Genomic DNA, 72,089 nt, shown 5'->3' on the forward strand with positions numbered 1-72,089 from the left:
ATTCATGCAAAAATAAACGGGCTTTGGTGGGGGCCCTACATATGTGATTTCATGATTGATTTACTGATTAGCTTATTGGCTTTCTAGGCATGATTGATTTGCTCTATTCTTGATATGCGCTTAATTATATCTATTTATTGTTCACTAACCATGTTTCATGATAGCGCATTCGTGATTACCGCCCAGGTATGCATCTATTCTTATATTGCTCATTCTTTATATATGCTTTGCCTCTCATATTATGCATGATCGATTTGAGTATTCATCGATTTTCTTGTTGATGGCCATGTCAGCTTCACTTTATTAGTAGAGACCCGACTTTAGGGACTTAGAGGGGTGCTACGGTCTTTACCGTACCTTCCCGATAAGTAACATGACCCCCGAACCTGATCCGGTTTTTCATAGACCGCCTTTTCCAAAATAAGGAGTCGTACTTAGGGTTTTCTTTCTTATTTTGTTTACCCTTTTAAAACAAAACAAAAATAAGTGGCGACTCCAAGTCATTTAATAATCAATAAAATTAATTTTTCAAATAAAAATTCGAGCTCGCCATCGAGTGGGAAACGCATTCCAGCAATCGAAATGCGGGGTCCACAGTGATATATACCTAAGTTGACCAAACTAGAAGAGAGGAGGTTGTGCTGGATGTATATGGCCAATGGCAGAATGCACATCATCTACGATTTCAACTATGCAAGCCATGAAGACAATGTGCAACCAGTTCCAACCTGATTACTACCAAAAAGTGCTATTTTGTAGATCTAATTATAATGGTTTTAAGCACCTTTGTGTAGTAATCATATTCATTTAACCCAATTAATTCATTAAGGTCCTTAGTAATTGGTTTTAACCATTTTGTGGCAAGTTTACATGTTTTTATCAGCTTATGAATCAATTCAAGCATGCCAAATGATGGAGGAGCTACTTGGACAAGTTATGGCAAAGCTTTTGGAAGCTCAAATTCATGAAGAACCAAGCTTTGGAGCTCCATAGCCCTTTGCCTTAGTCGTTCAAAGTAGGCAAGGAAAGAACGATGGAGAAGAGGAAAACAGGGCAAGGAAAATAGGGGACACAGCTGCAGTCTTCCTTCGCACTTTTGGAGCACTTACCGAAGTCCATTTTCTACATGCTATATACCATTTCAAAGCTCAGGAAGTCAAAAATCCAACGCTTCAAACCGTGTACGATTTGGAGCTGAAATGAGGAAGATATGGCCTTTGGAAGACAACTGCTCTAGGCTTGTGCGAAAATTTCGCACAACACCTTCCAAATTCGCACACCCCCTTGCGTGGTGCGAATTTTCCCCTGTTTCTGCCGACTCCACACGAGATCTTTTCTTTTGGATATTTTTGTATAAATTTCCATTCTTCTCCTTGTAATCCACCAATCATAAGATTTCTTAGCTAGGAAGGTTGGAAAAACTTCTCTATTTATATCCCCTTGCATCCGTTGTAACATATATTGATATATAGATATAGAATACATATTACGTTTGACACTTAGAATATTTACAGAGCTCTCCCGTTTCTATTTTCTTAGTAGCCAAACAACCTCTAAGGGCTTTTCCTCAGAGGATGATTGGCTAAAACTTTTAGTTTCTCAAAGTATGGATGTTATGTGATGACTTGGATGCAATCCCATGGAAATTTCTCGCACTTGGAAGGTAAGGTAGTCGTTTTTCATTAATGGTTCATTAATGCAAAGTTTGATTTTTATTTCCTTTGGACAACTTCCAACGGCCAATACTTGATAAGCTTTTGGATTTCTATTCATTAGTTATCTCTTACGAGCTATTGGAAGGTGAGGTTTTCAATTCCAAGTTTTGCATTAATCCGTTAGAACCAATTTCAATGGCCATTGAAAGGTGAGTTTATCACCTGGAATGACTTTGAGTTGCCAATATTTGGTAAGCTTTTGGCTTTAGACCATTAGTTATCTCTTACGAGCCATTCAAAGGAAGTCTAAGGTGAATAACCATTGATGAAATTCACTACCATCTGTTTTGCCATTTTAAAGGATTAAAACTTGATTTGCTAAATCCATACCGGTTCGGGAAGCAAGCATCACCATAGTTGCAACCCCAACGCGAGGAGCCTATCCTAAGATTTCCAATTTGCATAAGAGCCAGAGCATAACTATCCTATCTTTGAGAAACTTGTTTTTACACCCTTTCATTTTAGTCTTTAATGTTAGCTTAGATTAGTTTAAATCTTTCTAAAACATTTACATCTTCTTTTAAAGCTAACATCCATAAGAAAATCACCTATTTTCCTAATTTGAATATCACTTGTGTTTGCGAAAACCCTTCCCAGTGAACGATCCTAGAACCACTATGCTATAGTAGCTTGGCTACTTTAGTAATAGTATTTAAGGTATAAATTTTGTTGATACGCCTTTAAAGCTAAGCTACCATGAGTCGAATCACAACCCTAAGGGAGCAACCTGCTGACTCAATCAAGGGCACAGTTGCATGTTTACTGGTCTGCTTATGGAACTTGAGCATGTTTCTAGAAAACTTCTTCTGGAGCTTGTGTTGATGATTGGATCATAAAAAAAAAAATTTAAAAAAAAATCATAGTTGCTAATGATCCTGCCAGAAGAATTTGTCTCAAGTTCCTCACAAAAGCCTCTCAATGAGGCAGTATTGTTCTGACCCTTATTGTAGTGTGGTCCAAAGGTAAAATGCTTGAATCTTCTTTTCCATACTGCTCAACCTATGATAAAAAAATTTCCATTCCCCTTGTCATAGCAATGAGTTCCAAGATACCCTTCTCCACATTCTCTAACTCGACATGCAGTTTTTTTACTCTCATGAAGGATGACACTCCACTTAGTTGAAAGCAAAAGGAATACAAGCAATCTCCAACAGGTCCCTCGGTTTCTTTGTGGAGAAATTGCTTACGCCAACGGCTTAAGACTTGCCAAAATCATAAGTACTTCCATTACATTCCATGCACTTGGTATATCTGATTGGGTGAGGTTTTCAGATTTGAAGACAACAAAACCCTTTTTCATCTGGACTGACCAATGGATAAGATACAAATCAACACAGTCGAGCTACGAGCCCTGCAAAATTTTGTTTAGTGTCTCAGGCACATTGTCTGGTGCACCCCACTTCGGACCAGCAAGAGTTGGTCGCAATCCTTTAGACGTCACAACTGCTGTAAGTTGCTGCTTAGTGTAGTTCATTTCGAGCATAGTGTGAGTTGTGTAGTAGCCTGATCAGAGGAGGGTGGAATCTTAGAGCTTCCTTGTTGCAAAACTAAGTTCACTGATTCTCCCATGCATAATTCGTTATCCACCAAAACACCTGAAGGCTCAATTTTAAGTTCTAAATCCTCTCTTTTTATAAGAATATGAGCCTCTTTGATGTCATCAGATTCCACTGGACAATTTTTATTGGATGTTCCAAGAAGTCCCAGAGGTTCATGTTCAATGTTCTCAATTTCGTCAGTGACCCACATAATTGGTAAGGGCAATCCCAATAAAAAACAGCAAGGAGTGCCAACCACTGTTGCAGTGTTAGTTAGGTATTGTAAGCCAAAGATAATTAGATTTTTTTACTAAGAGTTAGAAAGTCAACTTGGTATTGATCTCTAATTTGAGGAAGTTCCTTTGTATTTCCAAAGGCGTCACATATACCAGTGGGTTCTGAAGACAGTAACTGAGCATTAGATTCATCTTCAGTGCCATCTCCATTGTGATTTATTTGAACTAAATACATCTCCTCCACTCAACAGCCCAAACCCTTTGAAACCCATGTGTAGAAGCCAACCTTAGAAAACAGGTCTGGTCGAAGAGGACTGAGCTTTCATGGTGAAGAAGGTTGAATTGGTGGAGGCTTCTTTACTATGATAAACTACTTTTTCCAACATCCAAGAATTTATGAAACTTTTCCACCAGAAGCATAGCAGTAGCTCCCATCTAAGTGCATCAACTGAGTTCATCTATTGCAAAACCACCATCTGCATTCTATAATGGAAGGATAACATTTACATCATCAAATAACTGCTCCATATTTAATGATTCCTCAACTATTTCCAATGGAAGTTTAGATAATAATAAAACAACCTTCAATCCTTCTAAAGTACAATCAAAGATTGGCCATCCTTGAAGTACAGCAATCGAGACATTCAAAGCAAGAAGATGCATAGCAGACAAAGGGTAGTTCACAGGAAATGCATTCTTTTGACAACAAATTAGCAGTCTTCAAACACATTGCTGCAAGTTATGTCACTGTCCAAGTTAGCATACATCTCTATCATGAAAGTTTTCTGCCTGCAAAAGTCAACTAGAGCCTTCATAGCAACTACTTGCTGTTGGGATAAGCATCATATCTGCTTTGAGCAAGTCATAGGATCACAAAGGAAAAGAAAGCCTCAAGTTGTAGTTTAAGCTCAATCCATAAATGCTAATACATATTGAGAACAATACTACAAACCATAGAAAGAATTAGTGGACTCATCGATAAGCCAAACTGCATCAGATTACAAAATAGTTCATCTTGTATCAGACTTAGTAACCTGGGGTGTTTAAGAATAGAAAGCCCACCAAGTTCAATAACAGAATTGATTAAGTGTAGGGCAAAAAAAAAAAAAAGGCATAGCTTTAGCAAATGTTATAGTATTTGATCTGGAACCCATTCTTATATGCTTAACAACATTCTATAAGGATCACAAGAAGTGAAATGTCTCCACCATGCAGAGGATCTCATGTGGCTCTGTCATGAGATACAAATCATATGGAGCAGCCTCCTTCCCATTACCAACACCGAATTGTTGTATTTTCATCCAACACACTAGCTACCAAACCAACAACAAATGTCTGCTCCATTTGAAACTGCAAAATATTAACAAGCAAAACGGCTTCATGTTCCCATCAAGAAAACAATCTGTATGCCAACCTTCGACCTACATTTGGGATAAAAAGGTAGAGAAAACACTATTCATCTTATCGTAAGCCTATTGCAAGATAGTCATACTTGGCTCATGACCAATTTTCTCCAGGTTTGCAGCATATGCAGCAACTAGCCAACCCCTCAATGCATCTTCACCTGCAGCATCATGCTACAGTACTAACACTCTCTTTCACTGTAGAATCAAAGAACAGGGCATCATTCCAACTTCTTAGACTCTTGATTGTCTTTGTCAGTGATCATTGCTTGAGGTTCATTCTAGCTCACTAAATTAGAAATCTCCATCATTGGCAAAGATGGATCAATTGCCTTAGAAGGCTCCTATCCAATAGTGTCACAACATGCATCTTTTTCATCAAAAGCTGAAACCATCTTACTTCCCACCTGAGAATACTCAATCCCCAGCCAACAAACTTACATCCACAGAACTTCCATTTGCCACTTCTTCCTTTCAAGCCTTATACAATCCAACAAGTGACTCACTAGTTTAAAATAATGTGTATGGAAGAACAAATAGCAGAGGTAAAAACAAAGTAAATCCCAAGGAAGAAACAAACAGAAAAGACCAAATAGCAAATATATTGAGCCTCATTTCAGGTGCATGGGCTATGAACAGGGGAAATGACAGAGAACATGAACATGATTCAGATGAACTCATATACAAGATATCCTCAAACGAATTCAAAGAAAATGAGAAAATAGGAGAGTACTCACATCCAAACAACGAATGAAAGCCAAAAACAACAGGAAAAATGCATGAAGAACAATGTAATGAGAAATATGAACAGAAAATCTGCAATGCTCGTACCTGAGAGTGTTCCTTTAGCAAATATCAACAAGAAAACTCATGAATTCCCCCTCTTCTCTGCTCTGCTTTTCCCCTCCTATTTCTTTCCCTTTTTTCTTCCTTTTATGTTGGTTTCCTCTTCTCTCTGTAAAAATCAAAACAACCTTCAAAAGTTAAATAGAGAAAATCTCAACTCTCCACCTTTCTTGCTACTCAAGCTTCCTCTTCTCTCCTAAAACCCACAACTCTCTCGGAATCTCTTCAAATTTATTTATTTTAGCTCAAGACACTCACTTGCTCTCTCTCTCTCTCTAAAACCCAAAAACAATGCAAGAGAATCCTTCCTAGAATCTCCCTCCTCTCACCTTGCTACTTGAGACAACTACCCTTCTTTCTCCAAAAATGTGTCTTCCTTCACACAATCCTTAGTTTTCAATTCTAGAATAGAGAGCAAATTTTGAAGGCTAGAAATGGAGCTGATTGGGATGTGAACCAAAAATAGAGGAAAATAACAAAAACAAAGCACAAAATGTGGAAACAAAATGAACAAACAAAAGCCACATTTCATGTTTCAATCCATGGGCTTAAACGAGCAAGGAGAACTCGGGGTGGAATAAAAGAAAATGAAAATGATATCAATGTTCACATATGCCACATAGTGAAAAAGAAACAGAAATAAGTTGAATCCCAACAATACCAAACAAAACAGAGAATGTATCAACAGCAGCATGCAATCAAACAAGAAATCAGCAAAGCTTAAGATGGTCAACCATAACTAAATCAACAAAAGTAGCTCAACTGCAGGAAGAAAAGATGAAAAACAATGATAATGAAGAAAACTCCGGAAAATAAAGCATCCTTACCTGAAGATGCTCTTCCTTAGTAGGATTTTCTAGGCTCTTAGCTCATTTTTTTCTTCCCAAAGTTCATTCCCACCAAATCACTCCCTCAAAATCAGCAAAATCAATGAGCTCCTCAATCTTTCCTTTGTTCTCTCTCTAACACTCTCCCATTAAAACCAACTCTACTGCCTCATCCCTTCCTAAAAAAAACCCTTTCGGCAGCTTGATTCGTCCCCAATTGGTGTACTATTTGATTCAGTCCTCAGACGGGAGATATCAACAAAATTTATAAACCTAATTCACCATACACTAGGGTAGCATAGCTAGCATAGTATAATGGTTCTAAGATCGTCCATAGGGATGGGTTTTCATATTACAAGTGATATTAATTAAAGTACTGAAATGGTGTTTTTTCTTTTATGAGTTAGCTTTAAAAGAAAACATAATTTTGGTTGAAAATGGTTGGTTTTAAGTTAGCTAAAAATGGTAAATGAGATTAATTACAAAGAAAAGGTTTCTTGGAGTTTTAGGTCACTAGGTTCAGGTTCCTTAGACAAAAGGAGGAGATTCCAGATATTTTCCTCGCGTTGAGGATAATAACATAAAGAATGGTTATCTCCCAGACTGGTGTGTATTTAGCAACTAAGATTTGATCCCACTAGTCCATGAAAAACTGCAGTTGCTTCCCATTAATGGTTTCAAACACTAAAGACCTCTCACTGTGAATCATTTTTCAATGGCTTGTGCATGATAACTAATAGACATCTATGGATTCCATGGAGCCCAAAAAGCTTACCAAGTATTGGCCATTCAAGGTGATCCTAACCTTGGATTATCCTTCAAAGGCTCGTAAGAGATAACTAATGGATCTCTAGGGAGTCCGAAAAGCTTACCAAGTATTGGCCATTCTAGGTAATCCTACCTTTAAACCACCTCCCAGAGGCTCATAAGAGATAACTAATGAATCTCCAAGGAGTCCAAAAAGCTTACCAAGTATTGGCCCAGACGATTTTAAGTTAAACCTTAAAATAAAAACCATTAATGGGTAACAACTCTCCTCATTTAAAGCAAGGAAAACTCCCACCTTTGTAGCCGGATCCCTTACCTAGCTTCCTTCAGTCCAAAAAACGAAAAACCTAGCCACTCATCCTCTGAGAAAACATCCTCAGAGGTTGTTCGGCTAGAAAGAAAATAAAAACAAAATGAGAAGGTAAGGCAGAGCAAAGCTCTGTGTATTTCTTACTAAAAGAATTTACAAGTGTTCTCTGGAATTTTTTTCGAGATATTACAAAGAGATATTTTAAGACATATAGAGAGAGATATTTTTAACTCCTCATTTAGATATCCTAAATATCTAAAAATATATTTAGCTGATTACAAGGAGAAAATAGGTAATTACAAAAATATCTCGAGATAAAAATCTAACGAAGTTGATGCAAAAATATCTGAAAATTACACAGGAGGATTTTCACAAGGCTTGCGAAATTTCGCACATGGTGCAAAATTCATTTTCCTCAGTCTTTGGTTTCGCAAAGCTTGCGAAATTTCGCATAGGGTGGGAAATTCATTTTTCACGGTCTTGCTCTCTATCTTGCAGCTTGTACTCCTTTTGGCATTTCGCATGCTATGCGAAATTGCTGGATGTTAGATTTCTTCTCTGATTCTCTTCCTTGCATACTTGATTGATTTGGCAAAGGCTACGAAGCTCTCCCAAAACTTGGATTCTTCATGTGTTTGAGCTTCAACTTGCTTTTCCATGGACTACAAAATTCTCCCTCATTCTTGGCTCGTTTTAATGATAAAAAAGCTATCAAAAACACCAAAACTTGCCAAAAACTGATTAAAAACATTTGCAGGGGTCTTTAATGTGTCAATTGAGTTAAAAGGTAATAAATACTACTCAAAAGTATTTTAAAGATTTTATGATAAGCTATAAAAGAACACTTTTTGAGTAGTAATCACTCCCCCCAACCGACACATTGCTAGTCCCTTAGCAATGAAGGAGAGAAAAAAAAAATTAGACAGTAAAATAATTTACAAAATCATGCTGATCACTCCAAAAAATTTTCAAGTGGTATGATGTAGAGCATACTCTCTCATGGGACATTAAAAAAGCAAAACTCAACCTTCAATAAGAGTTTATCAAATATCTTGCCTGATCACAATTCATAAAGAGTAGGCATTATGCATATTTAAGTATTAAAAGGATTTCCACTCTCATAGGCTCAATCATTAGTCTTCCACAAAAATCTATGTGTTAAGCTTATTTGTTTCCAAATATAGTATGTTGAACTAATCTTCCCCCCCCCCCCCCCCCCCTAAACCTATTTTTTTTCTCAAACTTTAGCAAACTAACCAACCTCTAATAAGCTAAGAACGCACCTCTTTTATTTCACAATTTTTATTTTTTTATTTTTTTTAGGAGTGCAATGCTTAAGGTGTTGTTTTCTAAAGTGTCCATGTAACGGGGATCCATCGATGACTCCTAACCAATCAAGGTTTAGGGCATCAAGCTTTAAGGATCTTTCGACCACTAACTCTTCAAATTTTACCCCAGACTTTTGATACTGAAATTTAATACCCAAGCACCTACAATATGTTAAACTCCACCTATTCACCCTTGTAACGTGCATTGAGGTCGGTGACTCCCAACCAATAAGGGCTTAGGGCATTGGGTTTTAAAGACTTTCACCATATACCCCCAAGACTTTACTCGGGTTTCAAGGCAAGTGTAACACTTTGTTCTTTCTCTTTTTTTTTTTTTTGAAGGCTCATTGGCCTTTATTAAGGTGTCCCAACACTATTAAAACGAGGTCGAAGGTACCAAGTCTAATTTTCCTAAGTTCAGGGGGTGAGATAGTTTTTCATCTTATAATCGGAACCTAATGTGCACAGTGTGTGGTAAGATTAAAGTGGAAGAAATAAGGTTGAAATCAATAGGAGTTTCAATCATTCATCAACCTCAATAAGCATAATACAAACTCTAATATTTAAGTAAAAAGGTAAGACTTCAATTTCTCCCATTTCATTTTGAGAATTTTTCCTTTATAATCATGGAGAGTAGAGTAAAAACTTTAAAAATTATTAAAAATTTAAGCAAAAACAACTAAATCAACTTAACAAGTTAACCTAGCATTACTAACAGAACTTCCTTCCTCAACTCTCCCCCCAACCAAGATCAACATTGCCCTCAATGTGGCAAGAGCGATTGAAAATAAAGGGAGGAAGTGGTACCTCCTGAGTGACATGGAGTCTAAGTCGTATAGGAGAAACTACATGATTCAAAAAACAAAAGAGTAATGAGTAGAGGAAATAGAAGAATGGAAAATATAATAAAAAATGATGTGTATATATTACTCTGAGAAAGTACAATGTGAGATATGATCATGCAATACATTCAATCCCAGAATATAAAACATCAAAACAAGTAATTATGTCTACTAATATAATAAGTAAATACAAGATAAAGAGATGATCAAGTAGTGGTAGGATCATGTGAAGATGATGTCTCTATAGTGGCCTTCTGAGTGGGCTGGATCGGGACATCGGCTCTGGTGGTCTCCTCAGTTGAAATAGTCTCCTCAACTGGAGCTATGGGCTCTGATGGTCCAGGAATGTCAGGTTGAGGTGGTGGCATAAGTCCCAGATGCTGTTGAATCTGACGAAGGATAGCAGTATGCTAGTCCTGCTAAGCACGCATGGCGGCCATCTGCCAGAATAAAGCAATGTGTGTAGTGGTCAGTGTCTAGAATGTATGTACCATGGCACAAAACTCTGTGGCAGAAATGGTGATGGAGGCCTCAGATTGATTTTCGTGCCCAAGTGGTGTATGTCCTATTGATTGGTGCTCAATCAACTGGTGTACCTTGATTTCGGTCCTCAGACGGGAGTAATCAACAAAATTTATAACCAATTTTCACCATGTACTAGGATAGCCTCAGCTAGCATAGCATAGTGGCTCTAAGATCGTTCCCTGGGATGGGTTTTCACTTCACAATTGATATTAGTTAAAGAACTGAATTGGTGCTTTTTCATTTCAAGGTTAGCTTTAAAAGAAAACATAAAGATGTTTGAAAAAGTTGGTTTTTAAGTGAAACCAATAAAGTAACGGGAATTACTTACAAAGAAAAGTGTTTCTTGGAGTTTTTGGATCACTGGGCTCAAGTTCCGATTACAAAAATAGAGTTCCGGTCACTTGAATCTTTTCCTCGCATTGGGGATTTAACATATAGTTATTTCCCGAACCGGTGTGGTATAGATGCTTCCCTTTTATGGATTTAAACACTAAATCCCTCTCACTGATTCATCTTGCAATGGCTCGTGCCTCTTACTTAGCATTTTCCATTCAAGGTGATCCTTAACCTTGGATTACCCTTCAAAAGCTCGCAAGAGATAACTAATGGATGTCTCCTTAGAGTCCAAAAGCTTACCAAGTGTTGGTTATTCTAGAAAATCCTACCTTTAAAGCACCTTCCAAAGGCTCGCAAGAGATAAACTAGTGTATCTCAATAGACGGAGACCACTTGTAGTACCAAGTGTTGGCCCAGGTGATTTTAAGGTGTTTTAAGTTAACTAAAAAGATAAAAACCATTAACGGGTCACACTTTCTCTTCATTAAAAGATAAAACAACAAAACTTCCAATTTTTGCATTCGGAACCTTACCCAGCTTCCTTCACTCCAAGAAACAAAAAGCCTAGCCACTCATCCTCTGAGGAAACATCCTTAGAGTTTGATTTGATAGAAATAAAAATAACGAGAAAACAAAAATGTAAAGGAAAAGCAAAGCAAGTGCTCTATAGATATATTTCTTACTATGATCCTCCTCTCGTCGGATTACATCTATTCTTTTACATTGGTTCAGAGATATATATAGAAGATATTTTCTAAGAAATATCCCAATAATATCTTTAGTTGATTACAAGGAGAAAATAGAAATTTACATAAAATATCTTGAGAAAAAATCTAACTGAGTCGGTCGCAAATATCTAAGATTACACAGGTGGATTTCGCAAGTTGGAAGTGTCCATTTCGCAAGAAAATGTTGATTTTGCAAGGTGATTCGCACGGTGCGAAAATGGAATTTGAATTGCGAAGTGGCACACGTGTGCTTGCAGGTGGTTTCGCAGCTACGAAACACCTTGCAAAATTTTCGCAAGTTGATTTCGTAGCTACGAAATTTTCGCAAGCTGATTTCGCAGCTGCGAAATTTTCGCTTAGCTTGGTGCGGTTGTCTTCAAATGGCCATAATTTCTTCGTTTCAGCTTCGATTCATGCACCATTTGAAGCGTTGGACTCCTGACTTCCCGAGCTTCGAAAAAAAATATAATATACATAAAATGGACTCCATAAAGTTCTCGAAATGTGTCCTATAGTTTCTGTCCTCTTGGATTTCATGTTAGATTCCTCTATTTTTCCTCCTTGCATTCTTGATTGGCTTTGGCAAAGAACTACGAAGCTCCAAAGCTTGAATTCTTCATGTAAATGAGCTTCCATTTGCTTTGCCATGGACTATACAAAGATCTCCCTCATTCTTGGATTGCTTTGGTGATAAAAAATCTATCAAAAACACCAAAACTTAACACAATTGCAAGAGTCCTTAACATGCCAATTGAGTTAAAAGGTAATAACTACTACTCAAAAGTGTTTAAAAGAGTTAATTACAAGCTATAAAATAACACTTTTTAAGTAGTAATCACAGATGTAGAAGGTGCATCCGATGGAACAACAGGAGTGGTAGGAGGAGTAGTATAAGTGGCCTCAGGCATAGGTGCTACAGGGGCAGGTGGTACAAACTCCGTGGAAATCTCATCCTGCTATGCCTGCTCAGCTTGTGGTGGCACTAGATGTGCTAGCCTAGGTGGGGCTCCTAGAGGTGCTGAATAGACTACCAACTGTGTCCATTTGTCGAGAGTGAATCGCTCTCGACAATGGTAGCGACGCTCAAGGTGGGGCTTAGTAGGATAGCCCATATACTCCAATATGTGATAGAGCAACCTCGGAAACAGTAATGGAATAGTGTCAGCCCTCTTGAGCTTCTTCTTGTCAACCTTCTCCTCAAAGTGGAGGAGAGAGGCCATAATCAAGTGATGTGGCCCGAAATAGAAGCCCTCTGATATCAGGAATAAAGCATCCAGGATAGCTCCTCGCCTGTACACTAAATGTTGTAGAGGAAAAAGGTTAGACCGTAGCAACACATCTACTAGGAGCATCCCAGGTGGAAGCTCTTTACGTAGAAGGACTGAACCTACAGAGGTCCCCCTGGATAAAATGTGGACCATGTCCCGCTGAGATACAGGGGACCACTCCCGAAAATCTGCTGGATCCATTGGCTCGTATGAAATATGTAGAGCCTTTGCAACGTGTTTAACCTCAAGGATACCCTGGCGCCCATCAATGCTGAAGTGAATGGCAATAGAACTCCGAGGACCATGAGTAGTCATAGACTGATAGAAGTCTAGTGCCACTCTGGGGTAAAAGAACTCCCTGGGAGTCATAAGGTGCTCGAGATGGTACCTCTAGAGCAGTCCAAATGAACCCCGAAGCTCCTGATGACCTCGAGGTCAAAATATAGCTCGTAATGGAATGGTCTGGCTCTACAATATGAATTTCCCTCAATGGGCGGCGCGGTGACCATATGTCGTTTGATGATGGCTTCCGGTGACATGCCAGAAGGACGCTGAGAATTGGCAGGCGCCCGAGGATCAGGCTGTGAAGGTCTAGACGACTCTCCAAGGCTTAAAGTCCTAGCCCTCTTAGTTGGAGTGCGACGTACTGAGCTCTCAAGGCGCGAAGAAGTTGCCCCGGGTGTAGTCGGTGGTCTCCGCATCTTGTATCTGCGCTGAGGAGGATTAGAGGGCACTCCACCCTTAGAAGATGGAATGGTCGGGGCCTCGGGGGCCTAAGATGTCGAATCCTGCGGAGATGAGGCTCTTGGCCTCGGATTGTGAGACAGTGAAGAGTCAATATGGCCTCCTCTAATCCACGCCATGTCAGAAATGGAGTAAGAGGCTCGGGTCTGTGTTCCACAGGTTCGGTGTGGGTCGCCTTTTCAAATGGGTGGGCACGAGGCGTCCAATGAAGAAAAAACTATGGAAGCTGGGGCGTCGCAAGGTGATGGAGGCTTTCGCAATGGGCAGATGGGGTGTGCGAAATGAAAACAAAGCCTGAAGGGGTTTAAATAGACTTTTCAATGACCGTTGGTTTTCGCACAAGCTGTTGGAATTCGCACAGGGTTTGCGAAATTTATCTAAGGTTGCAAAATGGGTTCGCACACCCTCTCTAATTTCGCACAGCTTTTCACAAAGCATTTTCGCAAAGCTGGGTGTGCGATTTTTTCGCATGCCCTACGAAATTTTCACAAGGTGTGCGAATTGGCTTTCGTAGGGTGTGCAAATTTTTGCACCCTTTGCGAAATGATATTTGGGATTTTCGCAAGCCTTGCAAAATTTTCGTAGGGTGTGTGAAATGCTGTGTTTTTCTGGTTTTTCCTCTGCCATAAAATTTTTAAGGTTTTTCCCATTTGTTTTGAAATCCACTTGCAACTAATCATCAAAAATTAAATTAAATCACAACAAACTAAAATTAAAGCAAGAATTACAATTAAAACAAATACTAAATCAATAAAAATTTAAATCAACATTAAAACAAAAAAATATGGACTTATTAATGTCTTCTGACATACTAAGTCCGTCTAACCACTTGTCTTGTTAAGCTTAATGTGGCTTAAGGAGGATGATTTCCTCCTTGTCTAGAGAAAAAGGCTCCACGAATGGCTTAAGACGATGGCCATTGACTTTAAAACTCTCGGTGCTGTTGGAATTGAGTAGTTCCACTACTCCATTTGAATGCACTTGTTGAATAGTAAAATGACCTATCCACCTTGACTTCAGCTTTCCCGAGAAGATGTGGAGCTTAGAGTCATACAACAAGATTCTTTGTCCCTTCTGGAATTCTTTGTGGGAGACTAACTGATCATGCCACCTCTTCCATCTTTGTTTTGCAATGTTTGAATTATTGTAGGCGTCATTTCTCAGTTCCTCCATCTCATTAAGGTCTAAGAACCTCTTCACGCCGGCTCTACTCAAATCCATGTTGAGCTTCTTGATTGCCCACCAAGCTTTGTATTCCACTTCCACGAGGAGATGACACGTTTTACCGTAGACTAGGCGATAAGGAGACATTCCAAGAATGGTCTTGTAAGTTGTTCTGTACGCCCATAGTGAATCATGAAGCTTAACAGACCAATCTCTTCTGCTTGTATTCACCACCTTCATCAGTATGTTTTTTATCTCCCGATTTGCTAACTCAACTTGCCCAGAAGTCTGAGGGTGGTAAGGTGCAGCTAGCTTATGCTTCACCTCGTACTTGGCTAAGAGACTTTTGAAAGGCTTGTTACAAAAATGAGTACCCCCATCACTGATTATGGCCTTGGGTACTCCAAATCTAGAGAAGATGTTCTCTTTGAGAAATTTGAGAACAACTCTGTGATCATTGCATTTGCATGGGATCGCTGCAACCCATTTAGAAACATAATCTACTCCCACCAAGATGTAGGAGTAGCCAAAGGACATAGGAAAAGGTCCCATGAAGTCAATGCCCCAGACATAAAAAAGATCAACTATTAAAATGGGGTTTAAAGGCATCATGTTCATGTGTGTTAACTTCCCAAGCCTTTGGCATCTATCATAGCTCCTGCACATGGTGTGGGCATCTTTGAAAAGTGATGGCCAATAGAAACCCGATTGCAATACCTTCATAGATGTCTTTTGAGAAGCAAAGTGGCCTCTACATGTGCTTTCGTGGCAATGACTGAGGATCCCCTGTTGCTCTTGTTCAGGGATGCACTTCCGTATTATCTGATCCGCACAATATTTGAATAGAAATGGCTCTTCCCAATAGTAGGCATGAATTTTTGCAAAGAAGTGCTTCTAATCTTGTGCTTTCCACTCACTTGGAACTTCTCCGGTAACTAGATAGTTAGCAATATGAGTATACCAAGGAGCGACTTCCATCAACATGAGTGACTCCTCTGGAAAATCATCATTAATGGGCAAATTATGGGAATTATGTGTGATGGCTAGCCTTGATAGATGGTCGGCTACCATATTCTTCACTCCTTTCTTGTCTTTGATCTGAAGATTGAACTCTTGAAGCAAGAGAATCCATCTAATCAGCCTCGTTTTTGCATCCTGCTTAGTCAGCAAATATTTCAAGGCCGAGTGATCAGTGAAAACCACAATGAAAGACCCCACCAAGTAAGCGCGAAATTTGTCTAAGGCAAAAACTACGACCAACAATTCTTTCTCTATGGTTATGTAGTTTCTTTGCGCTTCATTCAACGTTTGTCTTGCATAGTAGATCACATAGGGCTTTCCATCTTTTCTTTGCCCAAGAACAGCTCCTATAGCAAAGTCACTGGCATCGCACATCACTTAAAAGACAATTACCAGTTGGGAGCTCTCACTATTGGAGCGATCATCAGAAATAGCTTCAGTTCTTCAAAACTCCGTTGACATCGATCATCCCATACGAATTTAGAATCCTTTACCAATAGTTCACAAAGAGGTCTTGCAAGTTTAGAGATAAACCTCCTATAGAACCCAGCATAGCCAGGGAGTTGCCTTACTCCTTTAACAGTTGTTGGCGATGGCAACTTGACAATAAGTTCAACCTTTGCTTTTTCCACTTCAATGCCTTGCTTTGAGATAATATGCCCAAGAACAATCCCTTGGTGTACCATGAAATGACATTTCTCCCAGTTAAGCACCAAGTCTTTCTCAATGCATCGGTTCAAAACAGCTTCCAAGTTGACTAAGCATTTGTCAAACGCACTTCCATATATGGTGATATCGTCCATAAAGACTTCCATAATACGCTCCACCATATCATTGAAAATGCTTAACATGCATTTTTGGAATGTTGTGGGTGCATTACATAAGTCGAAAGGCATTCTTCTGTATGCGTAGGTTTCGAATGGACATGTGAAAATGGTCTTCTCATGGTCTTCAACATCAATTTCTATTTGAAAATACCTGGAGTAGCCATCCAAGAAACAGTAGAATGAATGGCCAAAGATCCTTTCAAGCCCTTGATCAATAAATGGCAACAGGAAGTGGTCATTCCTTGTTACAGCATTCAACTTTCTATAATCAATACACACCCTCCAACCTGAAGTGAGACATGTAGAAACTTCTTCTCCCTTATCATTTTGCACCACCGTGATCCCTGATTTCTTTGGCACGACTTGCGTAGGACTCACCCATGGGCTATCTGATATGGGGTAGATAATACCAGCCTGAAGTAGCTTAAGCACTTCAGCTCACACCACCTCTTGCATGTGAGGGTTCAACCTTCTCTGAGGTTGACGAACTGGCTTAGCTTCTTCTTCCATGTATATATGATGGGTACAGATTAAAGGGCTAATCCCTTTCAGATCAGAAATTTGCCACCCTATCGCCTTTTCACATCTCTTGAGGACTTCAAGTAGACAATCCTCCTGATGAGTGGTAAGAGATGAAGAAATAACAACAGGGCTCTGCTTGTTTTCTTCCAGGTATGCATATTTCAACTTCGTGGGTAATAGCTTCAAAATAAGCTTTGGGGGCTCCTCCTTAACAGCTTCTTGTGCCTCCTCCCCATTGAATAAAGGCATAATTTCTTCCCTCCTCTTCCAAGGGGGCAGAGTAGCAAGCAAATCTGAGGGTTTAGGTAACCCTTCATCGAGATCCCCAAGACTCTCGTTCAAATCTTCGAGCATTTTCTAATCACAATGCTCCTCCATTAAGTTTTCAATCATGCACACCTCTTCTGATCCTTCTTCTTCTTTCAGATGGAATTGTTTCTTGCACAAATAGAAGATGTTGAGCTCTAACGTCATGTTGCCAAACGTAAGTTGCATGACTCCATTCCTACAATTGATGATAGCATTTGATGTAGCTAGGAATGATCTTCCAAGTATGATAGGAACATAGTTAGTTCCTTTCGCAATCGCGTCCGTATCAAGAACAACAAAATCCACTAGGTAGTAGAATTTTTCAACTTGAACTAAGACATCTTCAATCATGCCTCTTGGAATGTTCACAGATCTATCTGCTAGAGATAGAGTGATTGATGTTGGCTTCAACTCTCCAAGTCCCAATTGCTTGTAGATAGAGTAGGGTAGCAAATTCACACTTGCCCCCAAGTCCAACAAAGCTTTCTCCATATACGTCCCTCCAATCATCACTGAGATGGTAGGATAGCCCGGATCTTTGTATTTCACTGAAGACTTGCACTATATAATGGCAATAACTTGCTCATTCAAGAAGGCTTTCTTATTCTCATTCAACCCTCTTTTTATAGTGCATAAGTCCTTCAAGAATTTTGCATAAGTCGGAACTTGTTTAATCATGTCTAGCAAAGGGATGTTAACTTTCACTTGCCTCAACACTTCAAGAATTACTGATGCATTATTGATTCCCTTTTTGCCATGCAAAACTTGAGGGAAAGGTGGAGGCGTGTGTTTCTTCATCATATCTTCCTAGTTGATGGTCATCTCCGGTTCTTCATTCACAGTAGATTCAAGGTCCTCCTTCTTTGCACTGTTCCATTTTCTCTTTCCTTTGATTTTCTCCCTCTTCTCTTTCTCTGTTTCACTCTCTTATTCATGCTCTGGCTTGGATGTAGGCAGGTCAACCTCTTTACAACTCCTTAAAGTGATCACTGCTTTGACTTCCCTCACCTGTGAAGATTCTCCTTCCTAAGCCTCCACTTCATGGATACCCTTGGGATTCTGATGAGGTTGAGAAGGAAACTTTCCTTTCTCTTGCACTGTGTTGAGTTTGGTGAGCCTTGAGATTGAATACTAGAGATTATCTATCTTCTGAGATAGATCATTTTGCATTCCATCCATCCTTTTGTTTAATGTACTCTCTACACTGTCAATTCTTTGACTGAGCTAAGCATTGATGGATTTCTAGTCTCCCACTACCTTGCTAAGATTCACAATGGCTTGTTCAACATTCGAGGCTTGCAGAGGTGCTTGGCCAGGTTGCATGTATTGAGGTACCCTAATTCACCATACACTAGGGTAGCATAGATAGCATAGTATAGTGGTTCTAGGATCATCCACAGGGATGGGTTTTCATATTACAAGTGATATTAGTTAAAGTATTGAAATGATGCTTTTTATTTTATGAGTTAGCTTTAAAAGAAAACATAATTTTGGTTGAAAAGGGTTGGTTTTAAGTTAGCTAAAAATAGTAATTGAGATTAATTACAAAGAAAAGGTTTCTTGGAGTTTTAGGTCACTAGGTTTAGGTTCCTTAGACAAAAGGGGGAGATTCCAGATCTTTTTCTCGCATTGGGGATAATAACATAAAGAATGGTTATCTCCCGAACTAGTGTGTATTTAACAACCAAGATTTGATCCCACTGGTCCATGAAAAACTGCAGTTGCTTCCCATTAATGGTTTCAAACACTAAAGACCTCTCACTGTGAATCATCTTTCAATGGCTCGTACATGATAACTAATAAACATCCATGGATTCCATGGAGCCCGAAAAGCTTACCAAGTATTGGCCATTCAAGGTGATCCTAACCTTGGATTACCCTTCAAAGGCTCGTAAGAGATAACTAATGGATCTCCAGGGAGTCTGAAAAGCTTACTAAGTATTGGTCATTCTAGGTAATCCTACCTTTAAACCATCTCCTAGAGGCTCGTAAGAGATAACTAATGGATCTCCAGGGAGTCTGAAAAGCTTACCAAGTATTGGCCTAGGCGATTTTAAGGGATTTTAAGTTAAACCTTAAAATAAAAACCATTAACGGATAACAACTCTCCCCATTTAAAGCAAGGAAAACTCCCACCTTTGTAGTCGGATCCCTTACCTAGCTTCCTTCAGTCCAAGAAACGAAAAACCAAGCCACTCATCCTCTAAGAAAACATCCTCAGAGGTTGTTTAGCTAGAAAGAAAATAAAAACAAAATGAGAAGGTAAGGCAGAGCAAAGCTCTATGTATTTCTTATTAAAAGAATTTACAAGTGTTCTTTGGAATTTCTTCCGAGATATTACAAAAGAGATATTTTAAGACATATATAGAGAGATATTTTTAATCCCTCATTTAGATATCTTAAATATCTAAAAATATCTTTAGCTGATTACAAAGAGAAAATAGGTAATTACATAAAATATCTTGAGATAAAAATCTAACGGAGTCGGTGCAAAAATATTTGAAAATTACATAGGAGGATTTTCGCAAGGCTTGCGAAATTTCTCACAGGGTGCGATATTCATTTTCCTTAGTTTTTGGCTTTGCAAGGCTTGCGAAATTTCGCACAGGGTGCGAAATTCATTTTTCACAGTCTTGCTCTCTGTCCTGCAGCTTGTACTCTTTTTGGAATTTCGCATAGCCATGTGAAATTGCTGGATGTTAGATTTCTTCTCTGATTCTCTTCATTGCATACTTGATTGATTTGGAAAAGGCTACGAAGCTCTCCCAAAACTTGGATTCTTCATGTGTTTGAGCTTCCACTTGCTTTGCCATGGACTATACAAAATTCTCCCTCATTCTTGGCTCGTTTTAATGATAAAAAACTATCAAAAACATAAAAACTTGTCAAAAACTTATTAGAAACATTTGCAAGAGTCTTTAATGTGTCAATTGAGTTAAAAAGTAATAAATACTATTTAAAAGTGTTTAAAAGAGTTTATAACAAGCTATAAAAGAGCACTTTTTGAGTAGTAATCACAACTCCTCTCCAAAATTAACCCAAAATTTCCTCTCTATATCCATGACGAAACTCCCCCGCTAGAGCTCTACAAAATCAAAAAAAAAAAAAAAAAAAAAGAGAATTGTGTTTAAAATTAACAATTGGTCCATAGATGTTATAAAATTAATAGAAAGGCTATGAGATATTAACTGACCAATAAGCCGTTCATTATTTCCAAGTCAAATGGTTGTAAATTAAAATGGTTTCATAGGTATTAAACTTGAAATGTCATGTCATCTGACTAAAAAATCTGAAATAAATGGCAAAAAGGGTCACCACCCTCCTACCCCTTTCTCTCTCTCCGTAAACACCATGGTCAAAGACGAAGCCAACTATGAATGTCCCCCAATCGATTTCTTCAATAGCCGAGGATTGTGAGCAACTCAGGAAAGCCTTTGCATGTATTTTATCATCATCATTCCCAAATTGAAATAAGGATGGGTGTGAATTATTTTTTCTTACATTTTGATTTGATCATATTGGTTCCTTTGATGATGTGGTGGATGTTTGTTTACTGGATCAGTACAAGGTTTGAGGAAAGGCATTCGTTTTGATCTCGTGTTGGGGTGTTCTTAAAAAATTTTGAACTTAATAACAGCGTGTTTTTGGGTACAGGGTGGGGTATAAATAAGGCTTTGATCAAATCCATCTTAGCTCATAGGAATGAAGCCCAACCTAAGTAAATTGAAGAAACTTATAGTTATTCTTTTGGAAAAGATCTCCTAAAAAATGGCATTTCACTTGTTTGAAAATTCTTCACTTTATAATCTGGTTGTTGGGTTTATATTCTAGAGAATAATGGGTATGGTGCAGACGGTGAGCTGTGGGGACTAGTTAGTGCACTTATGATGAATAGAAAACTAAATTGGGTTTCATTTTCCCCCTTTTCACTAAGCCATGACATTGGGAAGTGGTTAACTGGCCCATATGCACTCGTTAAGTTGTACCTAGGTCGATTTCTTGCAACTGTACAAGGCATTTACACTAAGTGTACAAAGCCAATGTACTAAATGTACAAGGGTGTGTATCTTAAGGGTTTTCAAGTGATTTTGAAGAACTTACTCATTTACTTTTTCCAATCATGGGGGACATTCCTCACACATATTGCTTGACAACACACTCATTGCACGCATTTTATTTGATATCTACCATGCTAATTCACTCTATTAGCTCTCCTACTAATGATGTATATGAACCGAAATGAAAGTTAACTTTTTCCTCCTTTTCCCTTATCCATGAGAGTGGAACCATTGTTTACCCACCCATATGCACTTGTTCGGTCGTCCCTATGTTGGGTTTCATTAGTGTACAAGGCATTTACACTAAGTGTACAATGCAAATGTGTTAACTGTACAAGTGTGTACAAGGCTACCTATCTCGAAGGATTTCAAATTTTTTTCAAAAAATTCCTTGCTCATTTCTTTTTTCATAGGGGGACATTCCTCGTACTCATTCTTCATTTCCCTTCGTACACATTCATTGGAATGTGCTAGCACACTTATGATGAATGGGAACCTAAATTGGGTTTCATTTTCCCCTTTTTCACTGAGCCATGACATTGGGAAGTGGTTAACCCACTCATTTACACTCATTCAGTTGTAGCTATGTCGGATTTCTCCAACTGTACAAGGCATTTACACTAAGTGTACAAGGACAATGTACTAAATGTACAAGGGTGTACAAGGGTGTGTATCTTAAGGGATTTCAAGTGATTTTGAAGAACTTACTCATTTACTTTTTTCCAATCGTGGGGGACATTCCTCACACATATTGCTTGACAACACACTCATTGCACGCATTTTATTTTATGTCTACCATGTTAATTCATTCTATTAGCTCCCCTACTAATGATGCATATGAACCGAAACGGGGGTTAACTTTTTCCTCATTTCCCTTATCCATGAGAGTGAAACCATTATTTACCCACCCATATGCACTTGTTCGGTCGTCCCTATGTTGGATTTCATTAGTGTACAAGGCATTTACACTAAGTGTACAATGCAAATGTGTTAACTGTACAAGTGTGTACAAGGCTACCTATCTAGAAGGATTTCAAATTTTTTTCAAAAAATTCCTTGCTCATTCTTTTTTCATAGGGGGACATTCCTTGTACTCATTCCTCATTTTCCTTCGTACACATTCATTGGAATGTGCTAGTACATTTATGATGAATGGGAACCTAAATTAGGTTTCATTTTCTCCCTTTTCACAAAGCCATGACATTGGGAAGTGGTTAACCCGCCCATTTACACTCATTTAGTTGTAGCTATGTCGGATTTCTCCAATTGTACAAGGCATTTACACTACGTGTACAAGGACAATGTACTAAATGTACAAGGGTGTGTATCTTAAGGGATTTCAAGTGATTTTGAAGAACTTACTCATTTACTTTTTCCAATCGTGGGGGACATTCCTCATACATATTGCTTGACAACACACTCATTGCACGCATTTTATTTGGTGTCTACCATGTTAATTCATTCTATTAGCTCCCCTACTAATGATGCATATGAACCGAAACGAGGGTTAACTTTTTCCTCCTTTTACCTTATCCATGAGAGTGGAACCATTGTTTACCAACCCCTATGCACTTGTTCGGTTGTCCCTATGTTGGATTTCGTTACTGTACAAGGCATTAACACTAAGTGTACAATGCAAATGTGCTAACTGTACAAGTGTGTACAAGGCTACCTATCTAGAAGGATTTCAAATTTTTTTCAAAAAATTCCTTGCTCATTTCTTTTTTCATGTGGAGACATTCTCGTACTCATTCCTCATTTCCCTTCGTACACATTCATTGGAATGTGCTAGACACTTATGATGAATGGGAACCTAAATTGGGTTTCATTTTCCCACTTATGATCAATAGAAAGTTATGTCATATGCTTATTGGCAATTCAATAATGGAGCAATGATGTCCTGTTTTATCATGCCTCATTGAGTGTTGAATTTTACATAGCCTCATAAAGTTTCCATTAGTGTCTACATAACCATGCATGCCTTCATGAAGTTGCTAGAGTTTACACCTGCAAAGGCAATGGTCCGTGTGTAACTTAATGTGTTGTTGTTCAACCTGTGTCTAGGATGACGGATTTTAAAATAGGTTGTTTGTAGGTTTAGCATATCACCTTGATGCTTTGGTTGGTTATTTCTAGATTGATGGTTGGACCAAGCTTGGTTTACAAGCTCGACCAGATTGTAGCATTGCACCATGCCCAAATTGTCCTAATTGAGCTTATTTAAGGGTGTTATAAGGTACTGAAAACTTCTAAAACATTGTAATGTACCTTTCATTAATTAAAGCTATATTCTTTCAAACCTCCCTTCTTCCTATGTTCATCCTCCTTACCTTCCATGTTGCATTATGTTACCTAGCATGACAAACTAATTTCGAGTGATATAGTAACTTTAAAATGCCTTCATTTATCTAAGTGTTGTATGTGTGCTTAAAAAACGCCAAGAAAACATCTAAGTTGTGATAGTAGGCCATATTAATTTATTATGACTAAGTTATTGCTATAGTTTCAAGGCACCTTGGAGGATGCGAGACTGACATTACCCTCTTTGTTTTGTTCCCTTTCAAATTGAAATTTTGCTTGGAAAGACTAAGAACTTTGATGAGTTGATGGTTGCTACACTTGAGGAAAGGGAAATTGGAGACTACAAGGAACAAAACTAAATTAAGATGTTCTGATCATACTTGTTTTAGGAGTTTTTAATTAAATATAAAAATAATAATATCAATTGATATAAAAAATTCAGTATGTTTTTTTAATTATTACCATTACTTAAGTCTTCACATTTGCATTATTAATAAAGCTTCAATCCCACATAATGGACATGTTGATCAATTACTTGTTGTATTTAGAATCTTGAAAATTTATCTGAATGCATTCTATAACCATACTATAACTGGATATAATTGGAAGGACCCCTTCCATATGCGATTGCATAATTGAAGTAACCCGTAGCCATCGTGTGAGGGCAGTGATAACTTTCTAATGGTGCCTTGTATTATCCCCTTCACCGGCCCTGCGTCAAGCCTTTCTGACATGGATCCAAGGCCAATCACAGTGAAAACTTAAAAAGCCATCTCATTTCAACAGCTAGTGACCCTCATCACATTCTTCAATTACTAGTTCATAATTTAACCCAATAAAATGCAAAACCAAAGTCATAAAATATTGATTCTCCAACCAGGAAGAGAAACCAACTAAATGAGAGAGATGGATTGCGCATCCTCTACTAGAACTCGACCGGTCAAGGGTAACCTATCGATCGGTTCCCTAACCGGTCGACCGGTTGCTCATACCCTCGACCGGAACAGCCTGTAGCCAAAATGTAATTAATCCCCTTTAATTGTTAGCAACTACCTCTTATCACATTAAATTTGACTAATAACATCTATTGATATATATCAATTAAGTAGATCCATTAATATATATCAACTAAAATTATTTTTATCCTAACTTCATATAGGTTTTAAAAGCTAAGTCACATGAGGCTTCATCAAAATAGTAACAATTAATTCTTAAGGTCAAAACTCAAATAAAATTAATATATATTGTTGGTCGTTGTCAGTCCCTTAATAGTGTAGCCATCCTATATATATAGAGGGTCTATGTGCCTTCAAAACATAAGTGAACTATGGTGCTTATGTGGGAGTCCTTGTGAGTCAAGTTCCTTGTATTCTATTGTGATTCATGATATACAAGTTGGGGAGAGTCCCATAAATCCCTATGTGCAATCTTGTGTGGTTTGAGAAAGACTAGCATACTAGGACAAAATCCTTGCCACATCACACCCCCAAGTGAACGAAATCCAATTCCTCAATTTTAGCTTAATAGAATATGCCTCCATGATTACAATTACCATATTGTTGTAAACTTGAATGTATATCACTCTATTACTATCCTATTTTCATTCATATTTCACTCCCTAGAGAATCATACTACCATGCTAAAAATAAGAATCAAATCTTTGTGAAAATAGAATTTAATTTCCATAATACTGATTTATTTTTTATTTCCATTTTTATTGTCAAAATCAATCCAAGCACATTAATAATAAATAAATAAATAAATAATTCTTGAATCTCATTCTCTATTCCAATATTTCAAACATAGTCTAAAAGCAAGATGGGAAGACGGGCAACAGGGAAACTTCATAAATCATGAAAATAAAGAGAAGTCAGAATGAAGGGAACTATATAGGATGATAGTTTAAGTGCAGCTCACACTTGTGTACGCCTTGGCATCGGGCAATGCAAGTTGTTAAGGGTCAAGGAAGCCATGTGCCATTATACACCACACTACATGCCTTGCTCTTCTAATCCACTCCATCTATCAACAAATTCCTAGATTTGTTTTGCATCATGCATAACCTTCTTTTTGGATCTCGAAAGAGTTATAATTAACTTATTATTTTTTTCTTATGTGCTTCTTTACATTTATTTTTCTTCTTTTTGTCCTATAAATGAAGATTTTTTTTTTCGTACTTCTCTACTTATATATATACAAAATAAAAAAAAATTCTTGATATCTTCCTACATTTGTTTTCCCCCTCCATGATTAACCCAATGCTAGCATTCCAACCATTAGAGTGTGCCCCATAGGATTATTTTGTAATATAGTAGATACTCAATTGTCCATTTTGTTCTTTTTATTCTCATTAATCCAATATATATATATATATATATATATATATGTATGTATGTATGTATGTATATATCAACATGTCCTTCATTATACAGCTAATAAATAAGATAATGTCATACATTAGAACTGCTCTAAAGTAGTAAAAGCACAATAAAGACCTATACTATTCTCCATAATTACATTCTCTTAAACAAAGATACGAAAAGTTGAGATAAACTGCATTCCTCCATAATTACATTCTCTTCTCCTTATAGATTTCTCATGTAAATAAGAAAAAATTTTAACTTTTTAATTTTCCTTGAAATTTTCAAAGTCAAATATAGTCTTTTGCTTTAAACTTCCCCCATGTGAATAATTTGTGTCCAATCATATAATTCAAATAAGACAAAGGATATCATATATATATATATAGTCAAGTCAAATGTATAGGAAACATAGACATATGAAACAAATATGACAATGATCTGCATATACGTCTGCTAATCCTAAATATCTCTCTTTTCCAACATAAAAAATAAACAAGGAGGTCTCGATGCTATCAAGGTTGAGGAGGTGGTGGTGGAAACACGGAGCGAAGGTAAGCCATCATGTCCTCATGTTGACTCTCTTGGCGATCAAGCCTCTATAGGATATGCTCAAACGTAGCCTACTGCTAATCCATGCAATCCTTAATAGTCTGAAATCTCTACTACAGACACTCGAATTGATCGGTGAAGCCAAACTGATAATGATCCATGCGATCCTCCATGGAGTAGAATCGCGTATTACTGACAACTGCAAGCTCCTCCATGTGAGTGCCAAGTGAGCTGATCTGAGTAGCTAAATCCATCCAAGGTGCCTGACCAGGAGCGTAAGGAGCCTAATGAGCTGATGTTTGCACATGAGGAGGCTCAATGAATGATGGCTGAGAAGATGGTCCCGTTATGTAAACTGGCTCAAACATCATCGGCTCTGATAAAGTCACCCCCAACTGGCCACCCTCAGACTGCTGTGAAGGGATATCAAACTCAATCTCTATATGGTCAAAATCTCTCTGAGAGTCGACCCCACCCTCCATCTCTCGAATCTTGGCCTCCTCATCTACTGCATGATGCACCTCTCTGATTTGTGCCCACTTGGTGTATCAGTTGATTCATGTCCAGCTGGTGCTCCTTAATTGAGGAAGTAATCAACAAAATTTATAACCTATTACACCATGAACTAGGGTAGCAAAAACAAAGCTACTATAGCATAGTGGCTCTAGGATCGTTCACTGGGATGGGTTTTCATTTCACAAATGATATTAATTCAAAGTTGAATTGGTACCTTTTCATTTCAAGGTTAGCTTTAAAAGAAAACATAAAGATGTTTGAATGAAAAAGGTTTGGTTTTAAACTAACCAAAAATAGTAACTGATTTTACTTACAAAGAAAAATGTTTCTTGGAGTTTCAGATCACTAGGCTCAGATTCCTCATACAAAAAGAGAGTTCCGATCACTTGTTTCTTTTCCTCGCATTAGAGAATTAACATATAATTAATTCTCTAACCGGTGTTGTACGGATGCTTCCCATTAATGAGTTCAAACACTAAATCCCTCTCACTGATGCATCTTGCAATGGCTCGTGCCTCTCACCTAGCATTTGCCATTCAAGGTGATCTTTAACCTTGGATTACCCGTCAAAAGCTCGCAAGAGATAACTAATGGATGTCTCCTTGGAGTCCAAAAGCTTACCAAGTGTTGGCTATTCTAGAAAATCCTACCTTCAAACCACCTCCCAAAAGCTCGCAAGAGATAAACTAGTGCATCTTCATGGACGGAGATCACTTGCCTTACCAAGTGTTGGCTCAGGTGAATTGAAGGCGTTTTAAGTTAACTAAAAAGATAAAAACCATTAACGGGTCACACTTTCTCTTCATTAAAAACTAAAACAACAAAACTTCCAATTTATGCATGTGGAAACTTACCCGACTTTCTTCACTCCAAGAGACAAAGAGCCTAGCCTCTCATCCTCTGAGGAAAAATCCTTAGAGTTTGGTTGGCTAGAAATAAAAAGAACGAGAAAACAAAAATATATATGAAAAGCAGAGCAAGTGCTCTGTAGATATATTTCTTACTTCTACAAAAGGGTCTCGTCCTCCTCCCTCTCCTCCTCCTCCTCCTCTCGAGAACAGGCTCCCGAGATGATATATATATGAAAATTACAATAATCATAATTATATGGTTATTCACCCTTTTTCCAAACTTAATAACTAAGGAATCCTATAATTGGTGGGTTACAAGGAGAAAATGAGGATTTAGACATCAAAAATCTGAAGCAAAATATCCAAAAGTGTCGGTCGCAAATATCGGGAAACTTCAAGAGAAATTCCACAGCATTGTGCAAAATGGCTGCGAAATCATTTCGCAGCAAAAAGGGTGATTTCGCAGCCGTGCAAAATTCTTCCTTCAGCTTGGAGTGATTGGCTTCCAATGGCTGTAACTCCTCCATTTCAACTCCAAATCGTGTACCATTTGAAGCATTGGATTGCTGACTTCCTGAGCTTCAAAACAACATATAGCATGCATAAATTGGACTCCAGGAAGTGCTCCAAAAGTGGCTGACATGACTGTCATCAAGAATGCTTCATGGCAGATTTCTCTTTGCTTCCCCTCCTTGCATTCCGGATTTGCTTATGGAAAAGGACTTCAAAGCTTCGGTTCTTCATGTTTCTAAGCTTTCCATTGCTTTGCCATGGATTCCAAATAACTCTCCTCGATCTCGGATTGCTTTGGTGATCAAAAAGCTATCAAAATACCAAAACTTAACACAATTTGATTAGAATTGATTGCAAGGGTCCTTAACATGCCAATTGAGTTAAAAGGTAATAACTACTACTAAAAAGTGTTTAAAAAAGTTAATTACAAGCTATCAAATAACACTTTTTGAGTAGTAATCACTCTCCCTATCCCCGAGGCTGTGGTACTGGTCACTCCGCTCTCCTAATCCATGATCCATCGAGGATCTTCTCAAACTTCATCCGCCCCAATGACTGCTCAACATATGTATCATAACTACTCGGGGCCTCGAAGTCCTGCTCCCTGCTCAAATCAACCCCCGCATCCTTGAATACTCGAGTGAGAAAGCGGTCATAAGGGAGAACGCAGGTGAAGCTCTCACAGCATACCATCATGTGCATCATCATGAGATACCCGACGTCAATCTATCTCCCCATCATAATCGAATCAATGAGGAATACCTCCTGATAGGAGACCTCATCTCGGTGGCCGCCTCGTGGTATGAGGATGTACAAGATCATGTGGTGAAGGACTCAGCATCTCACTGTCAGGCTATGTGCCTATGGTTTGCCCATTCCTTGGGCATCTGCAAGGCCGCACATCCTCTTAATAGCCTCTATAGGCTCAAAACCCACCAGTGTGGGCCAAGCCTTGGACTCATAAACCCTGAGTCTAACTAGAGCGATGTCTAAAATGCGGCATATGCTCTCCGGGTCCAGCTTGATCTGCACACCTCTAATGGTGGAAATGATCGGTCCTCCATGTCCATATGTCACTCGTGAATAGAATGCCCTCACTAATGTCGGAAATATCGGCTCTGAAATAGTAACTAAGGGCAGCCACCCCATCCGTGCAAAGAGTCCCTCAAAGCCGAAATGCTGTAGTTGGGAGAAATTAATATTTCTCTCTGGAACCACCTTCCTCTGGGCAAACTTCTACTTGTACCTTTGATATTCCTCCAGGAAGTGAAAAGACCGATGTCAAACCTCGCCTCACTGGGCTGAGATGGCTCAGTAGGGCGCTTGCCCTATGCCCTAAAGGCAGTCGTCTCTCTCCTAGGTGCCATCAGAGAGCCAAATAGAAGGGGACAAGGGTGGTAGAGAAATAAGCAAGCAGACCAAAGTGAAAACAAACCCAATCAAAGAGGCTTAGCACGTGGGAACATGTGAGAAACCGGCTGTGATGTGCGATGAAGGAGGAGTCGTTCCAATACCCACGCCCTATGTCCCAAATATCAGTCCACACCCTTCAAAACTCACTTTGAAGCCATGAAATAGCTGCAATGGCATTGAAAGTAGGTGTTTCGAAGCTGAATCGGCAGAACCCTTGAAGCCTAAGAGGAATCGACTGTAAAAATGATGCGAGGGAGGGGTATTTCAAAAGACAACCCCACTAAGAACTCAACCGGTCTACAACCGGTTGACCGCTTGTTTGATTAGTTTATTTATTTGTTTGGTCATTTTGTTATATGAGAAATTAATCACTCGCTTTTATTTTGTTAAATTATATAATCTTTACATATAAAAATTAAACTGGAATTTATTTAAAATGATTTATAAAAAGAATTTATTAATTTTAAATTCTATTTTTAAATTTTATTTTTTATTTATTTATTTATTTTGTCTTTATTTTGGCAACTAGACAAAGTCTTATAAAACTATACTTGTAAAAGAGCTCTACAGCGACAAATATTTTTCAATACTCGTAAAGGTAACAACAAAATGGGTTTTGGACGAATCATCCCAATTCCAACTTCATTGGATTATTTGTATTAATTGGCATCCCCATCCTAATAAAAAATAAATAAATAGGAAAAATTTTGAAAAAACACTTTTGAAAATTTAGAAAAATACTTTAAGTGTTTTTTAGAGAAATACTTGGGAGGTGTTTCTTTAAAAAAAAACACTTCAAAAAATTTCATATATTCCTAAAAGATCATTTCCCGCTATCATCGGTTTCCTTTTCATTCTCCTCTTCCTTGTCACTCTTCTTTTCCTCTTTCACTTCCCTTTAATAAAAATAATTCTTTGAGTTTTTTTAACAATATAAATGTTTATATATTTTTTGTAATAAACGTTTTTGGTTTATTATAATATTTTCTTTTTGTAATAAATGTCATTTTTAGTAATTTATTATGATTAAAAGTGTTTTTGTACTTATGCAATATATTATCAAAAACACTATTAGAATCACTTTTTTAGATTTTCATAAAAGCGTTTTTCACAAAAGAGTTTTTCACATAAGTATTGTAGAAGAAAACAGTTTTACTAGAAGTAGTGCCAAATGGGCTCTAAGAGTGCATTTGTTAATAATTCTATGAAACACTTTTAGTTAAAAATTTAAGATAATTTGAAGGGGTAAAATTTTAACTAACTAAGCCTTTATTTCTAAGCACAATTAGATCATCTTTTGTAATATAAATTTGTAACTTCTTAGGATTTCTAGAAAATGAATTTGAATAGCATCAATAGAAAGATCATTAATAGCTATCAGAGGCTTAATTAGTTTGGGTGGAAGCTTTAAAAATTTACTTAGTATTATTATTTTTCCTTCTTATAAAGGGTTTTATCTCAATATGTTAGATTCAATAAGGTTATGTTTGGTTCTCGAAAAGTACTAAGAAAAAAAAATACTAAGAAAAATGATCTTTTCATATTTAATTGTTCTATTGAGTATACCAAAGAAAATAAAATATAATTAAAATTAATTAAAAATTTATATATTTTCAAATTATTTAATCTTTACATTGAAAAATTAAAATAAGTTAAATGAATTTGAATTAATATATAAAAATAATTTATTAAATTTAAATATATATATATATATATATATATATATATATATATATATATATATATATTGAGAGGAAAAATAGGAAAAAAATTTAAAAAAAAATTAAAGTCAATAAATTATTTTTATGATACTTTAAATTATTTAAATATATATAAATTTTAAATTAATTTTAATCATATGTTATTTTATCGCAATTTTTTATTATAAAACTAAACATGTGAAAATGATTTTACCTAAACAATTTTTTTTCCTTAGGATCTTCTATTATTCTCCATTTCTTTTTCAATCTTAGCAGAAAATTGGATTTATGTAATAAACTAAGGAACAAATCAAAATATATTTTACAATTTTAGGGAATTTAAACATTTTAACACTTCTAAAAACAAATGAAAGAAAATAGATACATAATTATAAAATAACTTACTGCACTATTAAGTCTTACCCGAGTTACATATACCCAAAGAGGTAGAGCTGTGAAAATTTCCCATGAATCACCATGTGAGAGATTTAAATAAGTCTCACAAACTAAAGTTCTCATAAAAAATATACTCTAACTATTCATTTATGTATTATTTAACCCTATACTAGAATGAGGTAAATTAATATTCCTTTGGGGAAATATCCATTTTTAAATCAAAAGTTAGTTTTAAAATATAAAATATTTGTAATCCATTCTCTATGTTTTTAAAATTATATAATTATTTCTTTAAATAATAAAAACAAGTATATTATTTGATTTAATAGTGAAAATAAAAAAATAATAATAATTAAAATTACTTAGAAACCAATGTAACTTTCTAGATTTTTTTTTAACTTTACATTAAAATAGAGAAATAAATAATATGAGTTTTAAAGGATAGAACAACACACAACAATCACGATTACAATCACAGAAGACAAGATTTGAAAAAATATGTGTTTTGGACAAAATCGCTCAACCGATCGACCGGATGCGTTCGATTGGTTGAGCCTCAGACGAGGGGTGATAAACACACTCTCTCTCATCCAGTGGCTTGTTTTTCCCATTTGAGGTACCCTCTTCCCGATCAACATCTGATCGCAAACCGGTCTAAGCCCAGTTGAGAGTGTTTAAAACACTTTCTCTCATCCAGTAGGTAATAACAACCAATCAATGTTTTAAGGAACCAGTCGACCAGTTTATCTTTCTCGGTTGAGTACCGGTTGTGGACCAGTCGAGCGGCCTGAAAGTGAAAGACCCTGCCCTCCAGTAACCCTCTCTGCCCGGTCGATGTAGCATCAAGATCGGTCGAGGATTATGGAGGATGTGTTCCAAATGTAAAAGCAGTGATTTAAGTTCAAATGTAAAATGAAGTAGCAATGTTTGACTCTAATGACCCATCAAAGTACGATTCCTCTTCTTACTCATCTTTATATGCTATATACATTTGATTATCAACCCTATTTCATTTGTGAATAATTTTGAAGCTAATGGCTTTTCCACGCTCAACTTGTTTGCTTTAAACATGAATCATACTATTGTTAACCTTAGTTGTGAATTCATCACCAACTTCTATATATAAGTCATAATATTTGCAATACATGGAAAAGAGTTATGTTTGAGCAAATAATGTTCAATCATCTGAAAATATCCTCGTCACATCCAATTTAATAGTCTCCCTCAATTCGCCATAAATCGATGTCGATGTGCATTATGTGATGAAAGCAACAATCTCCCCAGTATCTTTAATCTATACTTCTTAGTCTTGCCCTGCATTCATTCATGTTTAAAAGACATATAAGGAAATGTTAAATATTTTGGCCATGGTATGCAACTTTTATATAATGATGGTATATTAAAATCGTGTATAGACATACCACATCGATGGATTTGGAGAGTCCTCCATTTGACCAATTGTCCATGAATTTCATAATAAATACTCCGCACTCATTGCTAACACACAGTAACGGGTAATTATTTATTACGCATGACATGGCAAGTATAATATACATAAATTGCCTTGCAATCAATTTAAACCTAATTACAGACTGCAAAGTAAACACTCACTCATTTAGCTGGCATGGTACGTTTGGCATGACAAAAAGGAACATTTTCAAGTCTACATCCACCATTTCTTTCTTGTAGCCAACAAGCCATAGAACAACCTTTGCCTTAAACAATCAAACAAAGTACATTCAAACTTCCCATCTTATGTACAATGCAAGCAACAAAGATTACGGAACTACAAGCTACTTTACCAAATTTTGTTGTATTCCACTCATACAGCTCCTTTTCCTTCTAGGTCGATAATCCAAGAGTTGGATTCGTTTGTTATGCAAGTCATACACATAAAGCGTCCAATGGTTTTTGAGAAGAACCGATAAGTAGACTTGCATGATGCCACTTATAATGGATTACAACATATATTGGGTGAAGGAGATTACAAGTGTACAAACATAAAACAATGCATTTAAGCTGACCTCATTAACATTCTGATACGAAACATCTAAGGGATACAAATATGGATCAAAACGGGCAATTACTGCGTCGTGCGTCAAATGTTTGGTGTTGGAACGCATGACCATTTCCTGCATATCATATGAAAAAAGTTAAAGCTTTAAAAGATAGCCAAACTTCTCAACATGTTATAACAACAAATCATTCAAATGTAGTGTCCATAAAAGCCCTTCATTACAGCTATGTATGGCAAAAGAAAGAGTTTGGTCCTTGATACATCGTCGAATTGCAACATTCTACAATACGCATTCACGACCTAAGACAAGAAATGATTAATATGTAAGCAATATTCATATTGACTAATGACAAGATGTTACATGAATATTAAATTAAAAATAATGCAAAGTAATGGAGAAATTGATATATTAACATCATTGCCAATCCAGTTGTCTCCTTGGAAAGAGGCGAGGTTACCTCTGCTTAAACTCGTGTCATGCATTGAAACAAGTTCCTCGCTGTCAACAAAACCATATATGTTAGGGTAATACCAATTTTTTGTAGGTTAATACATTTGAAAGTGGAGTATTATATGCTATAACATACCTCGGGTCCAAGTCCCCATCAAATACAATTGCAGCTGCTGGTTTAAGGTCCATCTTGATGGTAGACTGTCGGGTTTGTGACTGCACTATGAATGGTGACAATAGATTGGGAGCCATCCGACGCACTCTTCGTCGCCTCCCACTCCTATCAAATGGGGCCACATGTAGGGAATTAAACCGAATTCCCAACCTGTGAGAAACAAAAATAGAGAAAACACACGCCAAAGAAAAACAATCACACGCATAAGATAGTATTTACGTGGTTTGACAATTTGCCTACGTCCACGGAGTTGCAGAGATATCACTATTATCAGGGAAGAATACAGAGTACAACATCAGCGACTACAATATTTTCTCTCTATATATAACATGGCAACCACACCACACTAAAAAACCCTAATTACAAAAGGTGGTTCCACAATGGGCTAAACGGGCCCAACAAGCCTTAGTAAATCTCCCATTAAAAAACCATGCAATATTATTCGGGTCGGGTCGCTAAACCAGATCAAACAAAACTAGGCTCCACAAAGCCCAACAAATCTCCCACTTGGAGACTAGTTCAATCACCAACATCAAACCGCTATCATCCAAGAAACAATCCCTCATCTCTACAACTCATCCTCCTGTCCTCAAGCTAGAAGACCAATTGAAGCTGCGCACAGCTTCAACTTCTCAATAGTGACACCCTTAGTCAACATGTCTGTCGGGTTCTTAGATCCACAAATCTTCTCAAGTATTACCAGTTTATCTTCAACAAGATAACGGATAAAGTGGTATTTTGTTTGTATATGCTTCGACTTTGAATGAAAAGCCGAATTTTTGGCAAGAAAAATTGCACTCTGACTATCATTGTGTAAAATGCCCATCTCCTGCTTCTTACCCAATTCATCTAAGAAACCATGTAGCCAAATCATCTCCTTTCCAGCTTCAGTTGCTGCAACATACTCAGCTTCTGTAGTAGACAAAGTAACAATCTTCTGTAGATTTGAAGCCCATGATATAGTTGTACCACCTAGAGTAAAAACAAACCCAGTAGTACTCTTTCTACTATCAATATCACCAGCAAAATCAGCATCTACATAACCCTGCAGTTTCAAACTTGCACCTGTGAAGCAAAGACATGTATTTAATGAACCATTCAGATATCTTAGAATCCACTTTACTGCCTCCCAATGCTGCTTTCTAGGCCTACTCATGAATCTGCTCACAACTCTCATTGCATGTGCAATGTCTAGCCTTGAACACACCATAGCATACATCAAGCTGCCAATAGCTGAGGCATAGGGCACCTTGCTCATATGGTCCCTTTCTTCTTCTGTCTTCGATGACTGTTCTTTGCTTAGTTTGAAATGACTACCCAAGGGAGTGCTCACTAGTTTAGCTTCATTCATGTTGAACCTGCTAAGAACTTTCTTCACATACTCTGACTGTGAAAGCTTTAATGTACCATTAGCCTTGTCCCTAATGATTCTCATACCAAGGATTTGCTTTGTAGCTCCCAAATCCTTCATTGCAAACTGTTTGGACAATTGTTTCTTCAAATTATTAATCTTCTCAATGTCAGACCCTGCAATAAGCATATCATCCACATACAACAGTAATATGATGTAAGAATTGTCAAAAGACTTAACATAACAACAATGATCAGCTTCACATCTCTTGAACCCAATTCTATGCATAAAACTGTCAAACTTCTTGTACCACTGTTTAGGAGCTTGTTTAAGGACATACAAGCTTTTTCTCAGTTTGCAAACTAGATTATCTTGTCCCTGAACAATGAACCCTTCTGGCTGAATCATGTAAAGGTCTTCCTCCAAGTCACCATGAAGGAATGATGTCTTCACATCTAACTACTCAAGATGTAAGTTTTCTGCAGCCACTATTCCCAGTACAAGTCTGATTGTTGACATTTTCACAATTGGAGAAAATATCTCTATGTAGTCAATGCCCTCCTTCTGGTGGAACCCTTTAACAACTAATCTGGCCTTGTAACGTTTGCTACCATCATGCTCATTCTTTATTCTATATACCCACTTGTTGTGCAAAGCCTTCTTTCCTATTGGCAATTCAGTCAGTTCCCATGTTTGATTCCCCAAAAAGGAATCCATCTCATCTTTCATGGCTAACTCCTACTTGCTTGAATTCTCATCTTGCAAGGCTTCATCATAACACTCTAGCTCACCACCATTAGTCAACAGGAGATAATTTAAAACAGGTGAATAACGTTGTGGAGGTCTAATGTTCCTAGAAGATCTGCGAACTTCAGCTACAGGTGTACTCAAATCTACTTGTGAATTTACATTCTCCTTATCTTCTTCACCTCCCTTTTGGACAATACTTTCAGTTAATTCATCTAAGTTGAAAAACTCAGATTTCTTTTGATCTATCTCTATAACATCTGAAACTACAGTTAACCTGTCCTTGTACATAACCTGTTCATTAAATATCACATTTCTACTTCTGATGATTTTCCTGTTTTGTTCATCCCAAAACCTATAACCAAATTTCTCATCACCATAGCCAATGAAAAAACATATTTTTAACTTTCCATCAAGTTTACTAAGAGCATCAGAATCAATATGAACATAAGAAACACAACCAAAAACTTTTAAATATGAAAACTTCACCTCTTTGCCGCTTCAAACCTCCTCAGGAAGTCTGAACTCCATGGGAACTGATGGTCCTCGGTTTATCAGGTAAGCTGCAGTGCTAACAGCATCAGCCCAAAAAATTTTTGGTAGTCCAGCATGCAACCTCATACTTCTAGCACGCTCATTGAGAGTTCTATTCATGCGCTTGGCCACACCATTCTATTGTGGTGTCCCAAGAATGGTCTTCTCCATCCTAATTCCCTATGTAGCACAATACTCACTGAACCCTCCATTTATGTACTCTCCTCCATTATCTGACCTCAAACATTTTACTTTCAGACCTGTTTCTGTCTCAACCATGACCTTCCACTTCTTAAAAGTTTCAAATACATCAGATTTATTTTTCAGAAAATAAACTCATACCTTTCTGCTTGAGTCATTAATAAAAATGATGTAGTACCTTGAACCACTAAGGGATGCAACTGGAGAAGGCCCCCACAAATCAGTGTGTACTAGTTCCAATTTTTCAGCCTTCGGTGTCCTGTCAGTTTTCAAAAAACTCACATTTTTTTGCTTTCCTAAGATGCAACTTTCACACATGTCAAAATCAATGGACTTCAATTCTAGTAGTTTTCCTTTTGACAACAACATCTTCATCCCTTTCTCACTCATGTGACCAAGTCTACGGTGCCATAGGCTTGTATCAGTACTTGCATCAGCAACTGCAATTGTGTTTCTTGGACATGAGGTCATATACAGAGAACCGGTCTTCTTTCCACGAGCCAATACCCTAGCTCCCTTTGTAACCTTCCAAGTACCACCAACAAATAGTATTGCATGTCCTTCATCATCAAGTTGTCCAACAGAAATCAGATTCCTCCTCAGGTTAGGAATATGTCGAACCTTCTCCAGTAACCAAACACACCCATTGGGCAACGATATCCGGACGTCTCCCAGACCCACAACATCCAAGGCTGAACCATCAGCCAAATACACCTTAACAAAATCACCTGCAACATAATTTTGTATGATTTCTCGGTGTGGAGTGGTATGAAACGAAGCTCCTGAATCCAAAACCCAATCATCAAGTGGACTGTCTACTGCGAGAAGTAATGCATCATGTACCTCTTCTGTTACAGCATTAGCAGAATCATCTTCATTATTCTTCTTAGGACTTTTGCATTGCCTTTTAAAGTGACCTATTTTCCCACAGTTCCAGCATTGTACTTGTTGGCCTGATCTAGATTTGCTTCTGTTCCGATTAGAATTTCTGGATTTTGATCTACCCTAGTTTGAATTTCTGTCATTACCTTTGCCTCTTGTCTCAAGGTTTAGGGCAAAACCAGATCCTGGGGTTTCGCCTGCATCTCTTTGGCAAATCTCCTCAGCCAGAATTAAATCTCGTATATCATTGTACTTGAGCTTTTCCTTTCCCATAGAATTGCTTACTGCCATCCTCATTGCCTCCCAACTGTTTGTCAAAGAAGCCAAGACGATCAGAGCACGAATCTCATCATCAAAATCAATTTCTATAGACGACAATTGATTTGTGATTGTATTAAATTCATTTAGATGTTGTGCTACTGATGCATTCTCTTTGCGCGTTCGTCTTCAAATGGCCATAACTTCTTCGTTTCAACTCCAATTTGCACACCATTTGAAGCGTTGGACTCCTGACTTCCCGAGATTCAAAACGAGATATAGTATACATAATTTGAGCTCTAGGAAGTGTGCCAAAATGTGTCCAACAGTTGCGAAATGGGGGTGCTGCTGCAACATTTCCGCTCATGGTTTGCGCGGTTATTTTCAAATGCCCATAACTTCTTTGTTTCAACTCCAAATCGTGTACCATTTAAAGAACTGGACTCCTGACTTCCCAAGCTTCGAAACAAAATATGGTATGCATGAAATGGACTTCAGGAAGTACTTCGAAATGTGTCCAACAGTTGCGAAATGGGGGATGCGGCTGTGACATTTCCGTTCATGGTTTGCGCGTTCGTCTTCAAACGGATATAACTTCTTCGTTTCAACTCCAATTTTCACGCCGTTTGAAGCATTGGACTTCTGACTTCCCGATCTTCGAAACAATATGGTATGCATGAAATGGATTTCAGGAAGTAATGGAAATGTGTCCTACAGTTGCGAAAATGGTTGAAATGGAGTGAAATGAAGGATTTTCAAGGCGTGGAAAGTTCGCAGCCATTTCGCAGCTGCGAAATGAGTGTACGAGGCTGCGAAATGGCACTCGTGTGCTAAAGGGTGGTTTCGTAGCTGCGAAACACCCTTCGAAATGGGGTCTCGGCTACGAAACTGTGGATCTCAAGGCGTGGAAAGTTCGCAGCCATTTTGCAGCTGCGAAACGAGTGTACTTGGCTACAAAATGGCACTCGTGTGCCAAGGGATCGCTTCGCAGTTGTGAAAATTTTCGTAGAGGGCACTAGGAGGCTGCGAAACCATTTCGCAGCGGAAGGCGATTTTCGCAATGGCTCACTTTAGGCTGCGAAATTTCGCAAACCATGCTCTCTCCTTGCTTTTGAGCTCCTCTTGATTCTTAGCTTCCTTATTTCACTTCTTTTGATATTCCTCCTGATTTTGATCATCCAAAAACCTATGTTAAATCAAAACAAGTAAAATTAAAGCATTAAAATCAAAATTAAAGCATTGAAATCAAAATTAAAACAAGTAATAAGTAAAACAAAAAGATATGGACTAGCTAGTCTTTAGAAAGACTAAGTCCATCAAAAAATTTGATCCTGATTTAGCTTGCCCGGATCCCATATGAAGTTTGCATCTCTCACTTGAGACTTGCTTTGTATGATTTTGCCATACAAAGCTTGGGGCAAAGGTGGAGGCATGTGTTTCATCATTTCTTCCTTAATGACTATCCTCTATGGTTCTTCATCTATATAGTCATCTTTTTCTATGCTTTTCCCCTTTTTCTTTCCTTTGATTTCCTCCCTCTTTTCTTTCTCTGTTTCACTCCCTACCTTATGCTCTAGCTTGAATGTGGGCAAATCAACCTCTTTACCACTCCTCAAAGTGATAACCGTTTTAACTTCCTTCACCATTGAAGATTCTCCCTCTTGAGCGTCCACTTGATGGATACCCTTGGAATTTTGATAAGGTTGAGAAGGAAAGTTTTCTTTCTCTTGCACTGTGTTGAGGTTGGCAAACCTTGAGATTGAATATTGGAGATTATCTATCTTCTGAGATAAATCATTTTGCATTCCATCCATCTTTTTGTTCAATGAACTCTCTACACTGTCAATTCTTTGACTGAGATGAGCATTGATGGATTTCTGAGCTCCAACAAAGTATCCCACGACCTTGCTAAGATTCACCATAACTTGTTCAAGGTTCGAGGCTTGCTGGGGTGCTTGAGCAGGTTGCTTGTACTAAGGTGGTTGTGGTTTCCAAGAGAAATTTGGATGGTCCCTCCAATTGGAATTGTAGGTGTTGCAATCACCAAACATTTCCTTCACCGCTGGAATGGTAGGACACTCTTCCACGAAGTGCTCATAAGATAGACAAATGGCACAAGGCATAGCTTGCAATGGTGTCTGAGAGATGGCTTGCACTTCTTGCATCTTCGTCATTTCTAGCTCTTCCAATCTCCTTGCCATAGCTGCAATCTTTGCCTTCATGTCTATGCCGTCATTCAAAATATACATCTCACCCTTAGCATTAGGTTGAGACGTCATTCTCCCCATATCTCAAGCATTTGGTTCATCCCATCATCTTGAAACTTCAACCACATAACTCATGAAGTTCATGGCTTCCTCTGCTATCTCGTATCTAATAGAGCATGCACAACTAGCAATTTGTGAATTAAAAACAGAGAAAACAAAAGAAAAAGAATTCTAAGAAAAAAAAATTAAGATAAACTAAAAACTAAATAAAAGGTATACTAAAATATGAACAAAGAAAGAAAAAAGAACAAATAAAAAGAGTTAGTAAAAGGAAAAGAAAAGTCACCAAACTTGTGATGAAGATCACAAGTACTCTAGAAAAGTGATATCACTGTAAAGTGGCACCATCCCCAGCAATGGCGCCATTTGATACGTTCCCAAATTGGTGTCTCAGCTTATTCATGTCCTCTCAATGGTCCCTAACAGTGGTGCCATTTGATTCGTGTCCAGCTAGTGTTCCTTGATCGTGGTCCTCAGAAGGGAGTAATCAACAAAATTTATAACCTATTACACCATGTACTAGGATAGCCTTAGCTAGCATAGCATAGTGGCTCTAGGGTCGTTCATTGGGATGGGTTTTCACTTCACAATTGATATCAATTCAAAGCTGAATTGGTGCTTTTTCATTTCAAGGTTAGCTCTAAAAGAAAACATAATCTTTGGTGGAAAAAGGATTGGTTTTAAGCTAACCAAAAATAGTAACTGATTTTAATTACAAAGAAAAGTGTTTCTTGGAGTTTCAGATCACTAGGCTCATATTCCTTGTACAAAAAGGGAGTTTCGGTCACTTGTTTCTTTTCCTCGCATTAGAGAATTAACATATAGTTAATTCTCTAATTGGTGTGGTACAGAAGCTTCCCCTTAATGGGTTCAAACACTAAATCCCTCTCACTGATGCATCTTGCAATGGCTCATGCCTCTCACCTAGCATTTGCCATTCAAGGTGATCCTTAACCTTGGATTACCCGTCAAAAGCTCGCAAGAGATAACTAATGGATGTCTCCTTGGAGTCCAAAAGCTTACCAAGTGTTGGCTATTCTAGAAAATCCTACCTTCAAGTCACCTCCCAAAGGCTCGCAAGAGGTAAACTAGTGCATCTCAATGGATGGAGATCACTTGCCTTACCAAGTGTTGGCCCAGGTTATTTAAAGGCGTTTTAAGTTAACTAAAAAGATAAAAACCATTAACGGGTCACACTTTCTCTTCATTAAAAACTAAAACAACAAAACTTCCAATTTATGCATGAGGAAACTTACCCGGCTTTCTTCACTCCAAGAAACAAAGAGCCTAGCCACTCATCCTCTGAGAAAAAATCCTCAGAGTTTGATTGACTAGAAATAAAAAGTAAATAATATACAATACAATCAAAACGAGAAGGTAAGGCAGAGCAAAGGCTCTTTATTTTACTTCCTTGCAAAACTATACAAAGGATGCGTCTGAGAACAAGATCCCGACTCGATTATTATGTAAATAAAATTACAAACTATATATAAGAGGTTATTCACCCTTTGTTCTTACTTAAATACTAAGGAATCCTATGATAGGTGGGTCACAAGGAGAGTTTGGGGATTTAGACATCAAATATCTAAAGCAAAAAATCTCAAAATGTCGGTCGCAAATATCGGGAAGCTTCAAGAGAAATTCCATTGCAAGAGGGCTGCGAAATTTCGCAGCAAAAAGGACACCATTTCGCAGCCCAAGGCTGATTTCACAACCGTGCGAAATTTGCCTTCAGCTTGGAGTGATCGGCTTCCAATGGCTGTAACTCCTTCATTTTTAACTCCGAATCATGCACCGTATGAAGCATTGGATTGCTAACTTCACAAGCTTCGAAACGACATATAGTATGCATAAATTGAGCTCCAGGAAGTGCCCCAAAAGTGACTGACAGTGACTGTCCTCAGGTATGCTTCATGGTAGATTTCTCTTTGCTTCCCCTCCTTGCATTCCAGATTTGCTTATGGCAAAGGACTTCAAAGCTTCAATACTTTGGTTCTTCATGTTTCTGAGCTTTCCCTTGCTTCGCCATGGATTCCAAAGAACTCTCCTCAATCTCGGATTGCTTTGGTGATCAATTTACTAACAAAAACACCAAAACTTACACACTTTGATTAGAAATGATTGCAAAGGTCCTTAATATGTTAATTGGGTTAAAAGGTAATAACTACTACTCAAAAGTGTTTAAAAGAATTAATTAAAAACTATTGCTTTGGTGATCAAATTACTAACAAAAATACCAAAACTTACACAATTTGATTAGAAATGATTGCAAAGGTCCTTAATATGTTAATTGGGTTAAAAGGTAATAACTACTACTCAAAAGTGTTTAAAAGAGTTAATTAAAAGCTATAAAATAGCACTTTTTGAGTAGTAATCAGTATTCAATTTGCATGTCATCAAATTACATAACAAAATGCATGTAGAGTAAATGACTACCTCGCCATGTCCGAAACTACCAAACTCACTGATCTTAGCAGCTAAGCGCTCCTTTATCAACTCATCTGACCATGCGGAGAGGAGGGGCACTGTCATGGGAACATGAAATGAAGGAATCTTGAATTTAATTACGTACTGGAGTTGCACCATGGAAATAAACATATGTGCATTCGTTACTTGATGGTAGTGATGTTAACAATTAAAAAGTGACCAAGTAATCAATGTAAAATAAGGGCAATACCTGGAGAAAGAGGATGCAACCATGTACCCACACACTATTCTGTTGCTTAAATTGTCTTATACCCTCAACAAGCTGGTCAACAACAAATTGGCCCCAATTGACATCGTTTCTAAAACCATCTTCATGGATGGTATGCCACAAGTTTCGGCATCCATCTATCCTTGAGGTTGGCGCCAATATCGTCACACACGCGTAGTAAAGGAAGCATCTACGGAACTCCTCCCCGATAGGTAAGTTGAGGAGTCTCTCCTCACAAGTGTTGAGTGTACCGAACGGATAATCAGATGGGTTGATGCAATTTGTAGAATCTGTCCGATTGTCGAGAGGCCAAAGACAAGGCCCACATCAGCAGCTGTCAGATCATAGCTTTTGTCGGATGATATGTTTATGCGTCTAAAGCCAACATTAAAATGGTCGATTAGCCATAGACATATATTATGTCGTATCTCCTTGAAATTTAAGTTTAGAAGACCTCCAAACTGAAGGTCTCAAACCATTTCCAATTTCTCAATTGGGAGCCTATTGCATAGTTTTAGGAATCTTGAAGATGAACAACGTGTGAACAATCTGGTGGCCTGCATTAAAATTGTAGGAGATCATTAGTATCTTACACATGAATTTTAGTAATCTGCAAAAAAAATAAGAAAGACAATATGAATACATAAACACAGTAAAAAAAGAAATACAATTGAATGAACTAATAAACAAAATAATGTGAATGAATAATTTACTAGTGGATGTTTATGTAATAATGAATCTTTAACACCCATAACAAGTAACTGTGTTAAGTAGGTTAAAATATCAAGTATCCGAAATAAGTGATGAAAATTAAAAAACAAGAAATAATGCATTACCTCCGCAGTGGCCATTGAAGAATGAATTTATTGTTGAATGCTTGAACCTTGGAAGAACCGATAACTTCAAATGGGTGCTATAGTAGTTATCGCTGACCTGGAGAAACTAATAATAAAGGGAAAGGTCATTTGACTATTCGTATCATTAATCAGTTGGATAAATTTGGTAATGGTATACCATATTCAGATTTATAAGGTAAAAATAAAAAAAAATGGCAATTTAGGAAAGTGCTAACAGTTTGGGTGCAAACACATGTATGAACTACTATCCTACTGGCAACTGATCATATAAATTACTAGATAATAACTAGAATGGTTACAACGTGCATAACAAGTATATCTCATTGAAGACAAATTGAAAGACAATTTTTAGTATGTGTTAGGAATTCATGACACATTCAAATAGGTGCAACCAAAAATGCTTGATAATGTAGACACACTGATGGAATTAAATAACAAGTGAAAAGAAACCACATTCAAATCGCACTTTCAATTAATTTGGTTAATCAAAGCAACTATAAATCATGAAAATAACAAAATAGTGCATCGTGCCTATAACGAGGCCAATACATAAGAACGAAAATCAACAACCCCGTACCATAAACCTTATAATAAAATGTATGGGATGATACGAAATATGAGAATCGTACAAGCACAAAAAAGGCACATGTCACAGCAACGGATTATTACATTTCGAGCGGTTATGACCTATGCCATTGCATCGAGAGCAATGAATTGCTCTCTTATGACTAAACTGTGACTCAATGCGTCTTTGGCGAGGTCTTCCAGGAGGACGTCTCATATGAGAGGGTTGGAGAGTAGGAAAGAAGTCGCCCGCGCAATCTTGCAAACTCCCATCGTCACAAACTTTCGACATATTGTGTGTTGGTAATGGTTGAAACTGACCCGAGTAAATCAAATGTTGTGTGGAGACATGAAAACATGGGTCAATATACTCATACACGTCGTGTCTCAGTGTGTGGATGACAGCACATACGTGTGAACATGGCAAGCCGAACATTTTCCATGTCATGTAAGTACACATACATTGATTGATATCGACAACCAAATAAACCTCCCCAGTAAACACCTTAAAAGTCCCCCCCCCCCCCCCCCCAAATAGGGCAACACACTAATCGGACCAGACCTCATGATATTTGACATTAGCTTCTCTTCAGTTTTCGGTCCAACCATGCTCTTCCACTTTTGTGTACCACGCATATGGGTGTCCAACATGGCTAGCTTATCCATGTGCATTAACAATAACGTATAAATTGTTTGGTGACGCTCATCTCTTAACCACACATTGAAGAACTCTGCAATGTTAGTTGTCATTTTATCCCGTCGTTTTTTAAGAAACTTTGACATTGCCCAATGTTCGGGATTGTTTTCCGCAACCCATTTTGCAAGGTTGTCATTGAAACACACAAGTTTTTCAAATGCCTCATTGTAGTCTATCTCCAACCTAGCATACGCAATGTTGTCCAAAAGTAACAAAGCATCTTCTTTCCCTTTCTTTCCTCTAATGTTTTGCTTATTCAAGAAGCTAGAAAAGTTTTCCTTCACATGTCGATAATAATATGCATGATTTCTTGTCCCAAACAACTCGGAAACACTACCAAGATTCCCTGATGTCTATCTGATATAATAACAACTTCTTTACCATCTAAGACCCTCTTTAATTTCTCCAAAAACCAATACCAGTCCTCATAATTTTCTGAACTGACCACACCAAGGGCTAGAGGGAACATTCCATCATCTGCATCATATGCAATGGAGGACGAAAGAGCTCCCTTTATATGGTCCGCTTAGATGGCAAGAATCGATAGCCAATACTAGTTGACACCCCATGATGAACCCTTGAATTGAAAATGCATGGGCAATGAACAATTGCATGAAGTGACCTTCATGGGAAGTGTACTCCACAATTGTGTTGGGGTTGATTTCCCTTAGCCTATAGCATAACCAAGGGACAAACATGTAGGACTCACGTGGAGCTCCATATATGCGCTCTTTTGCCTTCTCTTTAAGGTGTCATGCCTGGTTATATGTAAATTGAACTCCATGACCACGTTCAAAATCCTTACAAATTTGACGGGGAAGATAGTCTAGAGTGGTTCTAAACACATCTTCAACAACAACTACGCCTCTCTTTGAAGAAACCTTGACCTTAGATGAACACTCATCCTGAGCTATATGATTATGATTCACTTGGTAAGTATGAATTCGCAAGATGACATTTCCCTCTACAGCGTGAGTTGTTATCTTCCAAGGACAACCCTCAACCGAACACTTCACAGACATATGCATAGGGGAATTTTTCTTGTACTTGTATTCAAACCTTCCACCTAATGACATCTGGTAAATTGCGTTGCGAAACTCCTCAGCATTTTTAAATGTATGTCCCGACCCTAATATTGCCTCACAAAAACGAATTGATTCCAAAAGGGTGTACTCACTATCTGCACAACGCGACGCAAAACCTCTTGATAGCATCATAGTATTAGGAATTGCATCACATGATGCATTAGAGGAAGAAAACGTCGCAAGTGGACCTCTGCATTTACATACATTAACATAATTAGACTATGTGATGCGTAAAATTGATATTCACAAAATTTTAAATAGACATTCATGTTAAAGTCCATTACCCAATTGCCAACTTTGTATTTGATATATTTGCTTCAATGGCTTCCACATAGGGTAAGTCTACTAGGTATACATTTGCAAAGTCATTACTATGGGAAACCACGTCATCCAAGTCATCCTCATCTTTTAAATCTTGGATGACTCTGGGGTTGAACTTAAGGGTGTAGTGCATCTTCATCGCATCAAAGGAGATGTCAAATTTCTCTAAGATTTTTTTGGTGAATTCTTCAAATGGCATTCCTTTATATATGTGAATACCTTTGCTTCTTCCACCCACGTATTCCCATTGCCCATCTTTTTTTTGGACAAGTTTGCCTCCCACGAAAATGTAGCAATATTTCCTATTAGTTACGCCCATCAACCTATACAAACATAGCACAAATTTCATATTATAGAACAAACAATTATGCATGTTATAGAAAATGGGGTTGATATTTTCTCCTATGTGGGCTTTTGCTTTGAAGTTGACATTATTATTAGTCGCCATGTCAAGTTTATCAGCCATCATTTATAAATATACTTTTCCTTTTGTTACTTCACTTATTTTGTTTTTTTCACAAGTTGGTTGACTCTTTCTCTGTTTTTGTAGATTGCTATGACCCTTTAGATCCCAATGGGAACATCACACTTACTTTTCACACTCATAAATGGACAGATGATGGCTATGCAGTTAGTGTTTTGACTCATGCTCAATAGTCAGCTTCAAATTTCTCTGAATTTCATTCTGGTTGAATTGTATGTTGAAAATAATATTGACTTGCATGCGTTTGATATTCAGCATCAGTGAATAGTAAACATGGATTGTTGGAAACCGTTTTGGATTTCAATGAGAAATCCCTTGATTCATTTGTTATGTATTGAATCCCTAGTTGCTGGTCTAATTTAATAGAATTAAGGGTCATTGAACTAGCTTTGAACTGATTTGTTTCTTTATTTTCCATTTATATTCATGTTAGGTATAAATTTCATGAAGTTGGAAATGATAATCTATTTACACATACTAAGTAGCCCACAATATCTCATACTATAGGTTCACCAGAACTTGGGTTTTATCGAAGAAAGTTAACAAACGAACTATCGTACTTAACTAGACTACCACACGAGGAAGTCAATATAATGCTAAAAGATTTGATTTGAACCAAAGGAGGAAAAATATGTATGCAAAAGGAAAATCAATTTGCATTGACTAATCATATATTAGAATCAAATTGCATGTATAAAACAAACTTCTTAAATGAATATGCAATGCTGAATCAAACAAACATCAGTGAACCAAGTAAAATGCAGGCAAAATCAAAAAATATTTTTATGTCATCTTCATCATCACCATTATCGTTCATGCCAATCGCGGGTTGTCATATTGATGGAAAACCAAGTCAATCATGGTGACATCACAGGTTAATAAAAAGAAGTGGGTTTTCCATGTCAAGCCTATCAATCATGTAAATTGAACACAAACATAATTATCTAAACAAAAACTGTTGACACCACGACATGCAGCTGCAATTAACCCATGAAGATCCTCACTATTTCAAACTGAGCCATGTCTTAGAAACACGATAACCCACAATGAAAGATGGCTATCAAGAGATCAAGTCATCCACACAAAATAAAGAGTTGATAATCATAATGCTAAATAAAAAAATACCCATAAAAAAATATATGTTAAACCAAAAAACATCAGTTACGGGGTTTAAGCTTAAAAAAAAAAGACTACTTTACCTGATGGTAAGAGAAGCTCCCTCCTCAATTCAGACAGCAAGCAACCTCCAGAAAGTCCCACCTAACATCAAATATCCAACAATGCTCAGCATGGAGGGCACCGCCGGTGGGGATCGATGAGGGAACAATATATGGCAAATTGAAATCGCGAGATAAATTAAGGCAATGTATTTGGGCTGAAATCAAATGGTCTGGATAGCCGAAATGAAGCATAAAATGAAATTGTTGAACCTACTAACCTCAAATATCAACTACTTCGCCACGGACCCCAAATCCAGTGGTGATCGTCGACCCCAATGGATCAATAGAGATGAAAAACTCCACTTCCTATACCTAAAATTAGATGGCCGGGAAATACGAGATTGAGAGATAACGAGATTGGCATAGAGGATTAGGCATTCTTTGGGTGGAAGCGAGGACGAAGTCGGGAATGTGAAAACGCCTAATGCAGACTCCAATTTGGGGAAAACAAAGGGAGAAATCCAACGTGGATTTTAGTTTTTTTTTTTTTTTAAATACCCAACAAAGGGCATTTTCAGCAAATTATACATTGGATATCCTTCTTATCAATTTTGAGACTTTGCTTGGGTGGTGGGCTTAATTTTGTAACATCTATGGACCAATTGTTAATTTTTGGGCCTAGTTGGACCCAAAACACAATTCTCCCACAAAAAAAAAAAAAAAAAAAAAAAAAAAAAAAATCTCCTACATAAAACATCACCTTCAGGTGGCTAGCATCTCCATTCCAAAAAGTGAAAAAAACTCAATCCCTTCTTCGTCTCCTCTAACCGCCAAAAATGTGTTATCTACCCCTAGTAGAGATTGTCCCTCATATGCCATGGCAAAATATTCCTCCTAGAGTGGCAACCTATTCAAAAATATCTGAGAAAGGACATTGTGGGCACCCTAGGCAATGAGCCTGACAAATAGGTAACTCATTTCGAGCAGAGTTCGCCCAATTGAGCGCATTTGGCCAAGCTTGTCCAAGCAGAACCGATAAGAGTTTGAAAGCAACTTTAAAAAGTAAATGTCAGACTTAAAAGAGGTCATAAAACTACATGAAGGTTACAAAATACAAGAATGGCAAAGAATTTCTCCCCAAAAATCCATCAAGTGCATAATTTAACTTGATCATCGGAGGAGTTTACCCAAAGCACACTCAGACACACCTTTTTGTAGGAGTCTCTAGAATTGGAACTCAATCAAGAACCAACAAATATATTTTTTATATTATCATTTTACTTATATTTTTGTATTTATCACATTAATTGTATTTTAAATAATTATAATTTTAGTTTTATTTTATAATTGTATATTATTTTCTTCAATAAAATAATTCCAGTATATATACTATTATCATTTTATATTATTTTCTTTAATAAAATAATATCAATGTATGTACTATTATTTGTTTTATCATACATAGGTTATTCTTTTTAATAAAACAATTTCAGTGTATTTTATCATTTCCTATAGCTTCTTTTTTTTTATTAATATTTTTATTAATTTTATTTTAATCCTTTAATCCTTGGTTGGGAGTTGGGACTATGCTAGCCTTTGATGTCCTCCATTGTGAGCGTGTAGAATTCCATTGCAACTCTCAAGCCCATGCTTTGCTTTCTTTCAAGGCTCCCTACCCATTTGAACACATTGTAATGCTAATAAGACCAACCATCCCTTCAAAAACAATTACAAATTATTCCATCAAATGGAATGTCAAGGTCTTAGTGATCTGGAATTCAGATGGTTGGACCAAATATTAGGAATTCGAAGTGTTTGGGCCAACGGGCAACAACCTCCCAGGGGTTCTCAAATACAAAAAAAAAAATCTTCTCCAACAAATCATTCTTTCCAAGCATAAAAATAACTTAAAAATTTTTCACTCTATTTCATTTCCATCCTTGTATCCATGTTCCATGTAAACAAACTACTGTAGTAAAATAAAATGTAAAACCACTATCATAAAATTAAAACAAGTCACTGCCCACTGGAATATGACTCTCACCTCAAAATCCCATCAGACCACCCTTTCAAACTCTGTAAAATGTCAGCACACAGACCTCGCTGCCTCCCCTCCTATTTCTAATTCCACTAAACCCAACCATGACTTGTGTTTGAAACTTTTCCTCTTAAGAAAAAAACAAAACCTTCCTCCTCCGCCCCCTTTATTGTGGGACATCTTACTTGACTCAACTATACTAGTATTGTTGGCACTAAATGCCATCCGCTGCTGGTCAACCTCTCTACAAAGACGATGAGGTCAGAAGATCAAACGCAGTTAAAACTTAAACAGCTCCGGTAGCCTTTTCCAGTCATAAGATTGCAAGTTTGGGGACAGAAGTGCAAACCCAGCAGCAGCACCCAATGCTAATGCAGCGGATGCAAACACCTTGCTCACTGTACAACCATGGCCTCGTGATAATCGTCCCAAGATCACCTTGCAATACTTGTCTGCATCCTTAAGAGATGCATGGCGTGCACCATGTTCACCACCACCCAACTCTTTCTCATTCTGTCAGAATACAGAGGAAATTAGTTAGCTTAAACATTCTATTTATTCCACTAGCAGCAAACCACACATCCACAATATCCGAGACTAGATGGAGTACTTTTCCTAAATACTTATATTTTGCAACTTATCAAATAGATATCAGGTTGCTGTTGCCGCAACAAAAATTTAGATCCCAAATTCAGAATGTACCATTTTTAATCTCATTATACATACATGCCATAACTGAGATGACTTCTGCACACACAATTAAGTTCATCTCAAGAGGAAAACAATTGGCAAATTTGTTAAGATGAAAAAATAATAAAACAAGGTTGATGAATGAAGTCAAGGAAAAAAAATTGTTTTCTTGTCTAGAAAATCTAAAAGATTGTTTACCTTCTGCTGGAAACTCTTTAGAGCATCTTTTAGAGGGTCAAGACTAGGATTTTTAGCAGAGAGCTCCTTCCATTCATGGGAAAGCATTTTTAGAACAAGAACACTTGCTTCCAGATTATCAAGATAAATTAGGTCCTGGATACAAAAAGAAAACAACAAAACTTAGTGATGTATGTGCAAAAAAGAAAGAATCAGTCTCAAATAAACGAATAAAAATCAACCAAAATAACAACCAGAAACTGCTTACCCATTGCTTGTAACAGTCAGGATTCTGATTCAAACACCAAGTGAAAATATCCACTGCTTCCCTTGATAGATCAAGGATACCTGCATACAGCCAGTCCATCAAAGGTGCCAAAATCAAAGTTAAAAACCTAATCACTTGTACTTTCATATGAAGAGAAAAGCAATTAGAAGAGTTTGGTCTCACCTTCTCCAGCAGCTTTGATGGCAAAATTCATTATCTGCAGTAGAACTTGTTTCATGGCTTTGCTTCTGGAGGATCCAGCAAGGGCCACCTCTTTTAAGGTAGGATACATAGCTTCAAACCTCTCAGTTGCCTAAACAAGAGATACAGTGAACTTTCTCAGACACCAAGTTCTGTTCAATCTACTGATTTAATTGCATATCATATGTACAAACACAAAAAATTAAAAAATAAAATTAAACTTAAAACTTAAAAAAAAACAAAAAAACAAAATGCACCTTAACTCGAGCTGAAGGTGCTGGGAAAGTGGCTCGCATTAAAAGTTCAAGAGCTGATGGTGGCACCAGGCGCTCTCCCTTTCTCACAGCACCATTTATTAAAATAGTGCGAGATTTTGGGGAAGATAAAATTCTGCAAGTAGGAAGGGGTAAAAGTTTTAGATCCAAAAGAAAAGTTCAAAAGAGAGAACTCTTAATTCCTGGAAGTCGGAATACATGAAGTTTTAGATCCAAAGGAAAAGCTTAGAAGAGGAGAGAAAAACTCAATTTTCATTCAATGCTATACAACCTTTCTACCAACTGCAAAATTAAGTCTCTGGACTGTGGATTACAACTTGATTTGCCACTCAGCATAGGCAACAGCATATGTGTCCACATGTACAGCCCCACAGCCAAATCTCCTTGAGAGGCCTATACAAACCAAAGTATGGCATCTGGTTCAGAAAACATGCTCATAAAGCAGTGACGTTATCCCCCGGAAAATCCATATCCATTAGACTATAAAGGTTTATTCACCTGAGAAATCATCCATACTGTGACTGGCAGCTTATCTTGTGCTTGATACTTTGGATTTTCCTTCATTATTGGCAGCAAACTGATCAACACTTCTGGTTTTCGTCGTAACGACATTGCTAACACGACAAATATGGCAACCTACAATTCCAACATTAAATACATCATATTACTTTACTAACCAAAAGAAAATATTTTGTGGATGGTGCCCACTACTATGTAATTAATCACTCCTTGTTGATAATTTGTCTTGCCTAAAGACATGTGTTACATATCTTGATGGTTTGGCAGATGCTTTGTTTGAGTTGACCATTAAAAAGAGTTCTACAAATACATATATATATGAAGGTATCCATGTTTCTCAAAACACAAACTTGCCAGCATCTCATGAGAAAGTTTAAGAGGCCAGTTATGTTTGGTTTGAGTGCATGGAATTAATGAGTTTATAATCACATCAAATTATTACACAAGTTATTTATATGATTTCCATGTAGTAGCATATATTCTCAGGTTCTCTACCAAACAAAACTTATAATGGCCTATATGTCATAATCTTCAAGAGATAAAAGCAATTGTTGCCTCTTAGAAGCTATCTACCACAAGTATTTAAAGAGGATACCAACATATGCATAAAGTTTTCAAGCCCAACCCATGATATTTCAAAGGTTAAAAAAGGAAAACACTGTAGAAAAGAAAATAGTGAATTGGAAAAAGGAATATTCATTCCTGGTTTCCTTTCTAATGAAGCTAACAAATATTTCTAATTATTCAACAACTTGCTTCAAAACTTCATCAGATATGGACACCATTCCCTATCAGTAATCTAACATGCCAGACACTCATTGATATGGCACATGTAGCTAAACATTTGCAATGCTATCATTTGCTTTTCAATTATGCAGGAAAGGAGTATTCATAATTTATTGGATCCACATTATGTTGGTCAAATTATGGCTAGAGTTAATTACTTCTCTAAAAAGCCAATGTCCTAACTTTTAGGGAGTTGACATCTCCAATGCCTCATGTCCAGAATGACAAACACGACAACTGCATCCTTATCCAAGGTTCAGACTAGCTATATAACTTTGTAGCCAGACCCTCCTTTAAGATTTAGTTAAATCTTTCTCCTACAGTTCATGGCGAACATTTACGTAAAATGTTATAACAACCACACCACATCAAGCTCATGAACAGATGTTTAACCCAAAAAAGGTAAGATAAAGACTAAAAACATAAAGATACCTGAGATTTTGATGGTGCTTGCTGAGCCACCTTTTTGGATCCCTTGACAGTTCCTTGATGGATTGCTAGATCAGCATGAATGTTATCCAACAACCATAACACAAAGGAACCAACCGCTTCAAAGGATCGTTGGTTGATCCAGTCACCTGATGTCTTATAAACAGCTTCGGGTATATGAGAAAGAGGAACCTGTTGCACAACAAAATAATTATTCAACTTTACAAAATTCTGGAAAATTTAGTGACAGGTTTCCTTGAAAGTGCATAAAAATTTAAACAATAAATAAAAAATAAAATTAAATAAATAAAAAAGGGATAATGCAGCCAAAATCCTTCTCAAAAAATATAATTGAAGGTCATCAAACAAGTCCAGGGATGGACATTGAAGAAATTACTAAAACTGATCACAATATGCAGCTCATTTCAAGACCCTTTATTAGCATTGTCTTAACCCAGAGTTAAAGCGAAGAAGGAAAGAGTTACAAAATCACCTAATTTATGAAAAATATAACAACCTAACACTCCCTTCTGCGTTATAAAACATAACCCACATCACATAGCAAAATAGCCATAGCTTGTACTAGGGAATTTCCGCGAATTCGAATAGCTTGGGGTTTAGTTTCACGCATTCAATATCACATTTCAGACAAACAAAGTATTCATCATAAAAAGATGTCACCTTTACATAAGGGTCTCTCCTCAGGCGAATTGCCCTTTGTATCAGAGTAGTGCTAAAAAGGGCTTTTTTTTCTGCCACATTTATCAGATAACATTAAATTGAATGGAAATGAGCAAGAAAAGGGGAAAGAGAAACTGACTTCAATCATCTTTGCAACAGTAGACTCCTTCAATATCTTCATCCAAGGGAATTGCGCTGCACTGACAGGAGCAAATGCACGGCCGAAATAGTCAGCAAACCGCATGAGCTGTATATCCTGATGAGTTTCATAGGAAGCCTAACCAAAAAGGGAAAAAGAAAAAGGGAAACTTTTTTTAATACAAATAATCCAAATCCATGAAAAACCAGCGGATCAGAGTGTAGCGTACGGAATCAAATCACAAAATTTCAAAATTGAAGCTCACAGATATATCAAGAAGGAAAGCAGAGAGATCATCAGCGTCCATCTTCGACGCCGCATCACCAACAGAAACCTTGGGCTTCTTGGGCTTCTTGGGCTTCACTTTCTTCACCTCCGCACCCCCATTGTCGACTGCGCCGGCGGGAATTTCGGCATCGCTGTCGTCGTCATCTGAATGCTGCTTGGATCTGACAGCGGATTGGAGGGCGGCTGCGGCAGCAGCAGCAGTAGCCGCCGCCTCCTGGGCGCGCCGGAGGCGATCCTCGGAGTGTTGGTCGACGGAGCGGAAGACGTCGGAATTGTGGAAGGGGGTGAGGGAGGGTTGGAGGGAATTCTGAGGAGGGTTCTTCCTACGCTTGGAATAGGAGACGGTTTTCCAGCCGGAGTCTTGGCTTTGGTGGTCATTGAGATTGGTCGCGTGGTCGTCTCCTCTAAGAATTGCTTCTATAATTTCTGAATTCTCATCCATTTTCTCTCTTTTGCTCACGTCGACGAGAGAGATCACACAGAGACACTCACTGTGAGACTTAAGACTCCGGGGGGGGGGAAGAGGCCTTGGGCATTGGGGCCTTTAACAGTAGGGGCGAGTTGGGTTTTAAAGGACAAAGCGACAAGAAACACGCCCTGCGCCTTCGGACACGTGGATCTATGCTTTTCTTTTCTTTTTTTTCCTCTTTTCTCCTTCTCTCCTCCTCCTATTCACACTAATGCCATTATCCATACATTTGTGTTTCATCTCTTCCCATATTTGTTTGGATGACTATGCCACCACTGTTATATCTATATCCGTTTTGTATTTCACCTCCCTCATCATTGGTTTCATTTTGGTGTCACCAACTCACATTATAGTGAAAAACCCTAAGTTTGAACACCCTTCAAGTCTTCAACTAAAATTTGAATAAGAATATTTTACTATTTACCATTAAACTGTGGACTTGGAATTTTCACCTAAAAGGTTTATTAAAGCTAAGCACACTAGTTTCATATTCAATGATTATAATTAATTATCTTCGATTTTATCCTTAAGACACATGTAATGGCTTCGATTTTAAGATAAATTTTAACATTGTTTAACGAATCTTTCTAATCATGAATCTGTTTACAGTTTATTTTTCATTAAATTGTAACTAAATGTGAAGTTCGCTATTTTAGTTTTTAGTTGTTCCAAAACAATCTAGATAAATTTAATTACAAAGATTTATAAATTTGTCCTAAATAATATATTTAAATTCTTTTTTCCACGTGGTGATAATTTGATAGACCTTACGTGTATTTCACGTGTGTTAGGCGAATCAAGAGGGAATAGGAAGATTTACAAACTTGTGCTAGATAACATATTCAGATTCTTTTTTCCACATGGTGATAATTTGATAGACCTCTTGTGTGTTAGATGTATGCTAGGCAAACCAAGAGAGAATAGGAAGATTTATAAATTTGTCCTAATTGACATATTCAAATTCTTTTTCATGTGGTGATAATTTGATAAACCTTCCGTGCGTTTCACGTACGCTAGACGAGCCAAGAGGGAATATGAGACAGTGACATGGAAAATTAATCAATGAATAGCTTTTATTTTTCTTCGTTATTCATTTTATTGTAATTTTGTTGTTTTTTGTTAGTTTGTGTTGAGTTGGATTCAATTAGACTACATTAGGAGCTCTATGTCGAGTTAGTTATAGATTAGAATAAAAGAAGAAAGAGAAGAGAGAGGAGAGGGGGATTCTTTGGTTGAAAGTTATTGAGCCGGGTTTATGGGAAGAGTTTATAGACCTCTCGAATGTCTATCTTTGTATTTTTTTTTTTTTTTTCCTTCTGATCAATGCAATTTCCTAATTATTGGCTCTTTTTTCCATTACTAATAGAATTTTATTGCAAATATGTGGTGTGAATCTTATCATAATTTAAACCCTTAAGAGCACACGTTTTTATTGAATGAAATCATTAACTTTTCCATCTAAATGGCACCATGTCATGTCTTGGAAACTATTACCTTTACTTATTTAGTAATGTTATAAGTTTAAAATTTTAGTTATAAGACTTTGTATCAGTCATAACTCATGTAAAAACATTTGATTTAAACAAATTATTTGCCAATAAAGAATATGAAGACCTTATAAACCCTAATACAAACATTGGATAGAAAAGGTGCAGCTAATTAATCCTTGGTGCTATTTTTTTCCCCTAAAATCATATATATATATATATATATATATATATATATATATATATATATATATATAATCGGGGAATCGTTATTTTACAACCAATCACAAATTTTTTTGTGTTTCAATAAATAGAATATAAATTTTCATAATTTTTAAGAACGAACCAATCTAATAGTAATAACGGTTTTCTCTTTTTCTTATAAATGGGAAATTAATAACATTATTGAGTGCAAATGAGAAAATACTAATGATACCTAGATTTAATAAGATATAATTTCGAGGATATTGTAGGTTGGTCGATTGAGGTTTATAAGTTTTTCAAAGAATTGAAGTTATAAAAGAACTCCCCACTTTGAAATAGAAACATATCAATTGGTAAAACCCTTGTTAAAAATTAAGAGATGGATAGAAATCTTTAAATTACTAATTGTTGTAATGTATAGATAATAGCAGATTAATATTGGAAATACTCTACTAGTGTTATAAGCACTCATCACGAGGATGGCAGTTTGTAATTGTAATAGGCTGAGAAGGGCAAAATAAGGATAATATTAAATCCAATAACAACCGCCGTTGTGGGCCACCTCCCACACTAATTTGCAATTACTCCCAAAATCCAATAAAATCAGCTCGGATTTCTCTTCAATAACCCCCGATTTGCGCTCTTTCACGGTGAACCGTCTGATCTTTCTTTCTTTCTATCCACGACTTGGATCTCAGAACGAGAGGGTGGTGATGCACTGATGCTGAATCGAAGGGTTAAAATAGTTGGTTGTCTTTGGAGGGAGGAGGATGGGGAAGAGGGCATTTGCAAGGAAAGTTGGACATCCTTTTTTGTGTCAGGTTTGAGGATTAGGAAAGCTTTTACGGTTATGGATTTAGGAATTATCTGCTGCTCCCAAGGCCCATTGCCAATCGATTTATGCCACGCTTCATTTCATACCGATCCAACCTCACATTTGAGTGGGTTGGAAAATTATTTTTAATATCTATGTTAGGCTTATGTAAGTTTTTTTTCAACTCAATTTTTATGTAGGTCGAATCAAATTTCAAATAACTCAAAACCGACCCAAAGTCAATATTTTCATCACATTTATAATTTAGGGAGCATCGTGTTTCGAGCTTACTTGAACTTGATAATTGATTATAATGATATGAGATAGTGAAGGATGAAAATATCTTTGACTCATTTTTTATTTATTTATTCGATCACTCTTCATATGCCACTATCAATAAATTCATCATTATTTAATCATTTTTTGATTTTTTTATTGTTTTTTTAAACTATTTTATAAATTATTGAAAATTCAACATTATTTTCTTCTATTTTTTTAATTATAAACAAACAGAAATTATATTAATGATTCAAAAACTATTTTAGAAAATAATTTCTAAAATAAAGTTAATTTAAATAAATAAAAATTATCTTTTACTTTTTAGAAGTAAATAATTTAATGATTAAAACATTATTTAAAATAAATATATTCACTATTTTCTTTCCTTTTATATTAAAAAGTATTTTAAAGTTTTTTTTTTTTACTATTATAAAATAAAAAGTTTAAATTTTCTTTTAATCTTCTTCCTTCCTTATTTTAATAACTTTTTTAATATGACTTTTGGTAATAAGTTATATGAAAGATTGGAAATTTGTTTACAAAGGATATTTTTAATTATTTGAATTAATTGAAAATTTATCAAAATAAGAAAAAGAAAAAGCAAGAAAGAGGAAGAATGAAGAGTTTTATTTTAAATATCCAATTAAAATGTTTTCGTATGACCTAAATTTAAAAGTAATTATATCTATCACGTCCCAAAACCCACTTCAAGGGCATGATAGTCATTTCGCACCTCAAGCCCAAATGCTCAAAGTAGAAACGACACAAACATTCGTATTGTAACTGGAAATTTACCAATTACCAAATTCATGTTCAAAGTAGTAGGACAAAATTCTAAAATCTCCAAGTATCAACTTTAAAAAAAAAAAAACTAACACATCAACTAGAGTGTTATTGTCCAAATAACTCCAAACTCAAATAATTTAAACGAGAATTAAGTTTAAAATCTAAATAATATCCAAAATAAAGTTTGAACCAAAATCCTAACAAAAAAAATTCCCCAGCCTAACCATCACTCCTCGCCTGAATTGAGAGTACCTGAATAATTATCAACGAAGGGGCATGAGCTTAAAGCTCAATAAGGAATATCAATGCAGTTTCATGGATCAAACATTTTCAATCATACTTACAAATAGGAGATATAATATATATATACTTATTTTCATAAAAACTTGAGTTCAAAATACTAATACATTCAAACTTTTCAACAAAACTTTCTCATATCAATTTCAAAATAATTTTTCATCAAAACTAAATCAAATGCATTCAAAATATCTTTACTCTAGTTATCAAATAACAAATGGTGCTCAATTAGGTGGGACTTCACAAATGAGTGACTAGTTTCAAATTTGTTTTAGTTAAGGTGAACAAAACCAAATGTCAACAATTATAACTCGTTGACTAAGGCTATAAGGTCAACTATTATAACCCGTTGACTAGAGCCATATAATATCAACTATTATAACCCGTTGATTAGGGTCATAGAAATGTCAACAATTATAACCCGTTGACTAGGGCCATAGGAACCAGAGTTGAACACTTTATTTCATTAATTTAAACTTGTAAAACAAAATATCATATCTCCAAATTTTTTCATTTTTCATAAACAAATAAAATTCTCAAATATACTTTCCATACAAAACGCATATTTGATCCATGCGAAAAAATAAGAATAATATTTTTACACATTTCAAAATACAATATAAAAAAATTATTTTATTTTATAAAAATCTACATTAATTTCTCTTATCTTGAAGAAGCGCTCAAAAACTTGAAGTATTTAGTTTGACGAATTTACTCCTCACCTAACATAATATCATACACAATTATCTAAAGGTAAAAAATTGACAATCTTAAAAATATTTTATTTAGTATTAGGGATCCTAATTAATTTTTCATGCTAATATTATTACTACCCAATATTATTGTCAACTTCTTAAACAATAATAATATAATTTAATGAATTTCCAAATTTTTTATAAACTCATATTTCTTCCAAATCTTATTTAACCATTTATTTCTTTTGTATACTTAAACTAAATTAAAACTTTTATTAAAAACAATTACTATTATTATTACTATATTTTTTCGATACCCCATGACATCCAAACAACCCTACTGTAAGTCACTCACAAGCATCCAAATCACACAATTCTTACTATTACTATTACTATTATTATTATTGTTATTATTATTATTATCATTATTCTTATTAATCCCAATGTCCCCTCTTACTTAACAAAATACCCCATGTACTTTTAACAACAACAACCCCACCAATTCTACTCATTATTATTATTTTAATTTATTCCACTACCACTCTTTGCCTCTCACCATTACATATATATTTTTTTCCCCTTTCTTTAGTGCATCAAATCCAAAATCTAGAAACATGCAATTCTTTTTCTTATTATTTCCAATCCCTTAAGCCACATATAATCATAGATTGATTTACTCATTTAATTTTTAAAATTTCATTGTTTAGATCTATTCATCTAAAAAAAAAAAAAAATTGAATTTCCCTATTTTCATCAATGAAACAACCTATATTCATAATTTCAATCTTTTGATCTTAAAATAAATTAACTAAACTAACCCTAATCTAAATTAAAAATTTTCTAAAGAATATCTAATGTGTTCAAAACTAACTAATGAATATTATATATTAACTAGGGTTAGAATCTTACTTGGAAAAATCTAAACTTCAAACTCTAGACCTCCAAACCTTTAGCCCTACGTTCTCCAATTCTCTGATTTTTTGTTAATAGAGTTTTCTGAATAAATAAAATAAGAGGAAAATCTAATTTATACCTGGGATTTTTAATTGTAAAATGACTTTTTTACCTTTAATGAGTTTAATTTACTATTTTGCCTCTAAAGTTTATTTTGGGGTGTTACATCCTCCTCTCCTTAACAAAAGTTTAGTCCTCTAAACTTGATGTACATAAATCTTCAAATAATGAGGATGCTTTTCTCTTATCTCCTTTGCTAATTCTTGAGTGACCTCTTGAATACTAAGATTGTATCACTAAACCTTTATCAACTTGGCAATAATAGATTGATTTTTTTTTTCTATCATGCACCATATAAGCATATAACCCTTAATAACCCTTTCTAAGCAAGGAACTAGCCCATAAAGCTAAGATCATACACAATGGTCTAATTACATGTTTTCCCTCAAAACTAAACGCATGTTAGCTAGGAATGTGGATTGTCACCCTTTGTACCAAAATAATTAATATAGACATAGAAAGAAACTAACCAATCCATCTCCAAAATCACATCAAAATCCTAATGGTTAAGAAGTACTAAGTCAACTAACATCTCCATATAACTAGTCATCATAAGATAACCTCTAAACATAATATTTTCCACAATAGAATGTCCCATAGGAAAAACAATAGTCAAATCAAAGTTAAGAATACCAACAAGCATACCAAACAAACCAACAAAAGATATTGAAACAAAGAGTGTGTTGAGTTTAGGTCAATCAAGGTTCTAGCAATAAATTGCAAATTCGAATAGTACCTATCGCCACATCAGAAGTGGCTTGAGCATCTTGATGAGTCATAGCAAACATCCACCCTTGGACTCTAGGTTTTTGTTTATCCTCCTTAGGCTTCCCAATTATAAACTTCTTATTCTTTGGACAATCCCGAATCATATGTCCATGCTTTCCACAACCAAAGCAAGCTCTAGACTCTTTATAGCAAGGTTTACCCCAATGTTTCTTACCACAAGTAGAACAAGTCACATCTAAATTTTTCATTACTTCATCCTTAATCTGACTCTCAGTTGAAACAAAATTTTTTGGTGCTTGGTTATCATGGGCACTATCATTCCTACCCCTCTTCCTTTGTTGCTCTCTGTATTGCTGAAGCTCCTTATTATCCTTTTCTACTATAAGGGATTTATCTACAACCTTTGAATAGACACTAAGCTTCAAAATAGATATTTTGTTCTTCAAATAGGGTTTCAATCCATCTTGAAACTTTAATGCATTTTCCTCCTATGTAGCAATCAACTGTGGAGCAAAACATGACAATTCTGTAAATTTAGCTTCATACTGGGCCATCGTCATATTCCCCTATTCCAAACAAACAAACTCTCCTACTTTTTGTCGTCTAACACTATCGAGAAAGTATTTTTTTTTTTTTGTAAAATGTCTCCTTAAATTGTCTCCAAACTATAGGTCCCTGATCCTCTAAAAGCCTTTTGGTCATACGCCACCAATAATCTACTTCTTTATCTAACATAACTGTTGCATAAGAGGCCTTTTGCTCCTCAAAGCAATCTATAACATCAAAGAATTTCTCTATCTTAAGAATCCAAGATTTGCTTCCGTTGGGTCTGAAGTAGCAAAAAAGTAAGGAGAAGCTAACTTCTTAAAGTCATCAAATGAGCTACCCCTAGAAGATGAGGGTTGTCCAAGAGCTTGAGTCTCAATAGCTCTAGCTTACGCTCAACCAAACCAACTAAAGTCTCAAGATACCTATAAAGCCCTTCTACATTCATGGGAGGCAAACCCTCAAGAGGAGGAGGTACATTATTGTTAGTCTGACTGTTTTGGGAGGATGCTGGTCTTCTTGGTGGCATGTTGTCCTATAAAGCATTAGGTATAACTAAATTAGTCACTAGAAAACCAATTAGACAATTTAGATTCATAAGGAAGAATAGGAATTTATACAAGACGAAATTGAAACTTAAACTAATGTGTCACTCATCTATCCCCAAAGTAAACTAAAACATGTTCCCAACAAGATCATAACCTAGTGTTCTGATACCACTTGTAATGACCTGCTCCCAATTGTGTAGATATTGTCCGCTTTGGACCCAAATGGGCCCTCACAACTTTAAAACGCGTCTACAGGGTTAAGAGGAACCTCTACATGTATAGCGCCAAAAACTTTATTTCCTATCCGATGTGGGACATCACAAACACCCCCCATGTAGACACAACATCCTCGTTGTGTCCTATGGTATTGCGGGGTCAAACAGATAAACACCTCTTTTAGGGCCAAACAAACCCCCACACCAGGGTCAGGGATACTGTTTGTAACGACCCAGTCCTAACCGTGTAGATATTGTCCGTTTTGGACCCAAAGGGGCCCTCACGGCTTTAAAACACGTCTACAGGGTTAAGAGAAGTTCATACTTATATAGCGCTATGAACTTTCCCCTCTATCCGATGTGGGATGTCACAAACACCTCCTATACAGACACAACATCCTCATTATGTCCCATGGGATTGTGGGACCAAACAAACAAACTCCCTTATAGGGCCAAACAAACCCCACACCGAAGTCGAGGATTGGCTCTGATACCATTTGTAACGATCCACTCTTGACCATGTAGATATTGTTCGCTTTGGACCCAACGAGGCCCTCACGGCTTTAAAACGCATCTATAGGATTAAGAAGAGTCCATACTTATATAGTATCAGAAACTTTCCCCCCAATCCGATGTGGGATGTCACAATATCAATACATAGTATAGAAAAGATTGAATTTTTCTTATATACTCGTTTTTGATGAAAGCAAGTAGTTAAAAATGATATAAATTATGTTTGAGTTTAGTTTTAAAATATTTTTCTAGTTTTTATTTTTATTTTTTTAAAATAAATTTTATTTTCTTTATTGTCTCTTTTTGAAAATAAGTTTAATTAAAAAATGAAAACTATTTTTAAAAATGAAAATTGAAAACCTTGTTTAGTACTATTTTTTATATGAAAATAATAAAAAGAATTAAATTTCATTTATTGATTATTCTTTTTTATTTTTTCTATTAGTTATTTTAATAAATAATAAAACAAAAAATATAATATATTCATAATTAAACAAATGAATTGACCAATTGTGTGTTTTTTCACAAAAATATAATATATTCACATAAAAAAGTTGAATTTAAGTTTTTCGTTTTTTTCTCAACTAAACTACTGGAATCATGTTTAATATACTTATAGGCACACATTCACTATAGGGATATGAAATTTGTGCCACTATATAAAGGTATTCACTAACTATATAAGAGGTGTACAAGCCCCCCTTTTGTGAAAAATTTCAATTGATTTTAAATCACTTCTTTACTTTCCTTGTTACCCATAAATTGTACACCCATCTCATACACTTTATTTAACTCCCACATGGAAATTTCAATACTTTCCTTAGTAATGATATTTGAGGAAAAAAAAATTGACCTTAAGTCATCCACCATTTTCCCAACCAAACCATTGGAAACATGGTTAACACAACTACGTAGACACATAACTTAGGAGGGATATGGACTTTGTGTCACTGTACAAGGTTATTACATTAACTATACAAGGGAAATGTATTAAGTATACAAGACTACCCTTTGTAAAAAATTTCAATTGATTTTGAACCACTCATTTTTATTTTCCTTGTCACCCATGGATTGTACACTCATGTCATAAACTGTATTTAACTCTCACATGAAAATTCTAATACTTTCCCCAGTAAAGATGTTTAGGGAAAAAAATTTGACCCTAAGTTATACAATATTTTCTCAACTAAACTATTGGAAACATGATTAACACACCTACATTGACACATAACTTAGGAGTGATATAGAATTTGTGTCGTTGTACAAGGATATGACACTAACTATACAAGGGAAATATACTAAGTGTATAAGGATGTATAAGGGTGTACAAGGTTACCCTTTGTGAAAAATTTCAATTGATTTTGAACTACTCCTTTATTTTACTTGTCACCCAATGATAGCACACCCATGTCATACATTTTATTTAACTCTCATATGAAAATTTTAATTTTTTCCCTAATAATAATGTTTGGGGAAAAAAATTAACCCTAAGTTATCCACCATTTTCTCTACCAAACCATTGAAAACATGGTTAACACACTTACATGAACACATAACTTAGGAGAGAGATGAAATTTGCACCACTATACAAGGGTATTACACAAATTGTACAATAGAAATATGTCAAATGTATAAGGGTGTACAAAGCTCCTAATAAGTTTTGTACGATTTTTAAACAAATTAAGTTTGACATTGGGACGATGATCAAATATATATATATAAACCCCAAAATTTGTCCAAATTTTATTTTTACATTAATTTTTAACCCAATTTTACTCTTAAAATTAAATCACAATTACATATGTTTTTTTGGTCCACTCATCATTTTATTATTATTACTTTTATTATTATTATTATTATTATTATATTTTATTTTTTATTCTTTTTTTCCACTTTCTCTCTCCTCTCTCTCCCCTACCTACCCTCACCTACCTCCCATCCCCCCACGTCATGGAGACATGCCCCCTTCTCATTTCTTCTCTAATTATTCTTTTTATTTTTTATTTTTTATTTTTTTTTCTACCCACTCTCATTTTCTTCCTTTTTTTCCCCACCATTCTTCTTCCTTTTCTGGCACCGCCGACACCCAAAGACGGTGTCACTCTCTTCTCTTTTCTTTTCCTTTCATTTTTCTCTCCATTTTTTTTTTCATTTTCAGATTTTTGTCCTTCCATTTTCACTTCCTCATCTTCATTTTTTTTCCTCTCCGAACACCCACTTCCAGCACACGGCCGATTGGGACCCCCTCAGATTTTTTCTTCCCCATTCTTCTTCAGTTTTTTTCCTCTCCCCCAACACCACACACGATCGACGACCCATCTCTTCTCCCCATTTTTTTCCTTCCCCACAGCACACACTCCACTCCGAACACCCACATTGGGCCGGCCCCCATTTCCTCTTGCATTTTTTTTTCTCGCTACCCCAACACCCATTCTCGCCGGCACCTCTCCATCCCCATTTTTTCTCTCTCTCATTTATTTTTATTTTTATTTTATTTTATTTTGTTTCCTAAAAACCCGTCAACCCTCATTGGTCGCCAATAGGATCACTGGCCAGTCGCCGCTAGCAAGCTACTGCCGGCAACTCCTCCCTCTCATTTTCTCTCATTCTCTCACTTTCCCATCATACCCATTTTCTATTATTATTATTATAATTATAATTATTATTATTATTATTTTTCTTGATTTGATTTTAATAATAATTGTTGTTGAAAGTGCATTTAAGTGTGTTTGTGGGTCTTAAGTTTGAACTTTGTTAATTAGTATGGAATTTAGGTTAATTTGTTTTTGGTAAATTAATATGAAATTTGTGATAATTTATTTGGTGAATTAATTTAGAATTGGCTAATTTGGGTTAGATTAATTGATAATTTATATGGTTGTGCTCATTTTAATTATTTAATTTGGATATAATATAATATTGTAGTATATTTTGGATGTGAGTTTGCATATTAAATTGGGTTGATTTTGGTTGTGGATTTATGTTTGCATATGAAATTGGACTTGGATTATGAGATATTAAATTTAGACCTAATGGAATTTATTTTAATTTATCATATTTTGGGTTTGATTAATTGAGCTTATATTTTGGCTATTAATTTGGAAACTTTAAATTAGGGTCTATGATATGTGAGATATTTTTGTTGGATTATATTTGTTAATTTGTGTCCATTTTTAATTGGTGTAATTTATTGGACTAATTTAAAGTTTGAATTTAGGTTTGAATAATTATTTTGGATTCTATATATTTTTGGATATTTCCATTTGTGCTATTTTTGTTTTTGCACGGGTCTATTATGCAATTATATTGGCTAAGTACGAATTTATGACACGTGGAGTATGAAATTTCATGGAAAAAAGTGAGATTGAAAAAGTTGTAGGAAGACATCGAACTTGTTGTAAGCTTATTGGGGTACATGTTTTATTTCCTACTACTATTTGATTTTATTTTTATTGATTTCTGTAAATATTTGTTTGTATATATTTATTGAGTGTGTACAGAATTGGATATCGAACAAACCAGAAATTTTATTTAAATAAGAGGAATAATTCAGTAAATATTGTAGACCCCCTTTGAGGAGAAAAAGGATATTAGTTTTTCTTGAGAGTTTTTTTATGGCATGGGAGGGAATGCTACCTGACCACTTGGTATACCAGGTAGCACTTGAGATAAGTGGGGGGCCCTCTTTTCCCTACGCCCGGGAAATCAGCTGCATGGGCAGGGCAGCGGCCATGCTGATGGTCAGAGACTCCATCATTGCTGACGAGAGGAGCAATGGAGCCAAGGATGGCTTGCTGAGGAAGACATAAACAGAGGAAAGGAAAATGAGATATCTAGGGCTTTTCTTTAGGAGGCAGGGGAGGGCAAAAGGAGGGGGGATTTTTCAGAAAAGAGAGATAGAGAAAAGCTAAAAGGAAGGCGGCGCCACCTTGAGCTTGGTAAGCATTCGTTTTCTAGGACCCTGCTTCACCATTTGCCAACTTATACGTATTGTTTTGTTGTTTGCCTGGGTGTAGCATGATTATTGTGGGTAACATGCTCTGTTTTCTTTTCATTGTTGGTTCTTCCTGATACTCCATGCCCTTCTCCATAAGTGACTGCATTTTCTTGGATTGGATTGGATGTTTGATGATTAAATCACGGGATCCTAACTTGCCCCATCAATTGGCAATCCGTTCATCACTCATTGGACTTGGTTTTGCCATATAGTTCTCCAAATCTCGTCCTTGCTTTGTTTTCATTTTTGTTCTTTTTTTTAGCTATTTCATCCCCCATGCACACGTGAACTGCATCCACTCCTACCCTCTATTTCTCTTCCTCATTTTCCTCTCGTTTCCTCACACCTTGAGCTTGAAGAAGACGTCAACCAGGACAGCAACCAGAGATGCTCAAAACTCCAGCTCCATTTCGAGCCTAACGCCAAAGCTCCAAAATCCTAGCAAATGGAGAGCCCCAGATGCAGTTCTGGGAGCACGAGGCTCTCTCATGGCGCTTCGGCGAGTCCCATGCACCCCGCGTTCCACGTGAGGGTGTCGCCATCAACTCTCCCCTCGTCATCGCCGCCCCTTGAATCCACTTTACCCAGCCTGCCCGCTATAGGAACTCGGTGGCAGCAGCATTATCGGCGACGCACGTGGCGAACTCCCCCCCAGACGGCCAGGTTCGATCGAGGAAGCCCCTCACGCGCCTGTAAAGGCCACAGCTGCTGGCTCCGTCCTCGGACACAGACACCAGGCCGCAGCTGCAGGCTCCACTCCCGAACACCGACGCTAGAACGCGACGGCGAACATGGCACGGGTGGCGATAATTGAGGCGGTGGCGTGGAAAGCGGGCAGCCTGGACAAATTTTGAGGCCCTCCGACGTTGCCTCTCTCACCTCCATTTCCTTTGTCGCCGTCTCCGGAGGTGAGGAAGAAGAGCATGTGATGAAGGGCCCAAGGAGAGATGAAGATTAACTTGGGCCTTAGTGGGCTGGACCAGTTGAAAAGGTCCAAGTTTGTTTTGCTGGTAGTGAGTGCTTTGGGCTTAAGTTGTGGCACTAGGCCCAAATTCATGATGGATGATTGCTTTGGGCTTGCCCATGAAAGCATTAGACTTGGGCTTGGGTTGGAGCCAGGCCCATTTCGTGTGGATGAAAGGCTCTATGCCAATCCTTCAAAAAAAATCCTAAGTTTTAATTTAATTCTTGTTTAAATCATGTTTTCATAAATCAAATCATTATTCCGTATTTATTATTTATTCAAAGTCCAACCTATCAAAAAAGTCACATGTTTTAATTTAATTCTTCAAATACTTTTTTTTAAATCTCATATTTATCAACTAGAACTACTATCCTATATATTCTCCTATCTATCTATGCCAATCCATTAAAAAGATCTCATGCCGTAATTTAATTCTTCAAATACTTGTTTAAATCTTATTTTCATAAATCGAATCGTCATCCCATATTATTAGTTGTTCGAATTCTGATCCATTAAAAAAAAATCTCATGCCGTAATTTAATTATTCAAATACTCGTTTAAATCTTATGTCCATCAATGGGAATTATTATCTTATACATTCATTCATTTATCTAGCCCAACCCTTCGAAAATCCCATGTTTTTAATTTAATTCTTCACATACTCGTTTAAATCATATTTTCTTAAATCGAATTGTTATCCCATGTTTATTTAGTTATTTAAAATCCAATCCTTCAAAAATCCCCTGTCTTAATTTAGTTTCTTAGTAATTCGTTCAAATCTTATTTTCATCAATTAGGATTATTATCTCATATTCGTCTATTTATTTAAAACCTAGTTCTGCAAAAATCTCTTGTTTTAACTCAATTTTTCGATCCTAAAAATTCTACAGTTCGTCTAAATTTTATCCTCAGCAATTCGAATCATTATTCTCATATCTATTCAAAGTCCAATCTTCCGAAAACCCCATGCCTTAATTAAAACTTCAATCTCAAAAAATTCTACTATCCATCTTTATTCGCCTAAATATTATTCTCGTTAATTAGTATTATAATCTCATACTTACCTATTTATTCAAAGTCATATCCTTTAAAAATCCAACACTCTAATTCAAATTTCCAACTAGAAAAATCCCTCTATTTTATTCGTTCAAACATTATTTTTGTTAATAAATATCATTATTCCATATTTCTTTATTTATTTATTTCAATCATTAAAATTCAACTCTTCAAAACCGGATTCCCAAATTTAACCTTTAGACTAAAAAAATTCCACCATTCAATATTATTCATTTAAATATCATCTTTGTTATCATTATTATAAATTCCATGTTTACTCGTTTCTTTCTTCTAAAAATTCCAATAATTAGAGTTCAATTATTCAAAGGCCCGACTTTCAAAATTAATTTTCAAAATCCCACTATTCACTATCCATCCGTCCAAATATCGTTTTGATTAATTAGTAACATTATTCTATACTTACCCATTTATTTCTCTTAAAAATTTCAATCATTAAAGTCTAATTCTTCAAAATTCCGATTCCTAAGTTTAGCTATTCGAAATTCCAATTGTCCTATCTCCGAACTTAATTTTCAATTTCCCATGCCCCAATTCCCGTATTTATCCCGCTACTTATTACTATCATTATCACTATCATTTTATTCATTATTTCTATAAATTCTGCCTTCGAATGATTTCTAAGATTTCCAATTTTTATACATCAACTTTCATAATTTCCACTTCTCAAATAACTTACGATTCTGATCCCTTTCAAAATTTAACTACCATAATCCCAATTTTCGTAACTTAATTTTTCTTAAAAATCTTGAACTTTCAAATAATTCTTCAAAATCCTAATTTTCTTTCAAATTTAATTTCTAAAATTCTCATTCTCACATTTAATTCCTAAGAATCCAATTTTCAAATAATCTCTAAGATTCCGATTCTCAAATGAATTTCAAAAATTCAGTTTTCCTTCGAACAATTTTAATCCCTATTTAGTGATACATATGATATGTTTTGTGCTCTATATGATGTACTAACCCTCTCTATTGATAGCACATGGTGACTCGTTGCCCAAGTATGTACCCATTTTCCCTCTAATCGTTGTCTATGCATGTCTCGATTTTTATGTGTGCATGATCGTTTAGGATATTCATTGATTTACTCATCAATTGCCACGATCGCTTCATTTTATTAGTAGAGACCCGACTTTAGGGACTTAGAGGGGTGCTACGGTCTCTACCGCACCTTCCCGATAAGTAACTTGACCCCCGAACCCGATCCGGTTTTTCACAGACCACTTTTTCCAAAATAAAGAGTCACACTTAGGGTTTTTCTTTCTTATTTTGTTTACCTTTTTAAAAATAAAACAAAAATAAGTGGTGACGCCAAGTCATTTTCTTAATTAATAAATCATTTTTCAAAATAAAAATCGAGCTCGCCATCGAGTGGGAAATGCATTGAGCCGAAATGCGGGGTCCACAATATATTTTAATTAAATAATAATTTTAAAATATTTTTTTTAATAAATTTTTTATTATTATTAAAAATTCAAAAAATTGTTTTTAATAGAATTTGAAATTTTTTTTTAATAATAATTGTCCAAAATTGTTTTGTAAATAAAGTTGTCCCAAAAATTATTTTTTAATTAAAAATTCTTTTGCAAATAAAATTGTATTTTTTTTTTTAATAATTTGTATAAGTCACTTTTCTTAAATGAAACCAAATTGAAATACTTTTTTTTTTAAAATAAAATTGTAAAAATTCATTATTTTTTAGTAAAAGCAAGTAAAAATAATTTTTGTTGTCAAATTAAAATTTTGTAATAAATTCTTTTGGTACAATAAGTGTAAATAACTTCTTTTTTTAAAAAAAATAAATACAATTGAAATTGAATCAAATCATTTATAGAAAATATTTTGTAAATAAATAAATTGAAGTCACTCATTCAAAATTTGTTTTTAATAAAATCCTTTGAAATTTTTGGAAAACTATTTTTTTAGATATTTTTTAATTAGTTCAATAAATCAATTTGTCATTTATTTTGTACATTCTTGTAATTTTATTTTGTTATCACTTTTGTGTATATTGATTTATGTTATTAATTTTGGTATTCATGATTAATTAGTTAATTGCCACAATTACTTCAATTTGTTTAGTAGAGACCGTATGTATACGAGTTTAGAAGGGTGCTACAGCTCACCACCGTACCTTCCCAATAGGTAACCTAACCCCCGAACTCAGACTCGATTTTTCACAGACCTGTTTTTCATTCTGGGTCACACTTAGAGTTTTTCTTTCTTATTTTGTTTTTCCTTTTTAAAAAAATAATAATAAGTGGTGACTCCAAGTTTTTTTCTAAAAATAAAATTTTCACCAA

The 72,089-nt window shown here is 36.2% G+C and overlaps 1 protein-coding gene and 1 long non-coding RNA gene across 2 annotated transcripts; both read right to left on the reverse strand.

Moving 5' to 3' along the window:
• Positions 1-43,045: 43,045 nt before the first annotated feature.
• On the reverse strand, positions 43,046-44,433 carry LOC109123894 (uncharacterized). The gene is made up of 3 exons (XR_002031737.2): positions 44,331-44,433; positions 43,477-44,051; positions 43,046-43,324 (listed from the first exon to the last, which is right to left on the reverse strand). It is a non-coding gene; the product is annotated as an uncharacterized LOC109123894 (long non-coding RNA).
• Positions 44,434-50,565: 6,132 nt separating this feature from the next.
• Positions 50,566-55,692, reverse strand: LOC100853921 (uncharacterized). The gene is made up of 10 exons (XM_003633688.4): positions 55,131-55,692; positions 54,866-55,003; positions 54,049-54,237; positions 52,810-52,947; positions 52,583-52,704; positions 52,294-52,426; positions 52,019-52,148; positions 51,836-51,915; positions 51,589-51,723; positions 50,566-51,213 (listed from the first exon to the last, which is right to left on the reverse strand). The coding sequence occupies exons 1-10, from the start codon at positions 55,593-55,595 to the stop codon at positions 50,980-50,982; spliced, it is 1,764 nt and encodes a 587-aa protein (XP_003633736.1). The 5' UTR covers positions 55,596-55,692; the 3' UTR covers positions 50,566-50,979.
• Between the last annotated feature and the right edge of the window lie 16,397 nt (positions 55,693-72,089).

The sequence above is a fragment of the Vitis vinifera genome, chromosome 14 (genome assembly GCF_030704535.1).
Source record: "Vitis vinifera cultivar Pinot Noir 40024 chromosome 14, ASM3070453v1".
In the NCBI taxonomy this organism is placed as follows: domain Eukaryota; kingdom Viridiplantae; phylum Streptophyta; class Magnoliopsida; order Vitales; family Vitaceae; genus Vitis; species Vitis vinifera.

What these genes read in the sequence shown, in the direction of transcription:
- LOC100853921 (XM_003633688.4), bottom strand. Translation starts at nt 55,595, where the DNA reads ATGGATGAGAATTCAGAAATTATAGAAGCAATTCTTAGAGGAGACGAC. An exon ending in CTTTCCTTCTTGATATATCT is followed by an intron (nt 55,004 to 55,130) that starts GTGAGCTTCAAT and finishes CTTTTTGGTTAG; the next exon opens with GCTTCCTATGAAACTCATCA. An exon ending in AAGCACCATCAAAATCTCAG is followed by an intron (nt 52,948 to 54,048) that starts GTATCTTTATGT and finishes TTGGAATTGTAG; the next exon opens with GTTGCCATATTTGTCGTGTT.